This window comes from Camelus dromedarius, chromosome 19 (genome assembly GCF_036321535.1).
Source record: "Camelus dromedarius isolate mCamDro1 chromosome 19, mCamDro1.pat, whole genome shotgun sequence".
Taxonomy (NCBI): Eukaryota; Metazoa; Chordata; class Mammalia; order Artiodactyla; family Camelidae; genus Camelus; species Camelus dromedarius.
In genome coordinates, this window is record NC_087454.1 from 41,030,344 (window position 1) to 41,102,432 (window position 72,089).

Sequence of the window (72,089 nt, forward strand, 5' to 3'; positions counted from 1 at the left end):
CCCGTTCCTTTGTGCTAGATGAACGAACGTCTCTCCACATGCTCGGTTCTGAGAGAAAAGTGTGTGTGAAAGCCGTACTTCACCTAGCTTGTTGGGAACACAAAGTTCCTTTTCAGTTGCAAACTCCACTCCATACATATATATGGGGAGGTACTAGCTCCAACTCGGTTTTAGAGTGAAAACTGCAGGAACTTCAAACCAGCACTAGGAAACAGACTGAGAGACCAGAGTAAAAGTTTCTCCTGCAACCCGTTCCCTTTGTGCTAGATGAACGAACGTCTCTCCACATGCTCGGTTCTGAGAGATAAGTGAGTGTGAAAGGCGTCCTTCACCTAGCTTGTTGGGAACACAAAGTTTCTTTTCAGTTGCAAACTCCACTCCATACATATATATGGGGAGGTACTAGCTGCAACTCGGTTTTACAGTGAAAACTGCAGGAACTTCAAACCGGCACTAGGAAACAGACTGAGAACCCAGAGTAAAAGTTTCTCCTGCAACCCGTTCCGTTTGTGCTAGATGAACGAACGTCTCTCCACATGCTCGGTTCTGAGAGATAAGTGTGTGTGAAAGCCGTCCTTCCACTAGCTTGTTGGGAACACAAAGTTTCTTTTCAGTTGCAAACTCCACTCCATACATATATATGGGGAGGTACAAGCTGCAACTCGTTTTTACAGTGAAAAATGCAGGAACTTCAAACCGGCACTAGGAAACAGACTGAGAAACCAGAGTAAAAGTTTCTCCTGCAACCCGTCCCCTTTGTGCTAGATGAACGAACGTCTCTCCACATGCTCAGTTCTGAGATATAAGTGTGTGTGAAAGCCGTCCTTCACCTAGCTTGTTGGGAACACAAAGTTTCTTTTCAGTTGCAAACTCCACTCCATACATATATATGGGGAGGTACTAGCTCCAACTCGGTTTTACTGTGAAAACTGCAGGAACTTTAAACCGGCACTAGGAAACAGACTGAGAAACCAGAGTAAAAGTTTCTCCTGAAACCCGTTCCCTTTGTGCTAGATGAACGAACGTCCCACCAAATGCTAGGTTCTGAGAGATAAGTGTGTGTGAAAGCCGTCCTTCACCTAGCTTGTTGGGAAAACAAAGTTTCTTTTCAATTGCAATCTCCACTCCATACATATATATGGGGAGGTACTAGCTGCAACTCGGTTTTACAGTGAAAACTGCAGGAACTTCAAACCGGCACTAGGAAACAGACTGACAAACCAGAGTAAAAGTTTCTCCTGCAACCCGTTCCTTTGTGCTAGATGAACGAACGTCTCTCCACATGCTCGGTTCTGAGAGATAAGTGTGTGTGAAAGCCGTCCTTCACCTAGCTTGTTGGGAACACAAAGTTCCTTTTCAGTTGCAAACTCCACTCCATACATATATATGGGGAGGTACTAGCTCCAACTCGGTTTTACAGTGAAAACTGCAGGAACTTCAAACCAGCACTAGGAAACAGACTGAGAAACCAGAGTAAAAGTTTCTCCTGCAACCCGTTCCCTTTGTGCTAGATGAACGAACGTCTCTCCACATGCTCGGTTCTGAGAGATAAGTGAGTGTGAAAGCCGTCCTTCACCTAGCTTGTTGGGAACACAAAGTTTCTTTTCAGTTGCAAACTCCACTCCATACATATATATGGGGAGGTACTAGCTCCAAATATGTTTTACAGTGAAAACTGCAGGAACTTCAAACCGGCACTAGGAAACAGACTGAGAAACCAGAGTAAAAGTTTCTCCTGCAACCAGTTCCTTTGTGCTAGATGAACGAACGTCTCTCCACATGCTCTGTTCTGAGAGATAAGTGTGTGTGAAAGCCGTCCTTCACCTAGCTTGTTGGGAACACAAAGTTTCTTTTCAGTTGCAAACTCCACTCCATACATATATATGGGGAGGTACTAGCTCCAACTCGGTTTTACAGTGAAAACTTCAGGAACTTCAACCCGGCACTAGGAAACAGACTGAGAAACCAGAGTAAAAGTTTCTCCTGCAACCCGTTCAGTTTGTGCTAGATGAACGAAAGTCCGTCCACATGCTCAGTTCTGGGAGATAAGTGTGTGTGAAAGCCGTCCTTCACCTAGCTTGTTGGGAACACAAAGTTTCTTTTCAGTTGCAAACTCCACTCCATACATATATATGGGGAGGTACAAGCTCCAACTCGGTTATACAGTGAAAAATGCAGGAACTTCAAACCGGCACTAGGAAACAGAATGAGAAACCAGAGTAAAAGTTTCCCCTGCAACCCGTTCCTTTTGTGCTAGATGAACGAAAGTCTCTCCACATGCTCGGTTCTGAGAGATAAGTGTGTGTGAAAGCCGTCCTTCACCTAGCTTGTTGGGAACACAAAGTTTCTTTTCAGTTGCAAACTCCACTCCATACATATATATGGGGAGGTACTAGCTGCAACTCGGTTTTACAGTGAAAACTGCAGGAACTTCAAACAGGCACTAGGAAACAGACTGAGAAACCAGAGTAAAAGTTTCTCCTGCACCCCGTTCCGTTTGTGCTAGATGAACGAACGTCTCTCCACATGCTCGGTTCTGAGAGATAAGTGTGTTTGAAAGCCGTCCTTCAACTAGCTTGTTGGGAACACAAAGTTTCTTTTCAGTTGCAAACTCCACTCCATACATATATATGGGGAGGTACTAGCTCCAACTCGGTTTTAGAGTGAAAACTGCAGGAACTTCAAACCAGCACTAGGAAACAGACTGAGAGACCAGAGTAAAAGTTTCTCCTGCAACCCGTTCCCTTTGTGCTAGATGAACGAACGTCTCTCCACATGCTCGGTTCTGAGAGATAAGTGAGTGTGAAAGCCGTCCTTCACCTAGCTTGTTGGGAAAACAAAGTTTCTTTTCAGTTGCAAACTCCACTCCATACATATATATGGGGAGGTACTAGCTGCAACTCGGTTTTACAGTGAAAACTGCAGGAACTTCAAACCGGCACTAGGAAACAGACTGAGAACCCAGAGTAAAAGTTTCTCCTGCAACCCGTTCCGTTTGTGCTAGATGAACGAACGTCTCTCCACATGCTCGGTTCTGAGAGATAAGTGTGTGTGAAAGCCGTCCTTCCACTAGCTTGTTGGGAACACAAAGTTTCTTTTCAGTTGCAAACTCCACTCCATACATATATATGGGGAGGTACAAGCTCCAACTCGTTTTTACAGTGAAAAATGCAGGAACTTCAAACCGGCACTAGGAAACAGACTGAGAAACCAGAGTAAAAGTTTCTCCTGCAACCCGTCCCCTTTGTGCTAGATGAACGAACGTCTCTCCACATGCTCAGTTCTGAGATATAAGTGTGTGTGAAAGCCGTCCTTCACCTAGCTTGTTGGGAACACAAAGTTTCTTTTCAGTTGCAAACTCCACTCCATACATATATATGGGGAGGTACTAGCTCCAACTCGGTTTTACTGTGAAAACTGCAGGAACTTTAAACCGGCACTAGGAAACAGACTGAGAAACCAGAGTAAAAGTTTCTCCTGCAACCCGTTCCCTTTGTGCTAGATGAACGAACGTCCCACCACATGCTAGGTTCTGAGAGATAAGTGTGTGTGAAAGCCGTCCTTCACCTAGCTTGTTGGGAAAACAAAGTTTCTTTTCAATTGCAAACTCCACTCCATACATATATATGGGGAGGTACTAGCTGCAACTCGGTTTTACAGTGAAAACTGCAGGAACTTCAAACCGGCACTAGGAAACAGACTGACAAACCAGAGTAAAAGTTTCTCCTGCAACCCGTTCCTTTGTGCTAGATGAACGAACGTCTCTCCACATGCTCGGTTCTGAGAGATAAGTGTGTGTGAAAGCCGTCCTTCACCTAGCTTGTTGGGAACACAAAGTTCCTTTTCAGTTGCAAACTCCACTCCATACATATATATGGGGAGGTACTAGCTCCAACTCGGTTTTACAGTGAAAACTGCAGGAACTTCAAACCAGCACTAGGAAACAGACTGAGAAACCAGAGTAAAAGTTTCTCCTGCAACCCGTTCCCTTTGTGCTAGATGAACGAACGTCTCTCCACATGCTCGGTTCTGAGAGATAAGTGAGTGTGAAAGCCGTCCTTCACCTAGCTTGTTGGGAACACAAAGTTTCTTTTCAGTTGCAAACTCCACTCCATACATATATATGGGGAGGTACTAGCTCCAAATATGTTTTACAGTGAAAACTGCAGGAACTTCAAACCGGCACTAGGAAACAGACTGAGAAACCAGAGTAAAAGTTTCTCCTGCAACCAGTTCCTTTGTGCTAGATGAACGAACGTCTCTCCACATGCTCTGTTCTGAGAGATAAGTGTGTGTGAAAGCCGTCCTTCACCTAGCTTGTTGGGAACACAAAGTTTCTTTTCAGTTGCAAACTCCACTCCATACATATATATGGGGAGGTACTAGCTCCAACTCGGTTTTACAGTGAAAACTTCAGGAACTTCAACCCGGCACTAGGAAACAGACTGAGAAACCAGAGTAAAAGTTTCTCCTGCAACCCGTTCAGTTTGTGCTAGATGAACGAAAGTCCGTCCACATGCTCAGTTCTGGGAGATAAGTGTGTGTGAAAGCCGTCCTTCACCTAGCTTGTTGGGAACACAAAGTTTCTTTTCAGTTGCAAACTCCACTCCATACATATATATGGGGAGGTACAAGCTCCAACTCGGTTATACAGTGAAAAATGCAGGAACTTCAAACCGGCACTAGGAAACAGAATGAGAAACCAGAGTAAAAGTTTCCCCTGCAACCCGTTCCTTTTGTGCTAGATGAACGAAAGTCTCTCCACATGCTCGGTTCTGAGAGATAAGTGTGTGTGAAAGCCGTCCTTCACCTTGCTTGTTGGGAACACAAAGTTTCTTTTCAGTTGCAAAATCCACTCCATACATATATATGGGGAGGTACTAGCTGCAACTCGGTTTTACAGTGAAAACTGCAGGAACTTCAAACCGGCACTAGGAAACAGACTGAGAAACCAGAGTAAAAGTTTCTCCTGCAACCCGTTCCGTTTGTGCTAGATGAACGAACGTCTCTCCACATGCTCGGTTCTGAGAGATAAGTGTGTTTGAAAGCCGTCCTTCAACTAGCTTGTTGGGAACACAAAGTTTCTTTTCAGTTGCAAACTCCACTCCATACATATATATGGGGAGGTACAAGCTCCAACTCGTTTTTACAGTGAAAAATGCAGGAACTTCAAACCGGCACTAGGAAACAGACTGAGAAACCAGAGTAAAAGTTTCTCCTGCAACCCGTCCCCTTTGTGCTAGATGAACGAACGTCTCTCCACATGCTCAGTTCTGAGATATAAGTGTGTGTGAAAGCCGTCCTTCACCTAGCTTGTTGGGAACACAAAGTTTCTTTTCAGTTGCAAACTCCACTCCATACATATATATGGGGAGGTACTAGCTCCAACTCGGTTTTACTGTGAAAACTGCAGGAACTTTAAACCGGCACTAGGAAACAGACTGAGAAACCAGAGTAAAAGTTTCTCCTGCAACCCGTTCCCTTTGTGCTAGATGAACGAACGTCCCACCACATGCTAGGTTCTGAGAGATAAGTGTGTGTGAAAGCCGTCCTTCACCTAGCTTTTTGGGAAAACAAAGTTTCTTTTCAATTGCAAACTCCACTCCATACATATATATGGGGAGGTACTAGCTGCAACTCGGTTTTACAGTGAAAACTGCAGGAACTTCAAACCGGCACTAGGAAACAGACTGACAAACCAGAGTAAAAGTTTCTCCTGCAACCCGTTCCTTTGTGCTAGATGAACGAACGTCTCTCCACATGCTCGGTTCTGAGAGATAAGTGTGTGTGAAAGCCGTCCTTCACCTAGCTTGTTGGGAACACAAAGTTCCTTTTCAGTTGCAAACCCCACTCCATACATATATATGGGGAGGTACTAGCTCCAACTCGGTTTTACAGTGAAAACTGCAGGAACTTCAAACCGGCACTAGGAAACAGACTGAGAAACCAGAGTAAAAGTTTCTCCTGCAACCCGTTCACTTTGTGCTAGATGAACGAAAGTCCGTCCACATGCTCAGTTCTGGGAGATAAGTGTGTGTGAAAGCCGTCCTTCACCTAGCTTGTTGGGAACACAAAGTTTCTTTTCAGTTGCAAACTCCACTCCATACATATATATGGGGAGGTACAAGCTCCAACTCGGTTATACAGTGAAAAATGCAGGAACTTCAAACCGGCACTAGGAAACAGAATGAGAAACCAGAGTAAAAGTTTCTCCTGCAACCCGTTCCCTTTGTGCTAGATGAACGAACGTCCCACCACATGCTAGGTTCTGAGAGATAAGTGTGTGTGAAAGCCGTCCTTCACCTAGCTTGTTGGGAAAACAAAGTTTCTTTTCAATTGCAAACTCCACTCCATACATATATATGGGGAGGTACTAGCTGCAACTCGGTTTTACAGTGAAAACTGCAGGAACTTCAAACCGGCACTAGGAAACAGACTGACAAACCAGAGTAAAAGTTTCTCCTGCAACCCGTTCCTTTGTGCTAGATGAACGAACGTCTCTCCACATGCTCGGTTCTGAGAGATAAGTGTGTGTGAAAGCCGTCCTTCACCTAGCTTGTTGGGAACACAAAGTTCCTTTTCAGTTGCAAACTCCACTCCATACATATATATGGGGAGGTACTAGCTGCAACTCGGTTTTACAGTGAAAACTGCAGGAACTTCAAACCGGCACTAGGAAACAGACTGAGAAACCAGAGTAAAAGTTTCTCCTGCAACCCGTTCCGTTTGTGCTAGATGAACGAACGTCTTTCCACATGCTCGGTTCTGAGAGATAAGTGTGTGTGAAAGCCGTCCTTCAACTAGCTTGTTGGGAACACAAAGTTTCTTTTCAGTTGCAAACTCCACTCCATACATATATATGGGGAGGTACAAGCTCCAACTCGTTTTTACAGTGAAAAATGCAGGAACTTCAAACCGGCACTAGGAAACAGACTGAGAAACCAGAGTAAAAGATTCTCCTGCAACCCGTCCCCTTTGTGCTAGATGAACGAACGTCTCTCCACATGCTCAGTTCTGAGATATAAGTGTGTGTGAAAGCCGTCCTTCACCTAGCTTGTTGGGAACACAAAGTTTCTTTTCAGTTGCAAACTCCACTCCATACATATATATGGGGAGGTACTAGCTCCAACTCGGTTTTACTGTGAAAACTGCAGGAACTTTAAACCGGCACTAGGAAACAGACTGAGAAACCAGAGTAAAAGTTTCTCCTGCAACCCGTTCCCTTTGTGCTAGATGAACGAACGTCCCACCACATGCTAGGTTCTGAGAGATAAGTGTGTGTGAAAGCCGTCCTTCACCTAGCTTGTTGGGAAAACAAAGTTTCTTTTCAATTGCAAACTCCACTCCATACATATATATGGGGAGGTACTAGCTGCAACTCGGTTTTACAGTGAAAACTGCAGGAACTTCAAACCGGCACTAGGAAACAGACTGACAAACCAGAGTAAAAGTTTCTCCTGCAACCCGTTCCTTTGTGCTAGATGAACGAACGTCTCTCCACATGCTCGGTTCTGAGAGATAAGTGTGTGTGAAAGCCGTCCTTCACCTAGCTTGTTGGGAACACAAAGTTCCTTTTCAGTTGCAAACTCCACTCCATACATATATATGGGGAGGTACTAGCTCCAACTCGGTTTTACAGTGAAAACTGCAGGAACTTCAAACCAGCACTGGGAAACAGACTGAGAAACCAGAGTAAAAGTTTCTCCTGCAACCCGTTCCCTTTGTGCTAGATGAACGAACGTCTCTCCACATGCTCGGTTCTGAGAGATAAGTGAGTGTGAAAGCCGTCCTTCACCTAGCTTGTTGGGAACACAAAGTTTCTTTTCAGTTGCAAACTCCACTCCATACATATATATGGGGAGGTACTAGCTCCAAATATGTTTTACAGTGAAAACTGCAGGAACTTCAAACCGGCACTAGGAAACAGACTGAGAAACCAGAGTAAAAGTTTCTCCTGCAACCAGTTCCTTTGTGCTAGATGAACGAACGTCTCTCCACATGCTCTGTTCTGAGAGATAAGTGTGTGTGAAAGCCGTCCTTCACCTAGCTTGTAGGGAACACAAAGATTCTTTTCAGTTGCAAACTCCACTCCATACATATATATGGGGAGGTACTAGCTGCAAATCGGTTTTACAGTGAAAACTGCAGGAACTTTAAAACGGCACTAGGAATCAGACTGAGAAACCAGAGTAAAAGTTTCTCCTGCAACCCGTTCCCTTTGTGCTAGATGAACGAACGTCTCTCCACATGCTCGGTTCTGAGAGATAAGTGTGTGTGAAAGCCGTCCTTCACCTAGCTTGTTGGGAATACAAAGTTTCTTTTCAGTTTCAAACTCCACTCCATTCATATATATGGGGAGGTACAAGCTGCAACTCGGTTTTACAGTGAAAACTGCAGGAACTTCAAACCGGCACTAGGAAACAGACTGAGAAACCAGAGTAAAAGTTTCTCCTGCAACCCGTTCCCTTAGTGCTAGATGAACGAACGTCCCTCCACATGCTCGGTTCTGAGAGATAAGTGTGTGTGAAAGCCGTCCTTCACCTAGCTTGTTGGGAACACAAAGTTTCTTTTCAGTTGCAAACTCCACTCCATACATATATATGGGGAGGTACTAGTTCCAACTCGGTTTTACAGTGAAAACTGCAGGAACTTCTAACCGGCACTAGGAAACAGACTGAGAAACCAGAGTAAAAGTTTCTCCTGCAACCCGTTCACTTTGTGCTAGATGAACGAAAGTCCGTCCACATGCTCAGTTCTGGGAGATAAGTGTGTGTGAAAGCCGTCCTTCACCTAGCTTGTTGGGAACACAAAGTTTCTTTTCAGTTGCAAACTCCACTCCATACATATATATGGGGAGGTACAAGCTCCAACTCGGTTATACAGTGAAAAATGCAGGAACTTCAAACCGGCACTAGGAAACAGAATGAGAAACCAGAGTAAAAGTTTCCCCTGCAACCCGTTCCTTTTGTGCTAGATGAACGAAAGTCTCTCCACATGCTCGGTTCTGAGAGATAAGTGTGTGTGAAAGCCGTCCTTCACCTAGCTTGTTGGGAACACAAAGTTTCTTTTCAGTTGCAAACTCCACTCCATACATATATATGGGGAGGTACTAGCTGCAACTCGGTTTTACAGTGAAAACTGCAGGAACTTCAAACCGGCACTAGGAAACAGACTGAGAAACCAGAGTAAAAGTTTCTCCTGCAACCCGTTCCGTTTGTGCTAGATGAACGAACGTCTCTCCACATGCTCGGTTCTGAGAGATAAGTGTGTGTGAAAGCCGTCCTTCAACTAGCTTGTTGGGAACACAAAGTTTCTTTTCAGTTGCAAACTCCACTCCATACATATATATGGGGAGGTACAAGCTCCAACTCGTTTTTACAGTGAAAAATGCAGGAACTTCAAACCGGCACTAGGAAACAGACTGAGAAACCAGAGTAAAAGATTCTCCTGCAACCCGTCCCCTTTGTGCTAGATGAACGAACGTCTCTCCACATGCTCAGTTCTGAGATATAAGTGTGTGTGAAAGCCGTCCTTCACCTAGCTTGTTGGGAACACAAAGTTTCTTTTCAGTTGCAAACTCCACTCCATACATATATATGGGGAGGTACTAGCTCCAACTCGGTTTTACTGTGAAAACTGCAGGAACTTTAAACCGGCACTAGGAAACAGACTGAGAAACCAGAGTAAAAGTTTCTCCTGCAACCCGTTCCCTTTGTGCTAGATGAACGAACGTCCCACCACATGCTAGGTTCTGAGAGATAAGTGTGTGTGAAAGCCGTCCTTCACCTAGCTTGTTGGGAAAACAAAGTTTCTTTTCAATTGCAAACTCCACTCCATACATATATATGGGGAGGTACTAGCTGCAACTCGGTTTTACAGTGAAAACTGCAGGAACTTCAAACCGGCACTAGGAAACAGACTGACAAACCAGAGTAAAAGTTTCTCCTGCAACCCGTTCCTTTGTGCTAGATGAACGAACGTCTCTCCACATGCTCGGTTCTGAGAGATAAGTGTGTGTGAAAGCCGTCCTTCACCTAGCTTGTTGGGAACACAAAGTTCCTTTTCAGTTGCAAACTCCACTCCATACATATATATGGGGAGGTACTAGCTCCAACTCGGTTTTACAGTGAAAACTGCAGGAACTTCAAACCAGCACTAGGAAACAGACTGAGAAACCAGAGTAAAAGTTTCTCCTGCAACCCGTTCCCTTTGTGCTAGATGAACGAACGTCTATCCACATGCTCGGTTCTGAGAGATAAGTGAGTGTGAAAGCCGTCCTTCACCTAGCTTGTTGGGAACACAAAGTTTCTTTTCAGTTGCAAACTCCACTCCATACATATATATGGGGAGGTACTAGCTCCAAATATGTTTTACAGTGAAAACTGCAGGAACTTCAAACCGGCACTAGGAAACAGACTGAGAAACCAGAGTAAAAGTTTCTCCTGCAACCAGTTCCTTTGTGCTAGATGAACGAACGTCTCTCCACATGCTCTGTTCTGAGAGATAAGTGTGTGTGAAAGCCGTCCTTCACCTAGCTTGTAGGGAACACAAAGATTCTTTTCAGTTGCAAACTCCACTCCATACATATATATGGGGAGGTACTAGCTGCAAATCGGTTTTACAGTGAAAACTGCAGGAACTTTAAAACGGCACTAGGAATCAGACTGAGAAACCAGAGTAAAAGTTTCTCCTGCAACCCGTTCCCTTTGTGCTAGATGAACGAACGTCTCTCCACATGCTCGGTTCTGAGAGATAAGTGTGTGTGAAAGCCGTCCTTCACCTAGCTTGTTGGGAATACAAAGTTTCTTTTCAGTTTCAAACTCCACTCCATACATATATATGGGGAGGTACAAGCTGCAACTCGGTTTTACAGTGAAAACTGCAGGAACTTCAAACCGGCACTAGGAAACAGACTGAGTAACCAGAGTAAAAGTTTCTCCTGCAACCCGTTCCCTTAGTGCTAGATGAACGAACATCCCTCCACATGCTCGGTTCTGAGAGATAAGTGTGTGTGAAAGCCGTCCTTCACCTAGCTTGTTGGGAACACAAAGTTTCTTTTCAGTTGCAAACTCCACTCCATACATATATATGGGGAGGTACTAGTTCCAACTCGGTTTTACAGTGAAAACTGCAGGAACTTCTAACCGGCACTACGAAACAGACTGAGATACCAGATTAAAAGTTTCCCTGCAACCCGTTCCATTTGTGCTAGATGAACGAACGTCTCTCCACTTGCTCGGTTCTGAGAGATAAGTGTGTGTGAAAGCCGTCCTTCACATAGCTTGTTGGGAACACAAAGTTTCTTTTCAGTTGCAAACTCCACTCCATACATATATAAGGGGAGGTACTAGCTCCAACTCGGTTTTACAGTGAAAACTGCAGGAACTTCAAACCGGCACTAGGAAACAGACTGAGAAACCAGAGTAAAAGTTTCTCCTGCAACGCGTTCCCTTTGTGCTAGATGAACGAACGTCTCTCCACATGCTCGGTTCTGAGAGATAAGTGTGTGTGAAAGCCGTCCTTCACCTAGCTTGTTGGGAACACAAAGTTTCTTTTCATTTGCAAACTCCACTCCATACATATATATGGGGAGGTACTAGCTCCAACACGGTTTTACAGTGAAAAGTGTAGGAACTTCAAACCGGCACTAGGAAACAGACTGAGATACCAGATTAAAAGTTTCTCCTGCAACCCGTTCCATTTGTGCTAGATGAACGCACGTCTCTCCACATGCTCGTTTCTGAGAGATAAGTGTGTGTGAAAGCCGTCCTTCACCTAGCTTGTTGGGAACACAAAGATTCTTTTCAGTTGCAAACTCCACTCCATACATATATATGTGGATGTACTAGCTGCAACTCGGTTTTACAGTGAAAACTGCAGGAACTTCAAACCGGCACTAGGAAACAGACTGAGAATACAGAGTAAAAGTTTATCCTGCAACCCGTTCCCTTTGTGCTAGATGAACGAACGTCTCTCCACATGCTCAGTTCTGAGAGATAAGTGTGTGTGAAAGCCGTCCTTCACCATGGTTGTTGGGAACACAAAGATTCTTTTCAGTTTCAAACTCCACTCCATACATATATATGGGGAGGTACTAGCTCCAAATATGTTTTACAGTGAAAACTGCAGGAACTTCAAACCGGCACTAGGAAACAGACTGAGAAACCAGAGTAAAAGTTTCTCCTGCAAACCGTTCCCTTTGTGCTAGATGAACGAAAGTCTCTCCACATGCTCGGTTCTGAGAGATAAGTGAGTGTGAAAGCCGTCCTTCACCTAGCTTGTTGGGAACACAAAGTTTCTTTTCAGTTGCAAACTCCACTCCATACATATATATGGGGAGGTACTAGCTCCAAATATGTTTTACAGTGAAAACTGCAGGAACTTCAAACCGGCACTAGGAAACAGACTGAGAAACCAGAGTAAAAGTTTCTCCTGCAACCAGATCCTTTGTGCTAGATGAACGAACGTCTCTCCACATGCTCTGTTCTGAGAGATAAGTGTGTGTGAAAGCCGTCCTTCACCTAGCTTGTAGGGAACACAAAGATTCTTTTCAGTTGCAAACTCCACTCCATACATATATATGGGGAGGTACTAGCTGCAAATCGGTTTTACAGTGAAAACTGCAGGAACTTTAAAACGGCACTAGGAATCAGACTGAGAAACCAGAGTAAAAGTTTCTCCTGCAACCCGTTCCCTTTGTGCTAGATGAACGAACGTCTCTCCACATGCTCGGTTCTGAGAGATAAGTGTGTGTGAAAGCCGTCCTTCACCTAGCTTGTTGGGAATACAAAGTTTCTTTTCAGTTTCAAACTCCACTCCATACATATATATGGGGAGGTACAAGCTGCAACTCGGTTTTACAGTGAAAACTGCAGGAACTTCAAACCGGCACTAGGAAACAGACTGAGAAACCAGAGTAAAAGTTTCTCCTGCAACCCGTTCCCTTAGTGCTAGATGAACGAACGTCCCTCCACATGCTCGGTTCTGAGAGATAAGTGTGTGTGAAAGCCGTCCTTCACCTAGCTTGTTGGGAACACAAAGTTTCTTTTCAGTTGCAAACTCCACTCCATACATATATATGGGGAGGTACTAGTTCCAACTCGGTTTTACAGTGAAAACTGCAGGAACTTCTAACCGGCACTACGAAACAGACTGAGATACCAGATTAAAAGTTTCCCTGCAACCCGTTCCATTTGTGCTAGATGAACGAACGTCTCTCCACTTGCTCGGTTCTGAGAGATAAGTGTGTGTGAAAGCCGTCCTTCACATAGCTTGTTGGGAACACAAAGTTTCTTTTCAGTTGCAAACTCCACTCCATACATATATAAGGGGAGGTACTAGCTCCAACTCGGTTTTACAGTGAAAACTGCAGGAACTTCAAACCGGCACTAGGAAACAGACTGAGAAACCAGAGTAAAAGTTTCTCCTGCAACGCGTTCCCTTTGTGCTAGATGAACGAACGTCTCTCCACATGCTCGGTTCTGAGAGATAAGTGTGTGTGAAAGCCGTCCTTCACCTAGCTTGTTGGGAACACAAAGTTTCTTTTCATTTGCAAACTCCACTCCATACATATATATGGGGAGGTACTAGCTCCAACCCGGTTTTACAGTGAAAAGTGTAGGAACTTCAAACCGGCACTAGGAAACAGACTGAGATACCAGATTAAAAGTTTCTCCTGCAACCCGTTCCATTTGTGCTAGATGAACGCACGTCTCTCCACATGCTCGTTTCTGAGAGATAAGTGTGTGTGAAAGCCGTCCTTCACCTAGCTTGTTGGGAACACAAAGATTCTTTTCAGTTGCAAACTCCACTCCATACATATATATGTGGATGTACTAGCTGCAACTCGGTTTTACAGTGAAAACTGCAGGAACTTCAAACCGGCACTAGGAAACAGACTGAGAATACAGAGTAAAAGTTTATCCTGCAACCCGTTCCCTTTGTGCTAGATGAACGAACGTCTCTCCACATGCTCAGTTCTGAGAGATAAGTGTGTGTGAAAGCCGTCCTTCACCATGGTTGTTGGGAACACAAAGATTCTTTTCAGTTTCAAACTCCACTCCATACATATATATGGGGAGGTACTAGCTCCAAATATGTTTTACAGTGAAAACTGCAGGAACTTCAAACCGGCACTAGGAAACAGACTGAGAAACCAGAGTAAAAGTTTCTCCTGCAAACCGTTCCCTTTGTGCTAGATGAACGAACGTCTCTCCACATGCTCAGTTCTGAGAGATAAGTGTGTGTGAAAGCCGTCCTTCACCTAGCTTGTAGGGAACTCAAAGATTCTTTTCAGTTGCAAACTCCACTCCATACATATATATGGGGAGGTACAAGCTGCAACTCGGTTTTACAGTGAAAACTGCAGGAACTTCAAACCGGCACTAGGAAACAGACTGAGAAACCAGAGTAAAAGTTTCTCCTGCAACCCGTTCCCTTTGTGCTAGATGAACGAACGTCTCACCACAAGCTCAGTTCTGAGAGATAAGTGTGTGTGAAAGCCGTCCTTCAACTAGCTTGATGGGAACACAAAGTTTCTTTTCAGTTGCAAACTCCAACCCATACATATATATGGGGAGGTACTAGCTGCAAATATGTTTTACAGTGAAAACTGCAGGAACTTCAAACCGGCACTAGGAAACGGACTGAGAAACCAGAGTAAAATTTTCTCCTGCAACCCGTTCCCTTTGTGCTAGATGAACGAACGTCCCTCCACATGCTCGGTTCTGAGAGATAAGTGTGTGTGAAAGCCGTCCTTCACCTAGCTTGTTGGGAACACAAAGTTTCTTTTCAGTTGCAATCTCCACTCCATACATATATATGGGGAGGTACTAGTTCCAACTCGGTTTTACAGTGAAAACTGCAGGAACTTCAAACCGGCACTAGGAAACAGACTGAGATACCAGATTAAAAGTTTCCCTGCAACCCGTTCCATTTGTGCTAGATGAACGAACGTCTCTCCACATGCTCGGTTCTGAGAGATAAGTGTGTGTGAAAGCCGTCCTTCACCTAGCTTGTTGGGAACACAAAGTTTCTTTTCAGTTGCAAACTCCACTCCATACATATATATGGGGAGGTACTAGCTCCAAATCGGTTTTACAGTGAAAACTGCAGGAACTTCAAACCGGCACTAGGAAACAGACTGAGAAACCAGAGTAAAAGTTTCTCCTGCAACGCGTTCCCTTTGTGCTAGATGAACGAACTTCTCTCCACATGCTCGGTTCTGAGAGATAAGTGTGTGTGAAAGCCGTCCTTCACCTAGCTTGTTGGGAACACAAAGTTTCTTTTCATTTGCAAACTCCACTCCATACATATATATGGGGAGGTACTAGCTCCAACCCGGTTTTACAGTGAAAACTGCAGGAACTTCAAACCGGCACTAGGAAACAGACTGAGATACCAGATTAAAAGTTTCTCCTGCAACCCGTTCCATTTGTGCTAGATGAACGCACGTCTCTCCAAATGCTCGGTTCTGAGATATAAGTGTGTGTGAAAGCCGTCCTTCACCTAGCTTGTTGGGAACACAAAGTTTCTTTTCAGTTGCAAACTCCACTCCTTACATATATATGTGGATGTACTAGCTGCAACTCGGTTTTACAGTGAAAACTGCAGGAACTTCAAACCGGCACTAGGAAACAGACTGAGAATACAGAGTAAAAGTTTATCCTGCAACCCGTTCACTTTGTGCTAGATGAACGAACGTCTCTCCTCATGCTCAGTTCTGAGAGATAAGTGTGTGTGAAAGCCGTCCTTCACCATGGTTGTTGGTAACACAAAGTTTCTTTTCAGTTTCAAACTCCACTCCATACATATATATGGGGAGGTACTAGCTCCAAATATGTTTTACAGTGAAAACTGCAGGAACTTCAAACCGGCACTAGGAAACAGACTGAGAAACCAGAGTAAAAGTTTCTCCTGCAACCCGTTCCCTTTGTGCTAGATGAACGAACGTCTCTCCACATGCTCAGTTCTGAGAGATAAGTGTGTGTGAAAGCCGTCCTTCACTATCTTGATGGGAACACAAAGTTTCTTTTCAGTTGCAAACTCCACTCCATACATATATATGGGGAGGTACTAGCTGCAAATATGTTTTACAGTGAAAACTGCAGGAACTTCAAACTGGCACTAGGAAACGGACTGAGAAATCAGAGTAAAAGTTTCTCCTGCAACCCGTTCCCTTTGTGCTAGATGAACGAACGTCCCTCCACATTCTCGGTTCTGAGAGTTAAGTGTGTGTGAAAGCCGTCCTTCACCTACCTTGTTGGGAACACAAAGTTTCTTTTCAGTTGCAAACTCCACTCCATACATATATATGGGTAGGTACAAGCTCCAACTCGGTTTTACAGTGAAAACTGCAGGAACTTCAAACCGGCACTAGGAAACAGACTGAGAAACCGAAGTAAAATATTCTGCTGCAACCCGTTCCCTTTGTGCTAGATGAACGAACGTCTCTCCACATGCTCAGTTCTGAGAGATAAGTGTGTGTGAAAGCCGTCCTTCAACTAGCTTGTTGGGAACACAAAGATTCTTTTCAGTTGCAAACTCCACTCCATAGATATATATGTGGAGGTACTAGCTGGAACTCGGTTTTACAGTGAAAACTGCAGGAACTTCAAACCGGCACTAGGAAACAAACTGAGAATCCAGAGTAAAATTTTCTCCTGCAACCCGTTCCCTTTGTGCTAGATGAACGAACGTCTCTCCACATGCTCTGTTCTGAGAGATATGTGTGTGTGAAAGCCGTACTTCACATAGCTTGTTGGGAACACAAAGATTCTTTTCAGTTGCAAACTCCACTCCATACATTTATATGGGGAAGAACTAGCTGCAACTCGGTTTTACAGTGAAAACTGCATTAACTTCAAACAAGCACTAGGAAACAGACTGAGAAACCAGAGTAAAAGTTTCTCCTGCAACCCGTTCCCTTTTTGCTAGATGAACGAACGTCTCTCCACATGCTCGATTCTGAGAGATAAGTGTGTGTGAAAGCCGTCCTTCACCTAGCTTGTTGGGAACACAAAGTTTCTTTTCAGTTGCAAACTCCACTCCATACATATATATGTGGATGTACTAGCTGCAACTCGGTTTTACAGTGAAAACTGCAGGAACTTCAAACCGGCACTAGGAAACAGACTGAGAATACAGAGTAAAAGTTTATCCTGCAACCCGTTCCCTTTGTGCTAGATGAACGAACGTCTCTCCACATGCTCAGTTCTGAGAGATAAGTGTGTGTGAAAGCCGTCTTTCACCATGGTTGTTGGGAACACAAAGTTTCTTTTCAGTTTCAAACTCCACTCCATACATATATATGGGGAGGTACTAGCTCCAAATATGTTTTACAGTGAAAACTGCAGGAACTTCAAACCGGCACTAGGAAACAGACTGAGAAACCAGAGTAAAAGTTTCTCCTGCAAACCGTTCCCTTTGTGCTAGATGAACGAACGTCTCTCCACATGCTCAGTTCTGAGAGATAAGTGTGTGTGAAAGCCGTCCTTCACCTAGCTTGTAGGGAACACAAAGATTCTTTTCAGTTGCAAACTCCACTCCATACATATATATGGGGAGGTACTAGCTGCAAATCGGTTTTACAGTGAAAACTGCAGGAACTTCAAAACGGCACTAGGAATCAGACTGAGAAACCAGAGTAAAAGTTTCTCCTGCAACCCGTTCCCTTTGTGCTAGATGAACGAACGTCTCTTCACATGCTCGGTTCTGAGAGATAAGTGTGTGTGAAAGCCGTCCTTCACCTAGCTTGTTGGGAATACAAAGTTTCCTTTCAGTTTCAAACTCCACTCCATACATATATATGGGGAGGTACAAGCTGCAACTCGGTTTTACAGTGAAAACTGCAGGAACTTCAAACCGGCACTAGGAAACAGACTGAGAAACCAGAGTAAAAGTTTCTCCTGCAACCCGTTCCATTTGTGCTAGATGAACGCACGTCTCTCCACATGCTCGGTTCTGAGATATAAGTGTGTGTGAAAGCCGTCCTTCACCTAGCTTGTTGGGAACACAAAGTTTCTTTTCAGTTGCAAACTCCACTCCATACATATATATGTGGATGTACTAGCTGCAAATCTGTTTTACAGTGAAAACTGCAGGAACTTCAAACCGGCACTAGGAAACAGACTGAGAATACAGAGTAAAAGTTTATCCTGCAACCCGTTCACTTTGTGCTAGATGAACGAACGTCTCTCCACATGCTCAGTTCTGAGAGATAAGTGTGTGTGAAAGCCGTCCTTCACCATGGTTGTTGGGAACACAAAGTTTCTTTTCAGTTTCAAACTCCACTCCATACATATATATGGGGAGGTACTAGCTCCAAATATGTTTTACAGTGAAAACTGCAGGAACTTCAAACCGGCACTAGGAAACAGACTGAGAAACCAGAGTAAAAGTTTCTCCTGCAAACCGTTCCCTTTGTGCTAGATGAACGAACGTCTCTCCACATGCTCAGTTCTGAGAGATAAGTGTGTGTGAAAGCCGTCCTTCACCTATCTTGATGGGAACACAAAGTTTCTTTTCAGTTGCAAACTCCACTCCATACATATATATGGGTAGGTACTAGCTGCAAATATGTTTTACAGTGAAAACTGCAGGAACTTCAAACCGGCACTAGGAAACAGACTGAGAAACCGAAGTAAAATATTCTGCTGCAACCCGTTCCCTTTGTGCTAGATGAACGAACGTCTCTCCACATGCTCAGTTCTGAGAGATAAGTGTGTGTGAAAGCCGTCCTTCAACTAGCTTGTTGGGAACACAAAGATTCTTTTCAGTTGCAAACTCCACTCCATACATATATATGTGGAGGTACTAGCTGGAACTCGGTTTTACAGTGAAAACTGCAGGAACTTCAAACCGGCACTAGGAAACAAACTGAGAATCCAGAGTAAAATTTTCTCCTGCAACCCGCTCCCTTTGTGCTAGATGAACGAACGTCTCTCCACATGCTCTGTTCTGAGAGATATGTGTGTGTGAAAGCCGTACTTCACATAGCTTGTTGGGAACACAAAGATTCTTTTCAGTTGCAAACTCCACTCCATATATTTATATGGGGAAGTACTAGCTGCAACTCGGTTTTACAGTGAAAACTGCATTAACTTCAAACAAGCACTAGGAAACAGACTGAGAAACCAGAGTAAAAGTTTCTCCTGCAACCCGTTCCCTTTTTGCTAGATGAACGAACGTCTCTCCACATGCTCGGTTCTGAGAGATAAGTGTGTGTGAAAGCCGTCCTTCACCTAGCTTGTTGGGAACACAAAGTTTCTTTTCAGTTGCAAACACCACTCCATACATATATATGTGGATGTACTAGCTGCAACTCGGTTTTACAGTGAAAACTGCAGGAACTTCAAACCGGCACTAGGAAACAGACTGAGAATACAGAGTAAAAGTTTATCCTGCAACCCGTTCCCTTTGTGCTAGATGAACGAACGTCTCTCCACATGCTCAGTTCTGAGAGATAAGTGTGTGTGAAAGCCGTCTTTCACCATGGTTGTTGGGAACACAAAGTTTCTTTTCAGTTTCAAACTCCACTCCATACATATATATGGGGAGGTACTAGCTCCAAATATGTTTTACAGTGAAAACTGCAGGAACTTCAAACCGGCACTAGGAAACAGACTGAGAAACCAGAGTAAAAGTTTCTCCTGCAAACCGTTCCCTTTGTGCTAGATGAACGAACGTCTCTCCACATGCTCAGTTCTGAGAGATAAGTGTGTGTGAAAGCCGTCCTTAACTATCTTGATGGGAACACAAAGTTTCTTTTCATTTGCAAACTCCACTCCATACATATATATGGGGAGGTACTAGCTGCAAATATGTTTTACAGTGAAAACTGCAGGAACTTCAAACTGGCACTAGGAAACGGACTGAGAAATCAGAGTAAAAGTTTCTCCTGCAACCCGTTCCCTTTGTGCTAGATGAACGAACGTCCCTCCACATTCTCGGTTCTGAGAGATAAGTGTGTGTGAAAGCCGTCCTTCACCTAACTTGTTGGGAACACAAAGTTTCTTTTCAGTTGCAAACTCCACTCCATACATATATATGGGTAGGTACAAGCTCCAACTCGGTTTTACAGTGAAAACTGCAGGAACTTCAAACCGGCACTAGGAAACAGACTGAGAAACCGAAGTAAAATATTCTGCTGCAACCCGTTCCCTTTGTGCTAGATGAACGAACGTCTCTCCACATGCTCAGTTCTGAGAGATAAGTGTGTGTGAAAGCCGTCCTTCAACTAGTTTGTTGGGAACACAAAGATTCTTTTCAGTTGCAAACTCCACTCCATACATATATATGTGGAGGTACTAGCTGGAACTCGGTTTTACAGTGAAAACTGCAGGAACTTCAAACCGGCACTAGGAAACAAACTGAGAATCCAGAGTAAAATTTTCTCCTGCAACCCGTTCACTTTGTGCTAGATGAACGAACGTCTCTCCACATGCTCTGTTCTGAGAGATAAGTGTGTGTGAAAGCAGTACTTCACATAGCTTGTTGGGAACACAAAGATTCTTTTCAGTTGCAAACTCCACTCCATACATTTATATGGGGAAGTACTAGCTGCAACTCGGTTTTACAGTGAAAACTGCATTAACTTCAAACAAGCACTAGGAAACAGACTGAGAAACCAGAGTAAAAGTTTCTCCTGCAACCCTTTCCCTTTTTGCTAGATGAACGAACGTCTCTCCACATGCTCGGTTCTGAGAGATAAGTGTGTGTGAAAGCCGTCCTTCACCTAGCTTGTTGGGAACACAAAGTTTCTATTCAGTTGCAAACTCCACTCCATACATATATATGTGGATGTACTAGCTGCAACTCGGTTTTACAGTGAAAACTGCAGGAACTTCAAACCGGCACTAGGAAACAGACTGAGAAACCGAAGTAAAATATTCTGCTGCAACCCGTTCCCTTTGTGCTAGATGAACGAACGTCTCTCCACATGCTCAGTTCTGAGAGATAAGTGTGTGTGAAAGCCGTCCTTCAACTAGCTTGTTGGGAACACAAAGATTCTTTTCAGTTGCAAACTCCACTCCATACATATATATGTGGAGGTACTAGCTGGAACTCGGTTTTACAGTGAAAACTGCAGGAACTTCAAACCGGCACTAGGAAACAAACTGAGAATCCAGAGTAAAATTTTCTCCTGCAACCCGCTCCCTTTGTGCTAGATGAACGAACGTCTCTCCACATGCTCTGTTCTGAGAGATATGTGTGTGTGAAAGCCGTACTTCACATAGCTTGTTGGGAACACAAAGATTCTTTTCAGTTGCAAACTCCACTCCATATATTTATATGGGGAAGTACTAGCTGCAACTCGGTTTTACAGTGAAAACTGCATTAACTTCAAACAAGCACTAGGAAACAGACTGAGAAACCAGAGTAAAAGTTTCTCCTGCAACCCGTTCCCTTTTTGCTAGATGAACGAACGTCTCTCCACATGCTCGGTTCTGAGAGATAAGTGGGTGTGAAAGCCGTCCTTCACCTAGCTTGTTGGGAACACAAAGTTTCTTTTCAGTTGCAAACTCCACTCCATACATATATATGTGGATGTACTAGCTGCAACTCGGTTTTACAGTGAAAACTGCAGGAACTTCAAACCGGCACTAGGAAACAGACTGAGAATACAGAGTAAAAGTTTATCCTGCAACCCGTTCCCTTTGTGCTAGATGAACGAACGTCTCTCCACATGCTCAGTTCTGAGAGATAAGTGTGTGTGAAAGCCGTCTTTCACCATGGTTGTTGGGAACACAAAGTTTCTTTTCAGTTTCAAACTCCACTCCATACATATATATGGGGAGGTACTAGCTCCAAATATGTTTTACAGTGAAAACTGCAGGAACTTCAAACCGGCACTAGGAAACAGACTGAGAAACCAGAGTAAAAGTTTCTCCTGCAAACCGTTCCCTTTGTGCTAGATGAACGAACGTCTCTCCACATGCTCAGTTCTGAGAGATAAGTGTGTGTGAAAGCCGTCCATCACTATCTTGATGGGAACACAAAGTTTCTTTTCAGTTGCAAACTCCACTCCATACATATATATGGGGAGGTACTAGCTGCAAATATGTTTTACAGTGAAAACTGCAGGAACTTCAAACTGGCACTAGGAAACGGACTGAGAAATCAGAGTAAAAGTTTCTCCTGCAACCCGTTCCCTTTGTGCTAGATGAACGAACGTCCCTCCACATTCTCGGTTCTGAGAGATAAGTGTGTGTGAAAGCCGTCCTTCACCTACCTTGTTGGGAACACAAAGTTTCTTTTTAGTTGCAAACTCCACTCCATACATATATATGGGTAGGTACAAGCTCCAACTCGGTTTTACAGTGAAAACTGCAGGAACTTCAAACCGGCACTAGGAAACAGACTGAGAAACCGAAGTAAAATATTCTGCTGCAACCCGTTCCCTTTGTGCTAGATGAACGAACGTCTCTCCACATGCTCAGTTCTGTGAGATAAGTGTGTGTGAAAGCCGTCCTTCAACTAGCTTGTTGGGAACACAAAGATTCTTTTCAGTTGCAAACTCCACTCCATACATATATATGTGGAGGTACTAGCTGGAACTCGGTTTTACAGTGAAAACTGCAGGAACTTCAAACCGGCACTAGGAAACAAACTGAGAATCCAGAGTAAAATTTTCTCCTGCAACCCGTTCACTTTGTGCTAGATGAACGAACGTCTCTCCACATGCTCTGTTCTGAGAGATAAGTGTGTGTGAAAGCCGTACTTCACATAGCTTGTTGGGAACACAAAGATTCTTTTCAGTTGCAAACTCCACTCCATACATTTATATGGGGAAGTACTAGCTGCAACTCGGTTTTACAGTGAAAACTGCATTAACTTCAAACAAGCACTAGGAAACAGACTGAGAAACCAGAGTAAAAGTTTCTCCTGCAACCCTTTCCCTTTTTGCTAGATGAACGAACGTCTCTCCACATGCTCGGTTCTGAGAGATAAGTGTGTGTGAAAGCCGTCCTTCACCTAGCTTGTTGGGAACACAAAGTTTCTATTCAGTTGCAAACTCCACTCCATACATATATATGTGGATGTACTAGCTGCAACTCGGTTTTACAGTGAAAACTGCAGGAACTTCAAACCGGCACTAGGAAACAGACTGAGAATACAGAGTAAAAGTTTATCCTGCAACCCGTTCCCTTTGTGCTAGATGAACGAACGTCTCTCCACATGCTCAGTTCTGAGAGATAAGTGTGTGTGAAAGCCGTCTTTCACCATGGTTGTTGGGAACACAAAGTTTCTTTTCAGTTTCAAACTCCACTCCATACATATATATGGGGAGGTACTAGCTCCAAATATGTTTTACAGTGAAAACTGCAGGAACTTCAAACCGGCACTAGGAAACAGACTGAGAAACCAGAGTAAAAGTTTCTCCTGCAAACCGTTCCCTTTGTGCTAGATGAACGAACGTCTCTCCACATGCTCAGTTCTGAGAGATAAGTGTGTGTGAAAGCCGTCCTTCACCTAGCTTGTAGGGAACACAAAGATTCTTTTCAGTTGCAAACTCCACTCCATACATATATATGGGGAGGTACTAGCTGCAAATCGGTTTTACAGTGAAAACTGCAGGAACTTCAAACCGGCACTAGGAAACAGACTGAGAATACAGAGTAAAAGTTTATCCTGCAACCCGTTCCCTTTGTGCTAGATGAACGAACGTCTCTCCACATGCTCAGTTCTGAGAGATAAGTGTGTGTGAAAGCCGTCTTTCACCATGGTTGTTGGGAACACAAAGTTTCTTTTCAGTTTCAAACTCCACTCCATACATATATATGGGGAGGTACTAGCTCCAAATATGTTTTACAGTGAAAACTGCAGGAACTTCAAACCGGCACTAGGAAACAGACTGAGAAACCAGAGTAAAAGTTTCTCCTGCAAACCGTTCCCTTTGTGCTAGATGAACGAACGTCTCTCCACATGCGCAGTTCTGAGAGATAAGTGTGTGTGAAAGCCGTCCTTCACCTAGCTTGTAGGGAACACAAAGATTCTTTTCAGTTGCAAACTCCACTCCATACATATATATGGGGAGGTACTAGCTGCAAATCGGTTTTACAGTGAAAACTGCAGGAACTTCAAACCGGCACTAGGAAACAGACTGAGAAACCAGAGTAAAAGTTTCTCCTGCAACCCGTTCCATTTGTGCTAGATGAACGCACGTCTCTCCACATGCTCGGTTCTGAGATATTAAGTGTGTGTGAAAGCCGTCCTTCACCTAGCTTGTTGGGAACACAAAGTTTCTTTTCAGTTGCAAACTCCACTCCATGCATATATATGTGGATGTACTAGCTGCAACTCGGTTTTACAGTGAAAACTGCAGGAACTTCAAACCGGCACTAGGAAACAGACTGAGAATACAGAGTAAAAGTTTATCCTGCAACCCGTTCACTTTGTGCTAGATGAACGAACGTCTCTCCACATGCTCAGTTCTGAGAGATAAGTGTGTGTGAAAGCCGTCCTTCACCATGGTTGTTGGGAACACAAAGTTTCTTTTCAGTTTCAAACTCCACTCCATACATATATATGGGGAGGTACTAGCTCCAAATATGTTTTACAGTGAAAACTGCAGGAACTTCAAACCGGCACTAGGAAACAGACTGAGAAACCAGAGTAAAAGTTTCTCCTGCAAACCGTTCCCTTTGTGCTAGATGAACGAACGTCTCTCCACATGCTCAGTTCTGAGAGATAAGTGTGTGTGAAAGCCGTCCTTCACCTATCTTGATGGGAACACAAAGTTTCTTTTCAGTTGCAAACTCCACTCCATACATATATATGGGGAGGTACTAGCTGCAAATATGTTTTACAGTGAAAACTGCAGGAACTTCAAACTGGCACTAGGAAACGGACTGAGAAATTAGAGTAAAAGTTTCTCCTGCAACCCGTTCCCTTTGTGCTAGATGAACGAACGTCCCTCCACATTCTCGGTTCTGAGAGATAAGTGTGTGTGAAAGCCGTCCTTCACCTACCTTGTTGGGAACACAAAGTTTCTTTTCAGTTGCAAACTCCACTCCATACATATATATGGGTAGGTACAAGCTCCAACTCGGTTTTACAGTGAAAACTGCAGGAACTTCAAACCGGCACTAGGAAACAGACTGAGAAACCGAAGTAAAATATTCTGCTGCAACCCGTTCCCTTTGTGCTAGATGAACGAACGTCTCTCCACATGCTCAGTTCTGAGATATAAGTGTGTGTGAAAGCCGTCCTTCAACTAGCTTGTTGGGAACACAAAGATTCTTTTCAGTTGCAAACTCCACTCCATACATATATATGTGGAGGTACTAGCTGGAACTCGGTTTTACAGTGAAAACTGCAGGAACTTCAAACCGGCACTAGGAAACAAACTGAGAATCCAGAGTAAAATTTTCTCCTGCAACCCGTTCCCTTTGTGCTAGATGAACGAACGTCTCTCCACATGCTCTGTTCTGAGAGATATGTGTGTGTGAAAGCCGTACTTCACATAGCTTGTTGGGAACACAAAGATTCTTTTCAGTTGCAAACTCCACTCCATACATTTATATGGGGAAGTACTAGCTGCAACTCGGTTTTACAGTGAAAACTGCATTAACTTCAAATAAGCTCTAGGAAACAGACTGACAAACCAGAGTAAAAGTTTCTCCTGCAACCCGTTCCCTTTTTGCTAGATGAACGAACCTCTCTCCACATGCTCGGTTCTGAGAGATAAGTGTGTGTGAAAGCCGTCCTTCACCTAGCTTGTTGGGAACACAAAGTTTCTTTTCAGTTGCAAACTCCACTCCATACATATATATGTGGATGTACTAGCTGCAACTCGGTTTTACAGTGAAAACTGCAGGAACTTCAAACCGGCACTAGGAAACAGACTGAGAATACAGAGTAAAAGTTTATCCTGCAACCCGTTCCCTTTGTGCTAGATGAACGAACGTCTCTCCACATGCTCAGTTCTGAGAGATAAGTGTGTGTGAAAGCCGTCTTTCACCATGGTTGTTGGGAACACAAAGTTTCTTTTCAGTTTCAAACTCCACTCCATACATATATATGGGGAGGTACTAGCTCCAAATATGTTTTACAGTGAAAACTGCAGGAACTTCAAACCGGCACTAGGAAACAGACTGAGAAACCAGAGTAAAAGTTTCTCCTGCAAACCGTTCCCTTTGTGCTAGATGAACGAACGTCTCTCCACATGCTCAGTTCTGAGAGAAAAGTGTGTGTGAAAGCCGTCCTTCACCTAGCTTGTAGGGAACACAAAGATTCTTTTCAGTTGCAAACTCCACTCCATACATATATGTGGGGAGGTACTAGCTGCAAATCGGTTTTACAGTGAAAACTGCAGGAACTTCAAAACGGCACTAGGAATCAGACTGAGAAACCAGAGTAAAAGTGTCTCCTGCAACCCGTTCCCTTTGTGCTAGATGAACGAACGTCTCTCCACATGCTCAGTTCTGAGAGATAAGTGTGTGTGAAAGCCGTCTTTCACCATGGTTGTTGGGAACACAAAGTTTCTTTTCAGTTTCAAACTCCACTCCATACATATATATGGGGAGGTACTAGCTCCAAATATGTTTTACAGTGAAAACTGCAGGAACTTCAAACCGGCACTAGGAAACAGACTGAGAAACCAGAGTAAAAGTTTCTCCTGCAAACCGTTCCCTTTGTGCTAGATGAACGAACGTCTCTCCACATGCTCAGTTCTGAGAGAAAAGTGTGTGTGAAAGCCGTCCTTCACCTAGCTTGTAGGGAACACAAAGATTCTTTTCAGTTGCAAACTCCACTCCATACATATATGTGGGGAGGTACTAGCTGCAAATCGGTTTTACAGTGAAAACTGCAGGAACTTCAAAACGGCACTAGGAATCAGACTGAGAAACCAGAGTAAAAGTGTCTCCTGCAACCCGTTCCCTTTGTGCTAGATGAACGAACGTCTCTTCACATGCTCGGTTCTGAGAGATAAGTGTGTGTGATAGCCGTCCTTCACCTAGCTTGTTGGGAATACAAAGTTTCTTTTCAGTTTCAAACTCCACTCCATACATATATATGGGGAGGTACAAGCTGCAACTCGGTTTTACAGTGAAAACTGCAGGAACTTCAAACCGGCACTAGGAAACAGACTGAGAAACCAGAGTAAAAGTTTCTCCTGCAACCCGTTCCCTTTGTGCTAGATGAACGAACGTCTCACCACATGCTCAGTTCTGAGAGATAAGTGTGTGTGAAAGCCGTCCTTCACCTAGCTTGATGGGAACACAAAGTTTCTTTTCAGTTGCAAACTCCACTCCATACATATATATGGGGAGGTACTAGCTGCAAATATGTTTTACAGTGAAAACTGCAGGAACTTCAAACCGGCACTAGGAAACGGACTGAGAAACCAGAGTAAAAGTTTCTCCTGCAACCCGTTCCCTTTGTGCTAGATGAACGAACGTCTCTCCACATGCTCGGTTCTGAGAGATAAGTGTGTGTGAAAGCCGTCCTTCACCTAGCTTGTTGGGAACACAAAGTTTCTTTTCAGTTGCAAACTCCACTCCATACATATATATGGGGAGGTACTAGTTCCAACTCGGTTTTACAGTGAAAATTGCAGGAACTTCAAACCGGCACTAGGAAACAGACTGAGATACCAGATTAAAAGTTTCCCTGCAACCCGTTCCATTTGTGCTAGATGAACGAACGTCTCTCCACTTGCTCGGTTCTGAGAGATAAGTGTGTGTGAAAGCCGTTCTTCACATAGCTTGTTGGGAACACAAAGTTTCTTTTCAGTTGCAAACTCCACTCCATACATATATATGGGGAGGTACTAGCTCCAAATCGGTTTTACAGTGAAAACTGCAGGAACTTCAAACCGGCACTAGGAAACAGACTGAGAAACCAGAGTAAAAGTTTCTCCTGCAACGCGTTCCCTTTGTGCTAGATGAACGAACGTCTCTCCACATGCTCGGTTCTGAGAGATAAGTGTGTGTGAAAGCCGTCCTTCACCTAGCTTGTTGGGAACACAAAGTTTCTTTTCATTTGCAAACTCCACTCCATACATATATATGGGGAGGTACTAGCTCCAACCCGGTTTTACAGTGAAAACTGCAGGAACTTCAAACCGGCACTAGGAAACAGACTGAGATACCAGATTAAAAGTTTCTCCTGCAACCCGTTCCATTTGGGCTAGATGAACGCACGTCTCTCCACATGCTCGGTTCTGAGATATAAGTGTGTGTGAAAGCCGTCCTTCACCTAGCTTGTTGGGAACACAAAGTTTCTTTTCAGTTGCAAACTCCACTCCATACATATATATGTGGATGTACTAGCTGCAACTCGGTTTTACAGTGAAAACTGCAGGAACTTCAAACCGGCACTAGGAAACAGACTGGGAATACAGAGTAAAAGTTTATCCTGCAAACCGTTCACTTTGTGCTAGATGAACGAACGTCTCTCCACATGCTCAGTTCTGAGAGATAAGTGTGTGTGAAAGCCGTCCTTCACCATGGTTGTTGGGAACACAAAGTTTCTTTTCAGTTTCAATCTCCACTCCATACATATATATGGGGAGGTACTAGCTCCAAATATGTTTTACAGTGAAAACTGCAGGAACTTCAAACCGGCACTAGGAAACAGACTGAGAAACCAGAGTAAAAGTTTCTCCTGCAACCCGTTCCCTTTTTGCTAGATGAACGAACGTCTCTCCACATGCTCGGTTCTGAGAGATAAGTGTGTGTGAAAGCCGTCCTTCACCTAGCTTGTTGGGAACACAAAGTTTCTTTTCAGTTGCAAACTCCACTCCATACATATATATGTGGATGTACTAGCTGCAACTCGGTTTTACAGTGAAAACTGCAGGAACTTCAAACCGGCACTAGGAAACAGACTGAGAATACAGAGTAAAAGTTTATCCTGCAACCCGTTCCCTTTGTGCTAGATGAACGAACGTCTCTCCACATGCTCAGTTCTGAGAGATAAGTGTGTGTGAAAGCCGTCTTTCACCATGGTTGTTGGGAACACAAAGTTTCTTTTCAGTTTCAAACTCCACTCCATACATATATATGGGGAGGTACTAGCTCCAAATATGTTTTACAGTGAAAACTGCAGGAACTTCAAACCGGCACTAGGAAACAGACTGAGAAACCAGAGTAAAAGTTTCTCCTGCAAACCGTTCCCTTTGTGCTAGATGAACGAACGTCTCTCCACATGCTCAGTTCTGAGAGATAAGTGTGTGTGAAAGCCGTCCTTCACTATCTTGATGGGAACACAAAGTTTCTTTTCAGTTGCAAACTCCACTCCATACATATATATGGGGAGGTACTAGCTGCAAATATGTTTTACAGTGAAAACTGCAGGAACTTCAAACTGGCACTAGGAAACGGACTGAGAAATCAGAGTAAAAGTTTCTCCTGCAACCCGTTCCCTTTGTGCTAGATGAACGAACGTCCCTCCACATTCTCGGTTCTGAGAGATAAGTGTGTGTGAAAGCCGTCCTTCACCTACCTTGTTGGGAACACAAAGTTTCTTTTCAGTTGCAAACTCCACTCCATACATATATATGGGTAGGTACAAGCTCCAACTCGGTTTTACAGTGAAAACTGCAGGAACTTCAAACCGGCACTAGGAAACAGACTGAGAAACCGAAGTAAAATATTCTGCTGCAACCCGTTCCCTTTGTGCTAGATGAACGAACGTCTCTCCACATGCTCAGTTCTGAGAGATAAGTGTGTGTGAAAGCCGTCCTTCAACTAGCTTGTTGGGAACACAAAGATTCTTTTCAGTTGCAAACTCCACTCCATACATATATATGTGGAGGTACTAGCTGGAACTCGGTTTTACAGTGAAAACTGCAGGAACTTCAAACCGGCACTAGGAAACAAACTGAGAATCCAGAGTAAAATTTTCTCCTGCAAACCGTTCCCTTTGTGCTAGATGAACGAACGTCTCTCCACATGCTCTGTTCTGAGAGATAAGTGTGTGTGAAAGCCGTACCTCACATAGCTTGTTGGGAACACAAAGATTCTTTTCAGTTGCAAACTCCACTCCATACATTTATATGGGGAAGTACTAGCTGCAACTCGGTTTTACAGTGAAAACTGCATTAACTTCAAACAAGCACTAGGAAACAGACTGAGAAACCAGAGTAAAAGTTTCTCCTGCAACCCGTTCCCTTTTTGCTAGATGAACGAACGTCTCTCCACATGCTCGGTTCTGAGAGATAAGTGTGTGTGAAAGCCGTCCTTCACCTAGCTTGTTGGGTTCACAAAGTTTCTATTCAGTTGCAAACTCCACTCCATACATATATATGTGGATGTACTAGCTGCAACTCGGTTTTACAGTGAAAACTGCAGGAACTTCAAACCGGCACTAGGAAACAGACTGAGAATACAGAGTAAAAGTTTATCCTGCAACCCGTTCCCTTTGTGCTAGATGAACGAACGTCTCTCCACATGCTCAGTTCTGAGAGATAAGTGTGTGTGAAAGCCGTCTTTCACCATGGTTGTTGGGAACACAAAGTTTCTTTTCAGTTTCAAACTCCACTCCATACATATATATGGGGAGGTACTAGCTCCAAATATGTTTTACAGTGAAAACTGCAGGAACTTCAAACCGGCACTAGGAAACAGACTGAGAAACCAGAGTAAAAGTTTCTCCTGCAAACCGTTCCATTTGTGCTAGATGAACGCACGTCTCTCCACATGCTCGGTTCTGAGATATAAGTGTGTGTGAAAGCCGTCCTTCACCTAGCTTGTTGGGAACACAAAGTTTCTTTTCAGTTGCAAACTCCACTCCATACATATATATGTGGATGTACTAGCTGCAACTCGGTTTTACAGTGAAAACTGCAGGAACTTCAAACCGGCACTAGGAAACAGACTGAGAAACCAGAGTAAAAGTTTCTCCTGCAAACCGTTCCATTTGTGCTAGATGAACGCACGTCTCTCCACATGCTCGGTTCTGAGATATAAGTGTGTGTGAAAGCCGTCCTTCACCTAGCTTGTTGGGAACACAAAGTTTCTTTTCAGTTGCAAACTCCACTCCATACATATATATGTGGATGTACTAGCTGCAACTCGGTTTTACAGTGAAAACTGCAGGAACTTCAAACCGGCACTAGGAAACAGACTGAGAATACAGAGTAAAAGTTTATCCTGCAACCCGTTCACTTTGTGCTAGATGAACGAACGTCTCTCCACATGCTCAGTTCTGAGAGATAAGTGTGTGTGAAAGCCGTCCTTCAACATGGTTGTTGGGAACACAAAGTTTCTTTTCAGTTTCAAACTCCACTCCATACATATATATGTGGAGGTACTAGCTCCAAATATGTTTTACAGTGAAAACTGCAGGAACTTCAAACCGGCACTAGGAAACAGACTGAGAAACCAGAGTAAAAGTTTCTCCTGCAAACCGTTCCCTTTGTGCTAGATGAACGAACGTCTCTCCACATGCTCAGTTCTGAGAGATAAGTGTGTGTGAAAGCCGTCCTTCACCTATCTTGATGGGAACACAAAGTTTCTTTTCAGTTGCAAACTCCACTCCATACATATATATGGGGAGGTACTAGCTGCAAATATGTTTTACAGTGAAAAGTGCAGGAACTTCAAACTGGCACTAGGAAACGGACTGAGAAATCAGAGTAAAAGTTTCTCCTGCAACCCGTTCCCTTTGTGCTAGATGAACGAACGTCCCTCCACATTCTCGGTTCTGAGAGATAAGTGTGTGTGAAAGCCGTCCTTCACCTACCTTGTTGGGAACACAAAGTTTCTTTTCAGTTGCAAACTCCACTCCATACATATATATGGGTAGGTACAAGCTCCAGCTCGGTTTTACAGTGAAAAATGCAGGAACTTCAAACCGGCACTAGGAAACAGACTGAGAAACCGAAGTAAAATATTCTGCTGCAACCCGTTCCCTTTGTGCTAGATGAACGAACGTCTCTCCACATGCTCAGTTCTGAGAGATAAGTGTGTGTGAAAGCCGTCCTTCAACTAGCTTGTTGGGAACACAAAGATTCTTTTCAGTTGCAAACTCCACTCCATACATATATATGTGGAGGTAGTAGCTGGAACTCGGTTTTACAGTGAAAACTGCAGGAACTTCAAACCGGCACTAGGAAACAAACTGAGAATCCAGAGTAAAATTTTCTCCTGCAACCCGTTCCCTTTGTGCTAGATGAACGAACGTCTCTCCACATGCTCTGTTCTGAGAGATATGTGTGTGTGAAAGCCGTACTTCACATAGCTTGTTGGGAACACAAAGATTCTTTTCAGTTGCAAACTCCACTCCATACATTTATATGGGGAAGTACTAGCTGCAACTCGGTTTTACAGTGAAAACTGCATTAACTTCAAACAAGCTCTAGGAAACAGACTGACAAACCAGAGTAAAAGTTTCTCCTGCAACCCGTTCCCTTTTTGCTAGATGAACGAACCTCTCTCCACATGCTCGGTTCTGAGAGATAATTGTGTGTGAAAGCCGTCCTTCACCTAGCTTGTTGGGAACACAAAGTTTCTTTTCAGTTGCAAACTCCACTCCATACATATATATGTGGATGTACTAGCTGCAACTCGGTTTTACAGTGAAAATTGCAGGAACTTCAAACCGGCACTAGGAAACAGACTGAGAATACAGAGTAAAAGTTTATCCTGCAACCCGTTCCCTTTGTGCTAGATGAACGAACGTCTCTCCACATGCTCAGTTCTGAGAGATAAGTGTGTGTGAAAGCCGTCTTTCACCATGGTTGTTGGGAACACAAAGTTTCTTTTCAGTTTCAAACTCCACTCCATACATATATATGGGGAGGTACTAGCTCCAAATATGTTTTACAGTGAAAACTGCAGGAACTTCAAACCGGCACTAGGAAACAGACTGAGAAACCAGAGTAAAAGTTTCTCCTGCAAACCGTTCCTTTGTGCTAGATGAACGAACGTCTCTTCACATGCTCGGTTCTGAGAGATAAGTGTGTGTGAAAGCCGTCCTTCACCTAGCTTGTTGGGAACACAAAGTTTCTTTTCAGTTGCAAACTCCACTCCATACATATATATGGGGAGGTACTAGTTCCAACTCGGTTTTACAGTGAAAATTGCAGGAACTTCAAACCGGCACTAGGAAACAGACTGAGATACCAGATTAAAAGTTTCCCTGCAACCCGTTCAATTTGTGCTAGATGAACGAACGTCTCTCCACTTGCTCGGTTCTGAGAGATAAGTGTGTGTGAAAGCCGTTCTTCACATAGCTTGTTGGGAACACAAAGTTTCTTTTCAGTTGCAAACTCCACTCCATACATATATATGGGGAGGTACTAGCTCCAAATCGGTTTTACAGTGAAAACTGCAGGAACTTCAAACCGGCACTAGGAAACAGTCTGAGAAACCAGAGTAAAAGTTTCTCCTGCAACGCGTTCCCTTTGTGCTAGATGAACGAACGTCTCTCCACATGCTCGGTTCTGAGAGATAAGTGTGTGTGAAAGCCGTCCTTCACCTAGCTTGTTGGGAACACAAAGTTTCTTTTCATTTGCAAACTCCACTCCATACATATATATGGGGAGGTACTAGCTCCAACCCGGTTTTACAGTGAAAACTGCAGGAACTTCAAACCGGCACTAGGAAACAGACTGAGATACCAGATTAAAAGTTTCTCCTGCAACCCGTTCCATTTGTGCTAGATGAACGCACGTCTCTCCACATGCTCGGTTCTGAGATATAAGTGTGTGTGAAAGCCGTCCTTCACCTAGCTTGTTGGGAACACAAAGTTTCTTTTCAGTTGCAAACTCCACTCCATACATATATATGTGGATGTACTAGCTGCAACTCTGTTTTACAGTGAAAACTGCAGGAACTTCAAACCGGCACTAGGAAACAGACTGGGAATACAGAGTAAAAGTTTATCCTGCAACCCGTTCACTTTGTGCTAGATGAACGAACGTCTCTCCACATGCTCAGTTCTGAGAGATAAGTGTGTGTGAAAGCCGTCCTTCACCATGGTTGTTGGGAACACAAAGTTTCTTTTCAGTTTCAAACTCCACTCCATACATATATATGGGGAGGTACTAGCTCCAAATATGTTTTACAGTGAAAACTGCAGGAACTTCAAACCGGCACTAGGAAACAGAGTGAGAAACCAGAGTAAAAGTTTCTCCTGCAAACCGTTCCATTTGTGCTAGATGAACGAACGTCTCTCAACATGCTCAGTTCTGAGAGATAAGTGTGTGTGAAAGCCGTCCTTCACTTATCTTGTTGGGAACACAAAGTTTCTTTTCAGTTGCAAAATCCACTCCATACATATATATGTGGAGGTACTAGCTGGAACTCGGTTTTACAGTGAAAACTGCAGGAACTTCAAACCGGCACTAGGAAACAAACTGAGAATCCAGAGTAAAATTTTCTCATGCAACCCGTTCCCTTTGTGCTAGATGAACGAACGTCTCTCCACATGCTCTGTTCTGAGAGATATGTGTGTGTGAAAGCCGTACTTCACATAGCTTGTTGGGAACACAAAGATTCTTTTCAGATGCAAACTCCACTCCATACATTTATATGGGGAAGTACTAGCTGCAACTCGGTTTTACAGTGAAAACTGCATTAACTTCAAACAAGCACTAGGAAACAGACTGAGAAACCAGAGTAAAAGTTTCTCCTGCAACCCGTTCCCTTTTTGCTAGATGAACGAACGTCTCTCCACATGCTCGGTTCTGAGAGATAAGTGTGTGTGAAAGCCGTCCTTCACCTAGCTTGTTGGGAACACAAAGTTTCTTTCCAGTTGAAAACTCCACTCCATACATATATATGGGGAGGTACTAGCTGCAACTCGGTTTTACAGTGAAAACTGCAGGAACTTCAAACCGGCACTAGGAAACAGACTGAGAAACCAGAGTAAAAGTTTCTCCTGCAACCCGTTCCCTTTGTGCTAGATGAACGAACGTCTCTCCACATGCTCGGTTCTGAGAGATAAGTGGGTGTGAAAGCCGTCCTTCACCTAGCTTGTTGGGAACACAAAGTTTCTTTTCAGTTGCAAACTCCACTCCATACGTATATATGGGGAGGTACTAGCTGCAACTCGGTTTTACAGTGAAAACTGCAGGAACTTCAAACCGGCACTAGGAAACAGACTGAGAAACCAGAGTAAAACTTTCTCCTGCAACCCGTTCCCTTTGTGCTAGATGAACGAACGTCTCTCCACATGCTCAGTTCTGAGAGATAAGTGTGTGTGAAAGCCGTCCTTCAAAGAGCTTGTTGGGAACACAAAGATTCTTTTCAGTTGCAAACTCCACTCCATACATATATATGTGGAGGTACTAGCTGGAACTCGGTTTTACAGTGAAAACTGCAGGAACTTCAAACCGGCACTAGGAAACCAACTGAGAATCCAGAGTAAAATTTTCTCCTGCAACCCGTTCCCTTTGTGCTAGATGAACGAACGTCTCTCCACATGCTCTGTTCTGAGAGATATGTGTGTGTGAAAGCCGTACTTCACATAGCTTGTTGGGAACACAAAGATTCTTTTCAGATGCAAACTCCACTCCATACATTTATATGGGGAAGTACTAGCTGCAACTCGGTTTTACAGTGAAAACTGCATTAACTTCAAAGAAGCACTAGGAAACAGACTGAAAAACCAGAGTAAAAGTTTCTCCTGCAACCCGTTCCCTTTTTGCTAGATGAACGAACGTCTCTCCACATGCTCGGTTCTGAGAGATAAGTGTGTGTGAAAGCCGTCCTTCACCTAGCTTGTTGGGAACACAAAGTTTCTTTCCAGTTGAAAACTCCACTCCATACATATATATGGGGAGGTACTAGCTGCAACTCGGTTTTACAGTGAAAACTGCAGGAACTTCAAACCGGCACTAGGAAACAGACTGAGAATCCAGAGTAAAAGTTTCTCCTGCAACCCGTTCCCTTTGTGCTAGATGAACGAACGTCTCTCCACATGCTCGGTTCTGAGAGATAAGTGGGTGTGAAAGCCGTCCTTCACCTAGCTTGTTGGGAACACAAAGTTTCTTTTCAGTTGCAAACTCCACTCCATACGTATATATGGGGAGGTACTAGCTGCAACTCGGTTTTACAGTGAAAACTGCAGGAACTTCAAACCGGCACTAGGAAACAGACTGAGAAACCAGAGTAAAACTTTCTCCTGCAACCCGTTCCCTTTGTGCTAGATGAACGAACGTCTCTCCACATGCTCAGTTCTGAGAGATAAGTGTGTGTGAAAGCCGTCCTTCACCTAGCTTGTTGGGAACACAAAGTTTCTTTTCAGTTGCAAACTCCACTCCATACATATATATGGGGAGGTACTAGCTCCAAATATGTTTTACAGTGAAAACTGCAGGAACTTCAAACCGGCACTAGATAACAGACAGAAACCAGAGTAAAAGTTTCTCCTGCAACCCGTTCCCTTTGTGCTAGATGAACGAACGTCCCTCCACATGCTCGGTTCTGAGAGATAAGTGTGTGTGAAAGCCGTCCTTCACCTAGCTTGTTGGGAACACAAAGTTTCTTTTCAGTTGCAAACTCCACTCCATACATATGTATGGGGAGGTAGTAGCTCCAACTCGGTTTTACAGTGAAAACTGCAGGAACTTCAAACCGGCACTAGGAAACAGACTGAGATACCAGATTAAAAGTTTCTCCTGCAACCCGTTCCATTTGTGCTAGATGAACGAACGTCTCTCCACATGCTCGGTTCTGAGAGATAAGTGTGTGTGAAAGCCGTCCTTCACATAGCTTGTTGGGAACAAAAAGTTTCTTTTCAGTTGCAAACTCCACTCCATACATATATATGGGGAGGTACTAGCTCCAAATATGTTTTACAGTGAAAACTGCAGGAACTTCAAACCGGCACTAGGAAACAGACTGAGAAATCAGAGTAAAAGTTTCTCCTGCAACCCGTTCCTTTTGTGCTAGATGAACGAACGTCTCTCCACATGCTCCGTTCTGAGAGATAAGTGTGTTTGAAAGCCGTCTTTCAACTAGCTTGTTGGGAACACAAAGTTTCTTTTCAGTTGCAAACTCCACTCCATACATATATATGGGAAGGTACTAGCTCCAACTCGGTTTTACAGTGAAAAATGCAGGAACTTCAAACCGGCACTAGGAAACAGACTGAGAATCCAGAGTAAAAGTTTCTCCTGCAACCCGTTCCCTTTGTGCTAGATGAACGAACGTCTCTCCACATGCTCTGTTCTGAGAGATAAGTGTGTGTGAAAACCGTCCTTCACCTAGCTTGTTGGGAACACAAAGATTCTTTTCAGTTGCAAACTCCACTCCATACATTTATATGGGGAGGTACTAGCTGCAACTCGGTTTTACAGTGAAAACTGCATTAACTTCAAACCGGCACTAGGAAACAGACTGAGAAACCAGAGTAAAAGTTCCTCCTGCATACCGTTCCATTTGTGCTAGATGAACGAACGTCTCTCCACATGCTCGGATCTGAGAGATAAGTGGGTGTGAAAGCCGTCCTTCACCTAGCTTGTTGGGAACACGAAGTTTCTTTTCAGTTGCAAACTCCACTCCATACATATATATGGGGAGGTACAAGCTCCAACTCGGTTTTACAGTGAAAACTGCAGGAACTTCAAACCGGCACTAGGAAACAGCCTGAGAAACCAGAGTAATAGTTTCTCCTGCAACCCGTTCCATTTGTGCTAGATTAACGAACGTCCCTTCACATGCTCGGTTCTGAGAGATACGTGTGTGTGAAAGCCGTCCTTCACCTAACTTGTTGGGAACACAAAGTTTCTTTTCAGTTGCAAACTCCACTCCATACATATATATGGGGAGGTACAAGCTCCAACTCGGTTTTACAGTGAAAACTGCAGGAACTTCAAACCGGCACTAGGAAACAGACTGAGAAACCAGAGTAAAAGTTTCTCCTGCAACCCTTTCCCTTTGTGCTAGATGAACGAACGTCTCTCCACATGCTCAGTTCTGAGAGATAAGTGTGTGTGAAAGCCGTCCTTCACCTAGCTTGTTGGGAACACAAAGTTTCTTTCCAGTTGCAAACTCCAATCCATACATATATGGGGAGGAACTAGCTGCAACTCGGTTTTACAGTGAAAACTGCAGGAACTTCAAACCGGCACTAGGAAACAGACTGAGAAACCAGAGTAAAACTTTCTCCTGCAACCCGTTCCATTTGTGCTAGATGAACGAACGTCTCTCCACATGCTCGGTTCTGAGAGATAAGTGGGTGAGAAAGCCGTCCTTCACCTAGCTTGTTGGGAACACAAAGTTTCTTTTCAGTTGCAAACTCCACTCCATACATTTATATGGGGAGGTACTAGCTCCAAATATGTTTTACAGTGAAAACTGCAGGAACTTCAAACCGGCACTAGGAAACAGACTGAGAAACCAGAGTAAAAGTTTCTCCTGCAACCCGTTCCCTTTGTGCTAAATGAACGAACGTCTCTCCACATGCTCGGTTCTGAGAGATAATTGTGTTTGAAAGCCGTCCTTCACCTAGCTTGTTGGGAACAAAAAGTTTCTTTCCAGTTGCAAACTCCACTCCATACATATATATGGGGAGGTACTAGCTGCAACTCGGTTTTACAGTGAAAACTGCAGGAACTTCAAACCGGCACTAGGAAACAGACTGAGAAACCAGAGTAAAAGTTTCTCCTGCAACCCGTTCTCTTTGTGCTAGATGAACGAACGTCTCTCCACATGCTCGGTTCTGAGAGATAAGTGGGTGTGAAAGCCGTTTTTCACCTAGCTTGTTGGGAACACAAAGTTTCTTTTCAGTTGCAAACTCCACTCCATACATATATATTGGGAGGTACTAGCTGCAACTCGGTTTTACAGTGAAAACTGCAGGAACTTCAAACCGGCACTAGGAAACAGACTGAGAAACCAGAGTAAAAGTTTCTCCTGCAACCCGTTCCCTTTGTGCTAGATGAACGAACGTCTCTCCACATGCTCAGTTCTGAGAGATAAGTGTGTGTGAAAGCCGTCCTTCACCTAGCTTGTTGGGAACACAAAGTTTCTTTTCAGTTTGAAATTCCTATCCATACATATATATGTGGAGGTACTAGCTGCAACTCGGGTTTACAGTGAAAACTGCAGGAATTTCAAACCGGCACTAGGAAAAAGACTGAGAATCCAGAGTAAAAGTTTCACCTGCAACCCGTTCCCTTTGTGCTAGATGAACGAACGTCTCTCCACATGCTCTGTTCTGAGAGATATGTGTGTGTGAAAGCCGTCCTTCACCTAGCTTGTTGGGAACACAAAGATTCTTTTCAGTTGCAAACTCCACTCCATACATTTATATGCGGAGGTACTAGCTGCAACTCGGTTTTACAGTGAAAACTGCATTAACTTCAAACCGGCACTAGGAAACAGACTGAGAAACCAGAGTAAAAGTTTCTCCTGCAACCCGTTCCCTTTGTGCTAGATGAACGAACGTCTCTCCACATGCTCAGTTCAGAGAGATAAGTGTGTGTGAAAGCCGTCCTTCACCTAGCTTGTTGGGAACACAAAGTTTCTTTTCAGTTGCAAACTCCACTCCATACATATATATGGGGAGGAACTAGCTCCAACTCGGTTTTACAGTTAAAACTGCAGGAACTTCAAACCGGCACTAGGAAACAGACTGAGAAACCAGAGTAAAAGTTTCTCCTGCAACCCGTTCCCTTTGTGCTAGATGAACGAACGTCTCTCCACATGCTCAGTTCTGAGAGATAAGTGTGTGTGAAAGCCGTCCTTCACCTAGCTTGTTGGGAACACAAAGTTTCTTTCCAGTTGCAAACTCCACTCCATACATATATATGGGGAGGTACTAGCTGCAACTCGGTTTTACAGTGAAAACTGCAGGAACTTCAAACCGGCACTAGGAAACAGACTGAGAAACCAGAGTAAAAGTTTCTCCTGCAACCCGTTCCCTTTGTGCTAGATGAACGAACGTCTCTCCACATGCTCGGTTCTGAGAGATAAGTGTGTGTGAAAGCCGTCCTTCACCTAGCTTGTTGGGAACACAAAGTTTCTTTTCAGTTGCAAACTCCACTCCATACATATATATGGGGAGGTACTAGCTGCAACTCGGTTTTACAGTGAAAACTGCAGGAACTTCAAACCGGCACTAGGAAACAGACTGAGAAACCAGAGTAAAAGTTTCTCCTGCAACCCGTTCCCTTTGTGCTAGATGAACGAACGTCTCTCCACATGCTCGGATCTGAGAGATAAGTGGGTGTGAAAGCCGTCCTTCACCTAGCTTGTTGGGAACACAAATTTTCTTTTCAGTTGCAAACTCCACTCCATACATATATATGGGGAGGTACTAGCTCCAACTCGGTTTTACAGTGAAAACTGCAGGAACTTCAAACCGGCACTAGGAAACAGCCTGAGAAACGAGAGTAATAGTTTCTCCTGCAACCCGTTCCCTTTGTGCTAGATGAACGAACGTCCCTTCACATGCTCGGTTCTGAGAGATAAGTGTGTGTGAAAGCCGTCCTTCAACTAGCTTGTTGGGAACACAAAGTTTCTTTTCAGTTGCAAACTCCACTCCATACATATATATGTGGAGGTACTAGCTGCAACTCGGTTTTACAGTGAAAACTGCAGGAACTTCATACCGGCACTAGGAAACAGACTGAGAATCCAGAGTAAAATTTTCTCCTGCAAATCGTTCCCTTTGTGCTAGATAAACGAACGTCTCTCCACATGCTCTGTTCTGAGAGATATGTGTGTGTGAATGCCGCCCTTCACCTAGCTTGTTGGGAACACAAAGATTCTTTTCAGTTGCAAACTCCACTCCATACATTTATATGGGGAGGTACTAGCTGCAACTCGGTTTTACAGTGAAAACTGCATTAACTTCAAACAAGCACTAGGAAACAGACTGAGAAACCCGAGTAAAAGTTTCTCCTGCAACTCATTCTATTTGTGCTAGATGAACGAACGTCTCTCCACATGCTCGATTCTGACAGATAATTGTGTGTGAAAGCCGTCCTTCACCTAGCTTGTTGGGAACACAAAGTTTCTTTTCAGTTGCAAACTCCACTCCATACATATATATGGGGAGGTACTAGCTCCAACTCGGTTTTACAGTGAAAACTGCAGGAACTTCAAACCGGCACTAGGAAACAGACTGAGAAACCAGAGTAAAAGTTTCCCCTGCAACCCTTTCCCTTTGTGCTAGATGAACGAACGTCTCTCCACATGCTCAGTTCTGAGAGATAAGTGTGTTTGAAAGCCGTCCTTCACCTAGCTTGTTGGGAACACAAAGTTTCTTTCCAGTTGCAAACTCCACTCCATACATATATGGGGAGGAACTAGCTGCAACTCGGTTTTACAGTGAAAACAGCAGGAACTTCAAACCGGCACTAGGAAACAGACTGAGAAACCAGAGTAAAACTTTCTCCTGCAACCCGTTCCCTTTGTGCTAGATGAACGAACGTCTCTCCACAAGCTCGGTTCTGAGAGATAAGTGGGTGTGAAAGCCGTCCATCACCTAGCTTGTTGTGAACACATAGTTTCTTTTCAGTTGCAAACTCCACTCCGTACATTTATATGGGGAGGTACTAGCTCCAAATATGTTTTACAGTGAAAACTGCAGGAACTTCAAACCGGCACTAGGAAACAGACTGAGAAACCAGAGTAAAAGTTTCTCCTGCAACCCGTTCCCTTTGTGCTAAATGAACGAACGTCTCTCCACATGCTCGGTTCTGAGAGATAAGTGTGTGTGAAAGCCGTCCTTCACCTAGCTTGTTGGGAACACAAAGTTTCTTTCCAGTTGCAAACTCCACTCCATACATATATATGGGGAGGTACTAGCTGCAACTCGGTTTTACAGTGAAAACTGCAGGAACTTCAAACCGGCACTAGGAAACAGACTGAGAAACCAGAGTAAAAGTTTCTCCTGCAACCCGTTCCCTTTGTGCTAGATGAACGAACGTCTCTCCACATGCTCGGTTCTGAGAGATAAGTGGGTGTGAAAGCCGTCCTTCACCAAGCTTGTTGGGAACACAAAGTTTCTTTTCAGTTGCAAACTCCACTCCATACATATATATTGGGAGGTACTAGCTGCAACTCGGTTTTACAGTGAAAACTGCAGGAACTTCAAAACGGCACTAGGAAACAGACTGAGAAACCAGAGTAAAAGTTTCTCCTGCAACCCGTTCCCTTTGTGCTAGATGAACGAACGTCTCTCCACATGCTCAGTTCTGAGAGATAAGTGTGTGTGAAAGCCGTCCTTCACCTAGCTTGTTGGGAACACAAAGTTTCTTTTCAGTTGCAAACTCCTATCCATACATATATATGTGGAGGTACTAGCTGCAACTCGGGTTTACAGTGAAAACTGCAGGAATTTCAAACCGGCACTAGGAAAAAGACTGAGAATCCAGAGTAAAAGTTTCACCTGCAACCCGTTCCCTTTGTGCTAGATGAACGAACGTCTCTCCACATGCTCTGTTCTGAGAGATATGTGTGTGTGAAAGCCGTTCTTCACCTAGCTTGTTGGGAACACAAAGATTCTTTTCAGTTGCAAACTCCACTCCATACATTTATTTGCGGAGGTACTAGCTGCAACTCGGTTTTACAGTGAAAACTGCATTAACTTCAAACCGGCACTAGGAAACAGACTGAGAAACCAGAGTAAAAGTTTCTCCTGCAACCCGTTCCCTTTGTGCTAGATGAACGAACGTCTCTCCACATGCTCAGTTCAGAGAGATAAGTGTGTGTGAAAGCCGTCCTTCACCTAGCTTGTTGGGAACACAAAGTTTTTTTCAGTTGCAAACTCCACTCCATACATATATATGGGGAGGTACTAGCTCCAACTCGGTTTTACAGTTAAAACTGCAGGAACTTCAAACCGGCACTAGGAAACAGACTGAGAAACCAGAGTAAAAGTTTCTCCTGCAACCCGTTCCCTTTGTGCTAGATGAACGAACGTCTCTCCACATGCTCAGTTCTGAGAGATAAGTGTGTGTGAAAGCCGTCCTTCACCTAGCTTGTTGGGAACACAAAGTTTCTTTCCAGTTGCAAACTCCACTCCATACATATATATGGGGAGGTACTAGCTGCAACTCGGTTTTACAGTGAAATCTGCAGGAACTTCAAACCGGCACTAGGAAACAGACTGAGAAACCAGAGTAAAAGTTTCTCCTGCAACCCGTTCCCTTTGTGCTAGATGAACGAACGTCTCTCCACATGCTCGGTTCTGAGAGATAAGTGGGTGTGAAAGCCGTCCTTCACCTAGCTTGTTGGGAACACAAAGTTTCTTTTCAGTTGCAAACTCCACTCCATACATATATATGGGGAGGTACTAGCTGCAACTCGGTTTTACAGTGAAAACTGCAGGAACTTCAAACCGGCACTAGGAAACAGACTGAGAAACCAGAGTAAAAGTTTCTCCTGCAACCCGTTCCCTTTGTGCTAGATGAACGAACGTCTTTCCACATGCTCAGTTCTGAGAGATAAGTGTGTGTGAAAGCCGTCCTTCACCTAGCTTGTTGGGAACACAAAGTTTCTTTTCAGTTGCAAACTCCACTCCATACATATATATGTGGAGGTACTAGCTGCAACTCGGTTATACAGTGAAAACAGCAGGAACTTCAAACCGGCACTAGGAAACAGACTGAGAAACCAGAGTAAAAGTTTCTCCTGCAACCCGTTCCCTTTGTGCTAGATGAACGAACGTCTCTCCACATGCTCGGTTCTGAGAGATAAGTGTGTGTGAAAGCCTTCCTTCACCTAGCTTGTTGGGAAAACAAAGTTTCTTTTCAGTTTCAAACTCCACTCCATACATATATATGGGGAGGTACTAGCTGCAACTCGGTTTTATAGTGAAAACTGCAGGAACTTCAAACCGGCACTAGGAAACAGACTGAGAAACCAGAGTAAAAGTTTCTCCTGCAACCCGTTCCCTTTGTGCTAGATGAACGAACGTCTCTCCACATGCTCAGTTCTGAGAGATAAGTGTGTGTGAAAGCCGTCCTTCACCTAGCTTGTTGGGAACACAAAGTTTCTTTTCAGTTGCAAACTCCACTCCATACATATATATGGGGAGGTACTAGCTGCAACTCGGTTTTACAGTGAAAACTGCAGGAACTTCAAACCGGCACAAAGAAACAGACTGAGAAACCAGAGTAAAAGTTTCTCCTGCAACCCGTTCCCTTTGTGCTAGATGAACGAGCGTCTCTCCACATGCTCAGTTCTGAGAGGTAAGTGTGTGTGAAAGCCGTCCTTCAACTAGCTTGTTGGGAACACAAAGATTCTTTTCAGTTGCAAACTCCACTCCATACATATATATGGGGAGGTACTAGCTGCAACTCGGTTTTACAGTGAAAACTGCAGGAACTTCAAACCGGCACTAGGAAACAGACTGAGAAACCAGAGTAAAAGTTTCTCCTGCAACCCGTTCCCTTTGTGCTAGATGAACGAACGTCTCTCCACATGCTCAGTTCTGAGAGATAAGTGTGTGTGAAAGCCGTCCTTCACCTAGCTTGTTGGGAACACAAAGTTACTTTTCAGTTGCAAACTCCACTCCATACATATATATGGGGAGGTACTAGCTGCAACTCGGTTTTACAGTGAAAACTGCAGGAACTTCAAACCGGCACTAGGAAACAGACTGAGAAAACACAGTAAAAGTTTCTCCTGCAACCCGTTCCCTTTGTGCTAGATGAACGAACGTCTCTCCACATGCTCAGTTCTGAGAGATAAGTGTGAGTGAAAGCCGTCCTTCACCAACTTGTTGGGAACAGAAAGTTTCTTTTCAGTTGCAAACCCCACTCCATACATATATATGGGGAGGTACTAGCTGCAACTCGGTTTTACAGTGAAAACTGCAGGAACTTCAAACCGGCACTAGGAAACAGACTGAGAAACCAGAGTAAAAATTTCTCCTGCAACCCGTTTCCTTTGTGCTAGATGAACGAACGTCTCTCCACATGCTCAGTTCTGAGAGATAATTGTGTGTGAAAGCCGTCCTTCAACTAGCTTGTTGGGAACGCAAAGTTTCTTTTCAGTTGCAAACTCCACTCCATACATTTATATGGGGAGGTACCAGCTGCAACTCGGTTTTATGTGAAAACTGCAGGAACTTCAAACAGGCACTAGGAAACAGACTGAGAATCCAGAGTAAAAGTTTCTCCTGCAACCCGTTCCCTTTGTGCTAGATGAACGAACGTCTCTCCACATGCTCAGTTCTGAGAGATAAGTGTGTGTGAAAGCCGTCCTTCACCTAGCTTGTTGGGAACACAAAGTTTCTTTTCAGTTGCAAACTCCACTCCATACATATATATGGGGAGGTACTAGCTCCAACTCGGTTTTACAGTGAAAACTGCAGGAACTTCAAACCGGCACTTGGAAACAGACTGAGAAAACACAGTAAAAGTTTCTCCTGCAACCCGTTCCCTTTGTGCTAGATGAACGAACGTCTCTACACATGCTCGGTTCTGAGAGATAAGGGTGTGTGAAACCCGTCGTTCACCTAGCTTGTTGGGAACACAAAGTTTCTTTTCAGTTGCAAACTCCACTCCATACATATATATGGGGAGGTAATAGCTGCAACTCGGTTTTACAGTGAAAACTGCAGGAACTTCAAACCGGCACTAGGAAACAGACTGAGAAACCAGAGTAAAAGTTTCTCCTGCAACCCGTTCCCTTTGTGCTAGATGAACGAACGTCTCTCCACATGCTCGGTTCTGAGAGATAAGTGTGTGTGAAAGCCGTCCTTCACCTAGCTTGTTGGGAACACAAAGTTTCTTTTCAGTTGCAAATTCCACTCCATACATATATATGGGGAGGTACTAGCTCCAACTCGGTTTTACAGTGAAAACTGCAGGAACTTCAAACCGGCACTAGGATACAGACTGGGAATCCACAGTAAAAGTTTCTCCTGCAACCCGTTCCCTTTGTGCTAGATGAACGAACGTCTCTCCACATGCTCGGTTCTGAGAGATAAGTGTGTGTGAAAGCCGTCCTTCACCTAGCTTGTTGGGAACACAAAGTTTCTTTCCAGTTGCAAACTCCACTCCATACATATATATGGGGTGGTACTAGCTGCAACTCGGTTTTACAGTGAAAACTGCAGGAACTTCAAACCGGCACTAGGAAAGAGACTGAGAAACCAGAGTAAAAGTTTCTCCTGCAAACCGTTCCTTTGTGCTAGATGAACGAACGTCTCTCCACATGCTCGGTTCTGAGAGATAAGTGTGTGTGAAAGCCGTCCTTCACCTAGCTTGTTGGGAACACAAAGTTTCTTTTCAGTTGCAAACCCCACTCCATACATATATATGGGGAAATACTAGCTCCAACTCTGTTTTACAGTGAAAACTGCAGGAACTTCAAACCGGCACTAGGAAACAGACTGAGAAACCAGAGTAAAAGTTTCTCCTGCAACCCGTTCCCTTTGTGCTAGATGAACGAACGTCTCTCCACATGCTCAGTTCAGAGAGATAAGTGTGTGTGAAAGCCGTCCTTCACCTAGCTTGTTGGGAACACAAAGTTTCTTTTCAGTTGCAAACTCCACTCCATACATATATATGGGGAGGTACTAGCTCCAACTCGGTTTTACAGTTAAAACTGCAGGAACTACAAACCGGCACTAGGAAACAGACTGAGAAACCAGAGTAAAAGTTTCTCCTGCAACCCGTTCCCTTTGTGCTAGATGAACGAACGTCTCTCCACATGCTCAGTTCTGAGAGATAAGTGTGTGTGAAAGCCGTCCTTCACCTAGCTTGTTGGGAACACAAAGTTTCTTTCCAGTTGCAAACTCCACTCCATACATATATATGGGGAGGTACTAGCTGCAACTCGGTTTTACAGTGAAAACTGCAGGAACTTCAAACCGGCACTAGGAAACAGACTGAGAAACCAGAGTAAAAGTTTCTCCTGCAACCCGTTCCCTTTGTGCTAGATGAACGAACGTCTCTCCACATGCTCGGTTCTGAGAGATAAGTGGGTGTGAAAGCCGTCCTTCACCTAGCTTGTTGGGAACACAAATTTTCTTTTCAGTTGCAAACTCCACTCCATACATATATATGGGGAGGTACTAGCTCCAACTCGGTTTTACAGTGAAAACTGCAGGAACTTCAAACCGGCACTAGGAAACAGCCTGAGAAACGAGAGTAATAGTTTCTCCTGCAACCCGTTCCCTTTGTGCTAGATGAACGAACGTCCCTTCACATGCTCGGTTCTGAGAGATAAGTGTGTGTGAAAGCCGTCCTTCAACTAGCTTGTTGGGAACACAAAGTTTCTTTTCAGTTGCAAACTCCATTCCATACATATATATGTGGAGGTACTAGCTGCAACTCGGTTTTACAGTGAAAACTGCAGGAACTTCAAACCGGCACTAGGAAACAGACTGAGAATCCAGAGTAAAATTTTCTCCTGCAAATCGTTCCCTTTGTGCTAGATAAACGAACGTCTCTCCACATGCTCTGTTCTGAGAGATATGTGTGTGTGAAAGCCGCCCTTCACCTAGCTTGTTGGGAACACAAAGATTCTTTTCAGTTGTAAACTCCACTCCATACATTTATATGGGGAGGTACTAGCTGCAACTCGGTTTTACAGTGAAAACTGCATTAACTTCAAAGAAGCACTAGGAAACAGACTGAGAATCCCGAGTAAAAGTTTCTCCTGCAACCCGTTCCATTTGTGCTAGATGAACGAACGTCTCTCCACATGCTCGGTTCTGAGAGATAATTGTGTGTGAAAGCCGTCCTTCACCTAGCTTGTTGGGAACACAAAGTTTCTTTTCAGTTGCAAACTCCACTCCATACATATATATGGGGAGGTACTAGCTCCAACTCGGTTTTACAGTGAAAACTGCAGGAACTTCAAACCGGCACTAGGAAACAGACTGAGAAACCAGAGTAAAAGTTTCTCCTGCAACCCTTTCCCTTTGTGCTAGATGAACGAACGTCTCTCCACATGCTCAGTTCTGAGAGATAAGTGTGTGTGAAAGCCGTCCTTCACCTAGCTTGTTGGGAACACAAAGTTTCTTTCCAATTGCAAACTCCACTCCATACATATATGGGGAGGAACTAGCTGCAACTCGGTTTTACAGTGAAAACTGCAGGAACTTCAAACCGGCACTAGGAAACAGACTGAGAAACCAGAGTAAAACTTTCTCCTGCAACCCGTTCCCTTTGTGCTAGATGAACGAACGTCTCTCCACATGCTCGGTTCTGAGAGATAAGTGGGTGTGAAAGCCGTCCTTCACCTAGCTTGTTGTGAACACATAGTTTCTTTTCAGTTGCAAACTCCACTCCATACATTTATATGGGGAGGTACTAGCTCCAAATATGTTTTACAGTGAAAACTGCAGGAACTTCAAACCGGCACTAGGAAACAGACTGAGAAACCAGAGTAAAAGTTTCTACTGCAACCCGTTCCCTTTGTGCTAAATGAACGAACGTCTCTCCACATGCTCGGTTCTGAGAGAAAAGTGTGTGTGAAAGCCGTCCTTCACCTAGCTTGTTGGGAACACAAAGTTTCTTTCCAGTTGCAAACTCCACTCCATACATATATATGGGGAGGTACTAGCTGCAACTCGGTTTTACAGTGAAAACTGCAGGAACTTCAAACCGGCACTAGGAAACAGACTGAGAAACCAGAGTAAAAGTTTCTCCTGCAACCCGTTCCCTTTGTGCTAGATGAACGAACGTCTCTCCACATGCTCAGTTCTGAGAGATAAGTGTGTGTGAAAGCCGTCCTTCACCTAGCTTTTGGGAACACAAAGTTTCTTTTCAGTTGCAAACTCCTATCCATACATATATATGTGGAGGTACTAGCTGCAACTCGGGTTTACAGTGAAAACTGCAGGAATTTCAAACCGGCACTAGGAAAAAGACTGAGAATCCAGAGTAAAAGTTTCACCTGCAACCCGTTCCCTTTGTGCTAGATGAACGAACGTCTCTCCACATGCTCTGTTCTGAGAGATATGTGTGTGTGAAAGCCGTCCTTCACCTAGCTTGTTGGGAACACAAAGATTCTTTTCAGTTGCAAACTCCACTCCATACATTTATATGCGGAGGTACTAGCTGCAACTCGGTTTTACAGTGAAAACTGCATTAACTTCAAACCGGCACTAGGAAACAGACTGAGAAACCAGAGTAAAAGTTTCTCCTGCAACCCGTTCCCTTTGTGCTAGATGAACGAACGTCTCTCCACATGCTCAGTTCTGAGAGATAAGTGTGTGTGAAAGCCGTCCTTCACCTAGCTTGTTGGGAACACAAAGTTTCTTTTCAGTTGCAAACTCCACTCCATACATATATATGGGGAGGTACTAGCTCCAACTCGGTTTTACAGTGAAAACTGCAGGAACTTCAAACCGGCACTAGGAAACAGACTGAGAAACCAGAGTAAAAGTTTCTCCTGCAACCCGTTCCCTTTGTGGTAGATGAACGAACGTCTCTCCACATGCTCAGTTCTGAGAGATAAGTGTGTGTGAAAGCCGTCCTTCACCTAGCTTGTAGGGAACACAAAGTTTCTTTTCAGTTGCCAACTCCACTCCATACATATATATGGGGAGGTACTAGCTGCAACTCGGTTTTACAGTGAAAACTGCAGGAACTTCAAACCGGCACTAGGAAACAGACTGAGAAACCAGAGTAAAAGTTTCTCCTGCAACCCGTTCCCTTTGTGCTAGATGAACGAACGTCTCTCCACATGCTCGGTTCTGAGAGATAAGTGGGTGTGAAAGCCGTCCTTCACCTAGCTTGTTGGGAACACAAAGTTTCTTTTCAGTTGCAAACTCCACTCCATACATATATATGGGGAGGTACTAGCTGCAACTCGGTTTTACAGTGAAAACTGCAGGAACTTCAAACCGGCACTAGGAAACAGACTGAGAAACCAGAGTAAAAGTTTCTCCTGCAACCCGTTCCCTTTGTGCGAGATGAACGAACGTCTCTCCACATGCTCAGTTCTGAGAGATAAGTGTGTGTGAAAGCCGTCCTTCACCTAGCTTGTTGGGAACACAAAGTTTCTTTTCAGTTGCAAACTCCACTCCATACATATATATGTGGAGGTACTAGCTGCAACTCGGTTTTACAGTGAAAACAGCAGGAACTTCAAACCGGCACTAGGAAACAGACTGAGAAACCAGAGTAAAAGTTTCTCCTGCAACCCGTTCCCTTTGTGCTAGATGAACGAACGTCTCTCCACATGCTCGGTTCTGAGAGATAAGTGTGTGTGAAAGCCTTCCTTCACCTAGCTTGTTGGGAAATCAAAGTTTCTTTTCAGTTTCAAACCCCACTCCATACATATATATGGGGAGGTACTAGCTCCAACTCGGTTTTATAGTGAAAACTGCAGGAACTTCAAACCGGCACTAGGAAACAGACTGAGAAACCAGAGTAAAAGTTTCTCCTGCAACCCGTTCCCTTTGTGCTAGATGAACGAACGTCTCTCCACATGCTCAGTTCTGAGAGATAAGTGTGTGTGAAAGCCGTCCTTCACCTAGCTTGTTGGGAACACAAAGTTTCTTTTCAGTTGCCAACTCCACTCCATACATATATATGGGGAGGTACTAGCTGCAACTCGGTTTTACAGTGAAAACTGCAGGAACTTCAAACCGGCACTAGGAAACAGACTGAGAAACCAGAGTAAAAGTTTCTCCTGCAACCCGTTCCCTTTGTGCTAGATGAACGAACGTCTCTCCACATGCTCGGTTCTGAGAGATAAGTGGGTGTGAAAGCCGTCCTTCACCTAGCTTGTTGGGAACACAAAGTTTCTTTTCAGTTGCAAACTCCACTCCATACATATATATGGGGAGGTACTAGCTGCAACTCGGTTTTACAGTGAAAACTGCAGGAACTTCAAACCGGCACTAGGAAACAGACTGAGAAACCAGAGTAAAAGTTTCTCCTGCAACCCGTTCCCTTTGTGCTAGATGAACGAACGTCTCTCCACATGCACAGTTCTGAGAGATAAGTGTGTGTGAAAGCCGTCCTTCACCTAGCTTGTTGGGAACACAAAGTTTCTTTTCAGTTGCAAACTCCACTCCATACATATATATGTGGAGGTACTAGCTGCAACTCGGTTTTACAGTGAAAACAGCAGGAACTTCAAACCGGCACTAGGAAACAGACTGAGAAACCAGAGTAAAAGTTTCTCCTGCAACCCGTTCCCTTTGTGCTAGATGAACGAACGTCTCTCCACATGCTCGGTTCTGAGGGATAAGTGTGTGTGAAAGCCTTCCTTCACCTAGCTTGTTGGGAAAACAAAGTTTCTTTTCAGTTTCAAACTCCACTCCATACATATATATTGGGAGGTACTAGCTCCAACTCGGTTTTATAGTGAAAACTGCAGGAACTTCAAACCGGCACTAGGAAACAGACTGAGAAACCAGAGTAAAAGTTTCTCCTGCAACCCGTTCCCTTTGTGCTAGATGAACGAACGTCTCTCCACATGCTCAGTTCTGAAAGATAAGTGTGTGTGAAAGCCGTCCTTCACCTAGCTTGTTGGGAACACAAAGTTTCTTTTCAGTTGCAAACTCCACTCCATACATATATATGGGGAGGTACTAGCTGCAACTCGGTTTTACAGTGAAAACTGCAGGAACTTCAAACCGGCACTAAGAAACAGACTGAGAAACCAGAGTAAAAGTTTCTCCTGCAACCCGTTCCCTTTGTGCTAGATGAACGAACGTCTCTCAACATGCTCAGTTCTGAGAGATAAGTGTGTGTGAAAGCCGTCCTTCACCTAGCTTGTTGGGAACACAAAGTTTCTTTTCAGTTGCCAACTCCACTCCATACATATATATGGGGAGGTACTAGCTGCAACTCGGTTTTACTGTGAAAACTGCAGGAACTTCAAACCGGCACTAGGAAACAGACTGAGAAACCAGAGTAAAAGTTTCTCCTGCAACCCGTTCCCTTTGTGCTAGATGAATGAACGTCTCTCCACATGCTCGGTTCTGAGAGATAAGTGGGTGTGAAAGCCGTCCTTCACCTAGCTTGTTGGGAACACAAAGTTTCTTTTCAGTTGCAAACTCCACTCCATACATATATATGGGGAGGTACTAGCTGCAACTGGGTTTTACAGTGAAAACTGCAGGAACTTCAAACCGGCACTAGGAAACAGACTGAGAAACCAGAGTAAAAGTTTCTCCTGCAACCCGTTCCCTTTGTGCTAGATGAACGAACGTCTCTCCACATGCTCAGTTCTGAGAGATAAGTGTGTGTGAAAGCCGTCCTTCACCTAGCTTGTTGGGAACACAAAGTTTCTTTTCAGTTGCAAACTCCACTCCATACATATATATGTGGAGGTACTAGCTGCAACTCGGTTTTACAGTGAAAACAGCAGGAACTTCAAACCGGCACTAGGAAACAGACTGACAAACCAGAGTAAAAGTTTCTCCTGCAACCCGTTCCCTTTGTGCTAGATGAACGAACGTCTCTCCACATGCTCGGTTCTGAGAGATAAGTGTGTGTGAAAGCCTTCCTTCACCTAGCTTGTTGGGAAAACAAAGTTTCTTTTCAGTTTCAAACTCCACTCCATAAATATATATGGGGAGGTACTAGCTCCAACTCGGTTTTATAGTGAAAACTGCAGGAACTTCAAACCGGCACTAGGAAACAGACTGAGAAACCAGAGTAAAAGTTTCTCCTGCAACCCGTTCCCTTTGTGCTAGATGAACGAACGTCTCTCCACATGCTCAGTTCTGAGAGATAAGTGTGTGTGAAAGCCGTCCTTCACCTAGCTTGTTGGGAACACAAAGTTTCTTTTCAGTTGCAAACTCCACTCCATACATATATATGGGGAGGTACTAGCTGCAACTCGGTTTTACAGTGAAAACTGCAGGAACTTCAAACCGGCACTAAGAAACAGACTGAGAAACCAGAGTAAAAGTTTCTCCTGCAACCCGTTCCCTTTGTGCTAGATGAACGAACGTCTCTCAACATGCTCAGTTCTGAGAGATAAGTGTGTGTGAAAGCCGTCCTTCAACTAGCTTGTTGGGAACACAAAGATTCTTTTCAGTTGCAAACTCCACTCCATACATATATATGGGGAGGTACTAGCTGCAAATCGGTTTTACAGTGAAAACTGCAGGAACTTCAAACCGGCACTAGGAAACAGACTGAGAAACCAGAGTAAAAGTTTCTCCTGCAACCCGTTCCCTTTGTGCTAGATGAACGAACGTCTCTCCACATGCTCAGTTCTGAGAGATAAGAGTGAGTGAAAGCCGTCCTTCACCAACTTGTTGGGAACAGAAAGTTTCTTTTCAGTTGCAAACCCCACTCCATACATATATATGGGGAGGTACTAGCTGCAACTCGGTTTTACAGTGAAAACTGCAGGAACTTCAAACCGGCACTAGGAAAAAGACTGAGAAACCAGAGTAAAAGTTTCTCCTGCAACCCGTTTCATTTGTGCTAGATGAACGAACGTCTCTCCACATGCTCATTTCTGAGAGATAATTGTGTGTGAAAGCCGTCCTTCAACTAGCTTGTTGGGAACACAAAGTTTCTTTTCAGTTGCAAACTCCACTCCATACATTTATATGGGGAGGTACCAGCTGCAACTCGGTTTTATGTGAAAACTGCAGGAACTTCAAACAGGCACTAGGAAACAGACTGAGAATCCAGAGTAAAAGTTTCTCCTGCAACCCGTTCCCTTTGTGCTAGATGAACGAACGTCTCTCCACATGTTCGGTTCTGAGAGATAAGTGTGTGTGAAAGCCGTCCTTCACCTAGCTTGTTGGGAACACAAAGTTTCTTTTCAGTTGCAAACTCCACTCCATACATATATATGGGGAGGTACTAGCTCCAACTCGGTTTTACAGTGAAAACTGCAGGAACTTCAAACCGGCACTAGGAAACAGACTGAGAAAACACAGTAAAAGTTTCTCCTGCAACCCGTTCCCTTTGTGCTAGATGAACGAACGTCTCTCCACATGCTCAGTTCTGAGAGATAAGTGTGTGTGAAAGCCGTCCTTCACCTAGCTTGTTGGGAACACAAAGTTTCTTTTCAGTTGCCAACTCCACTCCATACATATATATGGGGAGGTACTAGCTGCAACTCGGTTTTACAGTGAAAACTGCAGGAACTTCAAACCGGCACTAGGAAACAGACTGAGAAACCAGAGTAAAAGTTTCTCCTGCAACCCGTTCCCTTTGTGCTAGATGAACGAACGTCTCTCCACATGCTCGGTTCTGAGAGATAAGTGGGTGTGAAAGCCGTCCTTCACCTAGCTTGTTGGGAACACAAAGTTTCTTTTCAGTTGCAAACTCCACTCCATACATATATATGGGGAGGTACTAGCTGCAACTCGGTTTTACAGTGAAAACTGCAGGAACTTCAAACCGGCACTAGGAAACAGACTGAGAAACCAGAGTAAAAGTTTCTCCTGCAACCCGTTCCCTTTGTGCGAGATGAACGAACGTCTCTCCACATGCTCAGTTCTGAGAGATAAGTGTGTGTGAAAGCCGTCCTTCACCTAGCTTGTTGGGAACACAAAGTTTCTTTTCAGTTGCAAACTCCACTCCATACATATATATGTGGAGGTACTAGCTGCAACTCGGTTTTACAGTGAAAACAGCAGGAACTTCAAACCGGCACTAGGAAACAGACTGAGAAACCAGAGTAAAAGTTTCTCCTGCAACCCGTTCCCTTTGTGCTAGATGAACGAACGTCTCTCCACATGCTCGGTTCTGAGAGATAAGTGTGTGTGAAAGCCTTCCTTCACCTAGCTAGTTGGGAAAACAAAGTTTCTTTTCAGTTTCAAACTCCACTCCATACATATATATGGGGAGGTACTAGCTCCAACTCGGTTTTATAGTGAAAACTGCAGGAACTTCAAACCGGCACTAGGAAACAGACTGAGAAACCAGAGTAAAAGTTTCTCCTGCAACCCGTTCCCTTTGTGCTAGATGAACGAACGTCTCTCCACATGCTCAGTTCAGAGAGATAAGTGTGTGTGAAAGCCGTCCTTCTCCTAGCTTGTTGGGAACACAAAGTTTCTTTTCAGTTGCAAACTCCACTCCATACATATATATGGGGAGGTACTAGCTCCAACTCGGTTTTACAGTTAAAACTGCAGGAACTTCAAACCGGCACTAGGAAACAGACTGAGAAACCAGAGTAAAAGTTTCTCCTGCAACCCGTTCCCTTTGTGCTAGATGAACGAACGTCTCTCCACATGCTCAGTTCTGAGAGATAAGTGTGTGTGAAAGCCGTCCTTCACCTAGCTTGTTGGGAACACAAAGTTTCTTTTCAGTTGCCAACTCCACTCCATACATATATATGGGGAGGTACTAGCTGCAACTCGGTTTTACAGTGAAAACTGCAGGAACTTCAAACCGGCACTAGGAAACAGACTGAGAAACCAGAGTAAAAGTTTCTCCTGCAACCCGTTCCCTTTGTGCTAGATGAACGAACGTCTCTCCACATGCTCGGTTCTGAGAGATAAGTGGGTGTGAAAGCCGTCCTTCACCTAGCTTGTTGGGAACACAAAGTTTCTTTTCAGTTGCAAACTCCACTCCATACATATATATGGGGAGGTACTAGCTGCAACTCGGTTTTACAGTGAAAACTGCAGGAACTTCAAACCGGCACTAGGAAACAGACTGAGAAACCAGAGTAAAAGTTTCTCCTGCAACCCGTTCCCTTTGTGCTAGATGAACGAACGTCTCTCCACATGCTCAGTTCTGAGAGATAAGTGTGTGTGAAAGCCGTCCTTCACCTAGCTTGTTGGGAACACAAAGTTTCTTTTCAGTTGCAAACTCCACTCCATACATATATATGTGGAGGTACTAGCTGCAACTCGGTTTTACAGTGAAAACAGCAGGAACTTCAAACCGGCACTAGGAAACAGACTGAGAAACCAGAGTAAAAGTTTCTCCTGCAACCCGTTCCCTTTGTGCTAGATGAACGAACGTCTCTCCACATGCTCGGTTCTGAGAGATAAGTGTGTGTGAAAGCCTTCCTTCACGTAGCTTGTTGGGAACACAAAGTTTCTTTTCAGTTGCAAACTCCACTCCATACATATATATGGGGAGGTACAAGCTGCAACTCGGTTTTACAGTGAAAACTGCAGGAACTTCAAACCGGCACTAAGAAACAGACTGAGAAACCAGAGTAAAAGTTTCTCCTGCAACCCGTTCCCTTTGTGCTAGATGAACGAACGTCTCTCAACATGCTCAGTTCTGAGAGATAAGTGTGTGTGAAAGGCGTCCTTCAACTAGCTTGTTGGGAACACAAAGATTCTTTTCAGTTGCAAACTCCACTCCATACATATATATGGGGAGGTACTAGCTGCAAATCGGTTTTACAGTGATAACTGCAGGAACTTCAAACCGGCACTAGGAAACAGACTGAGAAACCAGAGTAAAAGTTTCTCCTGCAACCCGTTCCCTTTGTGCTAGATGAACGAACGTCTCTCCACATGCTCAGTTCAGAGAGATAAGTGTGTGTGAAAGCCGTCCTTCTCCTAGCTTGTTGGGAACACAAAGTTTCTTTTCAGTTGCAAACTCCACTCCATACATATATATGGGGAGGTACTAGCTCCAACTCGGTTTTACAGTTAAAACTGCAGGAACTTCAAACCGGCACTAGGAAACAGACTGAGAAACCAGAGTAAAAGTTTCTCCTGCAACCCGTTCCCTTTGTGCTAGATGAACGAACGTCTCTCCACATGCTCAGTTCTGAGAGATAAGTGTGTGTGAAAGCCGTCCTTCACCTAGCTTGTTGGGAACACAAAGTTTCTTTTCAGTTGCCAACTCCACTCCATACATATATATGGGGAGGTACTAGCTGCAACTCGGTTTTACAGTGAAAACTGCAGGAACTTCAAACCGGCACTAGGAAACAGACTGAGAAACCAGAGTAAAAGTTTCTCCTGCAACCCGTTCCCTTTGTGCTAGATGAACGAACGTCTCTCCACATGCTCGGTTCTGAGAGATATGTGGGTGTGAAAGCCGTCCTTCACCTAGCTTGTTGGGAACACAAAGGTTCTTTTAGGTTGCAAACTCCACTCCATACATTTATATGTGGAGGTACTAGCTCCAACTCGGTTTTACAGTGAAAACTGCAGGAACTTCAAACCGGCACTAGGAAACAGACTGGGAATCCAGAGTAAAAGTTTCTCCTGCAACCCGTTCCCTTTGTGCTAGATGAACGAACGTCTCTCCACATGCTCGGTTCTGAGAGATAAGTGTGTGTGAAAGAAGTCCTTCAACTAGCTTGTTTGGAACACAAAGTTTCTTTCCAGTTGCAAACTCCACTCCATACATATATATGGGGTGGTACTAGCTGCAACTCGGTTTTACAGTGAAAACTGCAGGAACTTCAAACCGGCACTAGGAAACAGACTGAGAAACCAGAGTAAAAGTTTCTCCTGCAAACCGTTCCTTTGTGCTAGATGAACGAACGTCTCTCCACATGCTCGGTTCTGAGAGATAAGTGTGTGTGAAAGCCGTCCTTCACCTAGCTTGTTGGGAACACAAAGTTTCTTTTCAGTTGCAAACCCCACTCCATACATATATATGGGGAAATACTAGCTCCAACTCTGTTTTACAGTGAAAACTGCAGGAACTTCAAACCGGCACTAGGAAACAGATTGAGAAACCAGAGTAATAGTTTCTCCTGCAACCCGTTCCCTTTGTGCTAGATGAACGAACGTCTCTCCACATGCTCGGTTCTGAGTGATATGTGTGTGTGAAAGCCGTCCTTCACCAAGCTTGTTGGGAACACAAAGTTTCTTTTCAGTTGCAAACTCCACTCCATACATATATATGGGGAGGTACTAGCTGCATCTCGGTTTTACAGTGAAAACTGCAAGAACTTCAAACCGGCACTAGGAATCAGACTGAGAAACCAGAGTAGAAGTTTCTGCTGCAACCCGTTCCTTTTGTGCTAGATGAACGAACGTCTCTCCACATGCTCGGTTCTGAGAGATAAGTGGGTGTGAAAGCCGTCCTTCACCTAGCTTGTTGGGAACACAAAGGTTCTTTTCAGTTGCAAACTCCACTCCATACATTTATATGTGGAGGTACTAGCTGCAACTCGGTTTTACAGTGAAAACTGCAGGAACTTCAAACCGGCACTAGGAAACAGACTGAGAAACCAGAGTAAAAGTTTCTCCTGCAACCCGTTCCCTTTGTGCTAGATGAACGAACGTCTCTCCACATGCTCGGTTCTGAGAGATAAGTGGGTGTGAAAGCCGTCCTTCACCTAGCTTGTTGGGAACACAAAGTTTCTTTTCAGTTGCAAACTCCACTCCATACATATATATGGGGAGGTACTAGCTGCAACTCGGTTTTACAGTGAAAACTGCAGGAATTTCAAACCGGCACTAGGAAACAGACTGAGAATCCAGAGTAAAAGTTTCTCCTGCAACCCGTTCCCTTTGTGCTAGATGAATGAACGTCTCTCCACATGCTCTGTTCTGAGAGATATGTGTGTGTGAAAGCCGTACTTCACCTAGCTTGTTGGGAACACAAAGATTCTTTTCAGTTGCAAACTCCACTCCATACATTTATATGCGGAGGTACTAGCTGCAACTCGGTTTTACAGTGAAAACTGCATTAACTTCAAACCGGCACTAGGAAACAGACTGAGAAACCAGAGTAAAAGTTTCTCCTGCAACCCGTTCCCTTTGTGCTAGATGAACGAACGTCTCTCCACATGCTCAGTTCTGAGAGATAAGTGTGTGTGAAAGCCGTCCTTCACCTAGCTTGTTGGGAACACAAAGTTTCTTTCCAGTTGCAAACTCCACTCCATACATATATATGGGGAGGTACTAGCTGCAACTCGGTTTTACAGTGAAAACTGCAGGAACTTCAAACCGGCACTAGGAAACAGACTGAGAAACCAGAGTAAAAGTTTCTCCTGCAACCCGTTCCCTTTGTGCTAGATGAACGAACGTCTCTCCACATGCTCGGTTCTGAGAGATAAGTGTGTGTGAAAGCCGTCCTTCACCTAGCTTGTTGGGAACACAAAGTTTCTTTTCAGTTGCAAACTCCACTCCATACATATATATGGGGAGGTACTAGCTCCAAATCGGTTTTACAGTGAAAACTGCAGGAACTTCAAACCGGCACTAGGAAACAGACTGGGAATCCAGAGTAAAAGTTTCTCCTGCAAACCGTTCCTTTGTGCTAGATGAACGAACGTCTCTCCACATGCTCGGTTCTGAGAGATAAGTGTGTGTGAAAGCCGTCCTTCACCTAGCTTGTTGGGAACACAAAGTTTCTTTTCAGTTGCAAACCCCACTCCATACATATATATGGGGAAATACTAGCTCCAAGTCTGTTTTACAGTGAAAACTGCAGGAACTTCAAACCGGCACTAGGAAACAGACTGAGAAACCAGAGTAATAGTTTCTCCTGCAACCCGTTCCCTTTGTGCTAGATGAAAGAACGTCTCTACACATGCTCGGTTCTGAGAGATAAGTGTGTGTGAAAGCCGTCCTTCACCTAGCTTGTTGGGAACACAAAGTTTCTTTTCAGTTGCAAACTCCAATCCATACATATATATGGGGAGGTACTAGCTGCAACTCGGTTTTACAGTGAAAACTGCAGGAACTTCAAACGGGCACTAGGAAACAGACTGAGAAACCAGAGTAAAATTTCTCCTGCAACCCGTTCCCTTTGTGCTAGATGAACGAACGTCTCTCCACATGCTCGGTTCTGAGAGATAAGTGTGTGTGAAAGCCGTCCTTCACCTAGCTTGTTGGGAACACAAAGTTTCTTTTCAGTTGCAAACTCCACTCCATACATATATATGGGGAGGTACTAGCTCCAACTCGGTTTTACAGTGAAAACTGCAGGAACTTCAAACCGGCACTAGGAAACAGACTGAGAAAACACAGTAAAAGTTTCTCCTGCAACCCGTTCCCTTTGTGCTAGATGAACGAACGTCTCACCACGTGCTCGGTTCTGAGAGATAATGGTGTGTGAAAGCCGTCGTTCACCTTGCTTGTTGGGAACACAAAGTTTCTTTCAGTTGCAAACCCCACTCCATACATATATATGGGGAGGTACTAGCTGCAACTCGGTTTTACAGTGAAAACTGCAAGAACTTCAAACCGGCACTAGGAATCAGACTGAGAAACCAGAGTAGAAGTTTCTGCTGCAAACCGTTCCTTTTGTGCTAGATGAACGAACGTCTCTCCACATGCTCGGTTCTGAGAGATAAGTGGGTGTGAAAGCCGTCCTTCACCTAGCTTGTTGGGAACACAAAGGTTCTTTTCAGTTGCAAACTCCACTCCATACATATATATGTGGAGGTACTAGCTGCAACTCGGTTTTACAGTGAAAACTGCAGGAACTTCAAACCGGCACTAGGAAACAGACTGAGAAACCAGAGTAAAAGTTTCTCCTGCAACCCGTTCCCTTTGTGCTAGATGAACGAACGTCTCTCCACATGCTCGGTTCTGAGAGATAAGTGTGTGTGAAAGCCGTCCTTCACCTAGCTTGTTGGGAACACAAAGTTTCTTTTCAGTTGCAAACTCCACTCCATACATATATATGGGGAGGTACTAGCTGCAACTCGGTTTTACAGTGAAAACTGCAGGAACTTCAAACCGGCACTAGGAAACAGACTGAGAAACCTGAGTAAAAGTTTCTCCTGCAAACCGTTCCTTTTGTGCTAGATGAACGAACGTCTCTCCACATGCTCGGTTCTGAGAGATAAGTGGGTGTGAAAGCCGTCCTTCAACTAGCTTGTTGGGAACACAAAGGTTCTTTTCAGTTGCAAACTCCACTCCATACATATATATGTGGAGGTACTAGCTGCAACTCGATTTTACAGTGAAAACTGCAGGAACTTCAAACCGGCACTAGGAAACAGACTGAGAAACCAGAGTAAAAGTTTCTCCTGCAACCCGTTCCCTTTGTGCTAGATGAACGAACGTTTCTCCACATGCTCAGTTCTGAGAGATAAGTGTGTGTGAAAGCCGTCCTTCACCAACTTGTTGGGAACAGAAAGTTTCTTTTCAGTTGCAATCTCCACTCCATACATATATATGGGAGGTACTAGCTGCAACTCGGTTTTACAGTGAAAACTGCAGGAACTTCAAACCGGCACTAGGAAACAGACTGAGAAACCAGAGTAAAAGTTTCTCCTGCAACCCGTTCCCTTTGTGCTAGATGAACGAAAGTCTCTCCACATGCTCGGTTCTGAGAGATAAGTGTGTGTGAAAGCCGTCCTTCACCTAGCTTGTTGGGAACACAAAGTTTCTTTTCAGTTGCAAACCCCACTCCATACATATATATTTGGAGGTACTAGCTGCAACTCGGTTTTACAGTGAAAACTGCAGGAACTTCAAACCGGCACTAGGAAACAGACTGAGAAACCAGAGTAAAAGTTTCTCCTGCAACCCGTTCCCTTTGTGCTAGATGAACGAACGTCTCTCCACATGCTCGGTTCTGAGAGATAAGTGTGTGTGAAAGCCGTCCTTCACCTAGCTTGTTGGGAACACAAAGTTTCTTTTCAGTTGCAAACTCCACTCCATACATATATATGGGGAGGTACTAGCTGCAACTCGGTTTTACAGTGAAAAGAGCAGGAACTTCAAACCGGCACTAGGAAACAGCCTGAGAAACCAGAGTAAAAGTTTCTCCTGCAACCCGTTCCCTTTGTGCTAGATGAACGAACGTCTCTCCACATGCTCGTTTCTGAGAGATAAGTGTGTGTGAAAGCCGTCCTTCACCTAGCTTGTTGGGAACACAAAGTTTCTTTTCAGTTGCAAACTCCACTACATACATATATATGGGGAGGTACTAGCTGCAACTCGGTTTTACAGTGAAAACTGCAGGAACTTCAAACCGGCACTAGGAAACAGACTGAGAAACCAGAGTAAAAGTTTCTCCTGCAAACCGTTCCTTTTGTGCTAGATGAACGAACGTCTCTCCACATGCTCGGTTCTGAGAGATAAGTGGGTGTGAAAGCCGTCCTTCACCTAGCTTGTTGGGAACACAAAGGTTCTTTTCAGTTGCAAACTCCACTCCATACATATATATGTGGAGGTACTAGCTGCAACTCGATTTTACAGTGAAAACTGCAGGAACTTCAAACCGGCACTAGGAAACAGACTGAGAAACCAGAGTAAAAGTTTCTCCTGCAACCCGTTCCCTTTGTGCTAGATGAACGAACGTTTCTCCACATGCTCAGTTCTGAGAGATAAGTGTGTGTGAAAGCCGTCCTTCACCAACTTGTTGGGAACAGAAAGTTTCTTTTCAGTTGCAATCTCCACTCCATACATATATATGGGGATGTACTAGCTGCAACTCGGTTTTACAGTGAAAACTGCAGGAACTTCAAACCGGCACTAGGAAACAGACAGAGAAACCAGAGTAAAAGTTTCTCTTGCAACCCGTTCCCTTTGTGCTAGATGAACGAACGTCTCTCCACATGCTCGGTTCTGAGAGATAAGTGTGTGTGAAAGCCGTCCTTCACCTAGCTTGTTGGGATCACAAAGTTTCTTTTCAGTTGCAAACCCCACTCCATACATATATATGGGGAAATACTAGCTGCAACTCGGTTTTACAGTGAAAACTGCAGGAACTTCAAACCGGCACTAGGAAACAGACTGAGAAACCAGAGTAAAAGTTTCTCCTGCAACCCGTTCCCTTTGTGCTAGATGAACGAACGTCTCTCCACATGCTCTGTTCTGAGAGATAAGTGTGTGTGAAAGCCGTCCTTCATCTTGCTTGTTGGGAACACAAAGTTTCTTTTCAGTTGCAAACTCCACTACATACATATATATGGGGAGGTACTAGCTCCAACTCGGTTTTACAGTGAAAACTGCAGGAACTTCAAACCGGCACTAGGAAACAGACTGAGAAACCAGATTAAAAGTTTCTCCTGCAAACCGTTCCTTTTGTGCTAGATGAACGAACGTCTCTCCACATGCTCGGTTCTGAGAGATAAGTGGGTTTGAAAGCCGTCCTTCACCTAGCTTGTTGGGAACACAAAGTTTCTTTTCAGTTGCAAACTCCACTCCATACATATATATGGGGAGGTACTAGCTGCAACTCGGTTTTACAGTGAAAACTGCAGGAACTTCAAACCGGCACTAGGAAACAGACTGAGAAACCAGAGTAAAAGTTTCTCCTGCAACCCGTTCCCTTTGTGCTAGATGAACGAACGTTTCTCCACATGCTCAGTTCTGAGAGATAAGTGTGTGTGAAAGCCGTCCTTCACCAACTTGTTGGGAACAGAAAGTTTCTTTTCAGTTGCAATCTCCACTCCATACATATATATGGGGAGGTACTAGCTGCAACTCGATTTTACAGTGAAAACTGCAGGAACTTCAAAACGGCACTAGGAAACAGACTGAGAAACCAGAGTAAAAGTTTCTCCTGCAACCCGTTCCCTTTGTGCTAGATGAACGAACGTCTCTCCACATGCTCAGTTCTGAGAGATAAGTGTTTGTGAAACCGTCCTTCACCAAGCTTGTTGGGAACACAAAGTTTCTTTTCAGTTGCAAACTCCACTCCATACATTTATATGAGGAAGTACTAGCTGCAACTCGGTTTTACAGTGAAAACTGCAGGAACTTCAAACCGGCACTAGGAAACAGACTGAGAAACCAGAGTAAAAGTTTCTCCTGCAACCCGTTCCCTTTGTGCTAGATGAACGAACGTCTCTCCACATGCTCAGTTCTGAGAGATAAGTGTGTGTGAAAGCCGTCCTTCACCTAGCTTGTTGGGAACACAAAGTTTCTTTTCAGTTGCAAACTCCACTCCATACATTTATATGGGGAGGTACTAGCTGCAACTCGGTTTTACAGTGAAAACTGCAGGAACTTCAAACCGGCACTAGGAAACAGACTGAGAAACCAGAGTAAACGTTGCTCCTGCAACCCGTTCCCTTTGTGCTAGATGAACGAACGTCTCTCCACATGCTCGGTTCTGAGAGATAAGTGTGTGTGAAAGCCGTCCTTCACCTAGCTTGTTGGGAACACAAAGTTTCTTTTCAGTTGCAAACTCCACTCCATACATATATATGGGGAGGTACTAGCTGCAACTCGGTTTTACAGTGAAAACTGCAGGAACTTCAAACCGGCACTAGGAAACAGACTGAGAAACCAGAGTAAAAGTTTCTCCTGCAAACCGTTCCTTTGTGCTAGATGAACGAACGTCTCTCCACATGCTCGGTTCTGAGAGATAAGTGTGTGTGAAAGCCGTCCTTCACCTAGCTTGTTGGGAACACAAAGGTTCTTTTCAGTTGCAAAACCCACTCCATACATATATATGGGGAAATACTAGCTCCAACTCGGTTTTACAGTGAAAACTGCAGGAACTTCAAACCGGCACTAGGAAACAGACTGAGAAACCAGAGTAAAATTTTCTCTTGCAAACCGTTCCTTTTGTGCTAGATGAACGAACGTCTCTCCACATGCTCGGTTCTGAGAGATAAGTGTGTGTGAAAGCCGTCCTTCACCTAGCTTGTTGGGAACACAAAGTTTCTTTTCAGTTGCAAACTCCACTCCATACATATATATGGGGAGGTACTAGCTCCAACTCGGTTTTACAGTGAAAACTGCAGGAACTTCAAACTGGCACTAGAAAACAGACTGAGAAAACACAGTAAAAGTTTCTCCTGCAACCCGTTCCCTTTGTGCTAGATGAACGAACGTCTCCCCACATGCTCAGTTCTGAGCGATAAGTGTGTGTGAAAGCAGCCCTTCACCTAGCTTGTTGGGAACACAAAGATTCTTTTCAGTTGCAAACTCCACTCCATACATATATATGGGGAGGTACTAGCTGCAACTCGGTTTTACAGTGAAAACTGCAAGAACTTCAAACCGGCACTAGGAATCAGACTGAGAAACCGGAGTAGAAGTTTCTGCTGCAAACCGTTCTTTTTGTGCTAGATGAACGAACGTCTCTCCACATGCTCGGTTCTGAGAGATAAGTGGGTGTGAAAGCCATCCTTCACCTAACTTGTTGGGAACACAAAGGTTCTTTTCAGTTGCAAACTCCACTCCATATATATATATGTGGAGGTACTAGCTGCAACTCGGTTTTACAGTGAAAACTGCAGGAACTTCAAACCGGCACTAGGAAACAGACTGAGAAACCAGAGTAAAAGTTTCTCCTGCAACCCGTTCCCTTTGTGCTAGATTAACGAACGTCTCTCCACATGCTCAGTTCTGAGAGATAAGTGTGTGTGAAAGCCGTCCTTCACCTAGCTTGTTGGGAACACAAAGTTTCTTTTCAGTTGCAAACTCCACTCCATACATATATATGGGGAGGTACTAGCTCCAACTCGGTTTTACAGTGAAAACTGCAGGAACTTCAAACCGGCACTAGGAAACAGACTGGGAATCCCGAGTAAAAGTTTCTCCTGCAACCCGTTCCCTTTGTGCTAGATGAACGAACGTCTCTCCACATGCTCGGTTCTGAGAGATAAGTGGGTGTGAAAGCCGTCCTTCACCTAGCTTGTTGGGAACACAAAGGTTCTTTTCAGTTGCAAACTCCACTCCATATATATATATGTGGAGGTATTAGCTGCAACTCGGTTTTACAGTGAAAACTGCAGGAACTTCAAACCTGCACTAGGAAACAGACTGAGAAACCAGAGTAAAAGTTTCTCCTGCAACCCGTTCCCTTTGTGCTAGATGAACGAACGTCTCTCCACATGCTCGGTTCTAAGAGATAAGTGTGTGTGAAAGCCGACCTTCACCTAGCTTGTTGGGAACACAAAGTTTCTTTTCAGTTGCAAACTCCACTCCATACATATATATGGGGAGGTACTAGCTGCAACTCGGTTTTACAGTGAAAACTGCAGGAACTTCAAACCGGCACTAGGAAACAGACTGAGAAACCAGAGTAAAAGTTTCCCCTGCAACCCGTTCCCTTTGTGCTAGATGAACGAACGTCTCTCCACATGCTCAGTTCTGAGAGATAAGTGTGTGTGAAAGCCGTCCTTCACCTAGCTTGTAGGGAACACAAAGTTTCTTTTCAGTTGCAAACTCCACTCCATACATATATAAGGGGAGGTACTAGCTCCAACTCGGTTTTACAGTGAAAACTGCAGGAACTTCAAACCGGCACTAGGAAACAGACTGAGAAACCAGAGTAAAAGTTTCTCCTGCAACCCGTTCCCTTTGTGCTAGATGAACAAACGTCTCTCCACATGCTCGGTTCTGAGAGTTAAGTGTGTGTGAAAGCCGTCCTTCACCTAGCTTGTTGGGAATACAAAGTTTCTTTTCAGTTTCAAACTCCACTCCATAGATATATATGGGTAGGTACAAGCTGCAACTCGGTTTTACAGTGAAAACTGCAGGAACTTCAAACCGGCACTAGGAAACAGACTGAGAAACCAGAGTAAAAGTTTCTCCTGCAACCCGTTCCCTTTGTGCTAGATGAACGAACGTCTCTCCACATGCTCAGTTCTGAGAGATAAGTGTGTGTGAAAGCCGTCCTTCACCTAGCTTGTTCGGAACACAAAGTTTCTTTTCAGTTGCAAACTCCACTCCATATATATATATTGGGAGGTACTAGCTCCAACTCGGTTTTACACTGAAAACTGCAGGAACTTCAAACCGGCACTAGGAAACAGACTGAGAAACCAGAGTAATAGTTTCTCCTGCAACCGGTTCCCTTTGTGCTAGATGAACGAACGTCTCTCCACGTGCTCCGTTCTGAGAGATAAGTGTCTGTGAAAGCCTTCCTTCACCTAGCTTGTTGGGAACACAAAGTTTCTTTTCAGTTGCAAACTCCATTCCATACATATATATTGGGATGTACTAGCTCCATCTCGGTTTTACAGTGAAAACTGCAGGAACTTCAAACCGGCACTAGGAAACAGACTGAGAAACCAGAGTAAAAGTTTCTCCTGCAACCCGTTCCATTTGTGCTAGATGAACGAACGTCTCTCCACATGCTCGGTTCTGAGAGATAAGTGTGTGTGAAAGACGTCCTTCACCTAGCTTGTTGGGAATACAAAATTTCTTTTCAGTTTCAAACTCCACTCCTTACATATATATGGGGAGGTACTAGCTCCAACTCGGTTTTACAGTGAAAAATGCAGGAAATTCAAACCGGCACTAGGAAACAGACTGAGAAACCAGAGTAAAAGTTACTACTGCAACCCGTTCCCTTTGTGCTAGATGAACGAACGTCTCTACACATGCTCAGTTCAGAGAGATAAGTGTGTGTGAAAGCCGTCCTTCACCTAGCTTGTTCGGAACACAAAGTTTCTTTTCAGTTGCAAACTCCACTCCATACATATATATGGGGATTTACTAGCTCCAACTCTGTTTTACAGTGAAAACTGCAGGAACTTCAAACCGGCACTAGGAAACAGACTGAGAAACCAGCGTAAAAGTTTCTCCTGCAACCCGTTCCCTTTGTGCTAGATGAATGAACGTCTCTCCACATGGTCGGTTCTGAGAGATAAGTGTGTGTGAAAGCCGTTCTTCACCTAGCTTGTAGGGAACACAAAGTTTCTTTTCAGTTGCAAACTCCACTCCATACATATATATGGGGAGGTACTAGCTCCAACTCGGTTTTACAGTGAAAACTGCAGGAACTTCAAACCGGCACTAGGAAACAGACTGAGAAACCAGCGTAAAAGTTTCTCCTGCAACCCGTTCACATTGTGCTAGATGAACGAAAGTCCCTCCACATGCTCAGTTCTGGGAGATAAGTGTGTGTGAAAGCCGTCCTTCACCTAGCTTGTTGGGAACACAAAGTTTCTTTTCAGTTGCGAACTCCACTCCATACATATATATGGGGAGGTACAAGCTCCAACTCGATTTTACAGTGAAAACTGCAGGAACTTCAAACCGGCACTAGGAAACAGACTGAGAAACCAGAGTAAAACTTTCTCCTGCAATCCGTTCCCTTTGTGCTAGATGAACGAACGTCTCTCCACATGCTCAGGTCTGAGAGATAAGTGTGTGTGAAAGCCGTCCTTCACCTAGCTTGTTGGGAACACAAAGTTTCTTTTCAGGTGCAAACTCCACTCCATACATATATATGGGGAGGTACTAGCTCCAACTCCGTTTTACAGTGAAAACTGCAGGAACTTCAAACCGGCACTAGGAAACAGACTGAGAAACCAGAGTAAAAGTTTCTCCTGCAAACCGTTCCCTTTGTGCTAGATGAACGAACGTCTCTCCACATGCTCAGTTCAGAGAGATAAGTGTGTGTGAAAGACGTCCTTCACCTAGCTTGTTGGGAATACAAAGTTTCTTTTCAGTTGCAAACTCCACTCCATACATATATATGGTTAGGTACTAGCTGCAACTCGGTTTTACAGTGAAAACTGCAGGAACTTCAAACCGGCACTAGGAAACAGACTGAGAATCCAGAGAAAAGTTTCTCCTGCAATCCGTTCCCTTTGTGCTAGATGAACGAACGTCTCTCCACATGCTCCTTTCTGAGAGATAAGTGTGTGTGAAAGCCGTCCTTCACCTACCTTGTTGGGAACACAAAGTTTCTTTTCAGTTGCAAACTCCACTCCATACATATATATGGGGAGGTACTAGCTGCAACTCGGTTTTACAGTGAAAACTGCAGGAACTTCAAACCGGCACTAGGAAACAGACTGAGAAACCAGAGTAAAAGTTTCTCCTGCAATCCGTTCCCATTGTGCTAGATGAACGAACGTCTCTCCACATGCTCAGTTCTGAGAGATAACTGTGTGTGAAAGCCGTCCTTCACCTAGCTTGTTGGGAACACAAAGTTACTTTTCAGTTGCAAACTCCACTCCATACATATATATGGGGAGATACTAGCTCCAACTCGGTTTTACAGTGAAATCTGCAGGAACTTCAAACCGGCACTAGGAAACAGACTGAGAAACCAGAGAAAAAGTTACTCCTGCAACCCGTTCCCTTTGTGCTAGAGAAACGAACGTCTCTCCACATGCTCGTTTCTGAGAGATAAGTGTGTATGAAAGCCGTCCTTCAACTAGCTTGTTGGGAACACAAAGTTTCTTTTCAGTTGCAAACTCCACTCCATACATATATATGGGGAGGTACTAGCTGCAACTCGGTTTTACAGTGAAAACTGCAGGAACTTCAAACCGGCACTAGGAAACAGACTGAGAAACCAGAGTAAAAGTTTCTCCTGCAACCCATTCCCTTTGTGCTAGATGAACGAACGTCTCTCCACATGCTCGGTTCTGAGAGATAAGTGTGTGTGAAAGCCGTCCTTCACCTAGCTTGTTGGGAAAACAAAGTTTCTTTTCAGTTGCAAACTCCACTCCATACATATATATGGGGAGGTACTAGCTGCAAATCGGTTTTACAGTGAAAACTGCAGGAACTTCAAACCGGCACTAGGAAACACACTGAGAAACCAGAGTAAAAGTTTCTCCTGCAACCCGTTCCCTTTATGCTAGATGAACGAACGTCTCTCCACATGCTCGGTTCTGAGAGATAAGAGTGTGTGAAAGCCGTCCTTCACCTAGCTTGTTGGGAAAACAAAGTTTCTTTTCAGTTGCAAACTCCACTCCATACATATATATGGGGAGGTACTAGCTGCAACTCGGTTTTACAGTGAAAACTGCAGGAACTTCAAACCGGCACTAGGAAACAGACGGAGAAACAAGAGTAAAAGTTTCTCCTGCAACCCGTTCCCTTTGTGCTAGATGAACGAACGTCTCTCTACATGCTCGGTTCTGAGAGATAAGTGTGTGTGAAAGCCGTCCTTCACCTAGCTTGTTGGGAAAACAAAGTTTCTTTTCAGTTGCAAACTCCACTCCATACATATATATGTGGAGGTACTAGCTCCAACTCGGTTTTACAGTGAAAACTGCAGGAACTTCAAACCGGCACTAGGAAACAGACTGAGAAACCAGAGTAAAAGTTTCTCCTGCAACCCGTTCCCTTTGTGCTAGATGAACGAACGTCTCTCCACATGCTCGGTTCTGAGAGATAAGTGTGTGTGAAAGATGTCCTTCACCTAGCTTGTTGGGAATACAAAGTTTCTTTTCAGTTTCAAACTCCACTCCATACATATATATGGGGAGGTACTAGCTGCAACTCGGTTTTACAGTGAAAAATGCAGGAACTTCAAACCGGCACTAGGAAACAGACTGAGAAACCAGAGTAAAAGTTACTACTGCAACCCGTTCCCTTTGTGCTAGATGAACGAACGTCTCTACACATGCTCAGTTCAGAGAGATAAGTGTGTGTGAAAGCCGTCCTTCACCTAGCTTGTTGGGAACACAAAGTTTCTTTTCAGTTGCAAACTCCACTCCATACATATATATGGGGAGGTACTAGCTGCAACTCGGTTTTACAGTGAAAACTGCAGGAACTTCAAACCGGCACTAGGAAACAGACTGAGAAACCAGAGTAATAGTTTCTCCTGCAACCCATTCCCTTTGTGCTAGATGAACGAACGTCTCTCCACATGCTCGGTTCTGAGAGATAAGTGTGTGTGAAAGCCGTCCTTCACCTAGCTTGTTGGGAAAACAAAGTTTCTTTTCAGTTGCAAACTCCACTCCATACATATATATGGGGAGGTACTAGCTGCAAATCGGTTTTACAGTGAAAACTGCAGGAACTTCAAACCGGCACTAGGAAACAGACTGAGAAACCAGGGTAAAAGTTTCTCCTGCAACCCGTTCCCTTTGTGCTAGATGAACGAACGTCTCTCCACATGCTCGGTTCTGAGAGATAAGTGTGTGTGAAAGCCGTCCTTCACCTAGCTTGTTCGGAACACAAAGTTTCTTTTCAGTTGCAAACTCCACTCCATACATATATATGGGGATTTACTAGCTCCAACTCTGTTTTACAGTGAAAACTGCAGGAACTTCAAACCGGCACTAGGAAACAGACTGAGAAACCAGCGTAAAAGTTTCTCCTGCAACCCGTTCCCTTTGTGCTAGATGAATGAACGTCTCTCCACATGGTCGGTTCTGAGAGATAAGTGTGTGTGAAAGCCGTTCTTCACCTAGCTTGTAGGGAACACAAAGTTTCTTTTCAGTTGCAAACTCCACTCCATACATATATATGGGGAGGTACTAGCTCCAACTCGGTTTTACAGTGAAAACTGCAGGAACTTCAAACCGGCACTAGGAAACAGACTGAGAAACCAGCGTAAAAGTTTCTCCTGCAACCCGTTCACTTTGTGCTAGATGAACGAAAGTCCCTCCACATGCTCAGTTCTGGGAGATAAGTGTGTGTGAAAGCCGTCCTTCACCTAGCTTGTTGGGAACACAAAGTTTCTTTTCAGTTGCGAACTCCACTCCATACATATATATGGGGAGGTACAAGCTCCAACTCGGTTTTACAGTGAAAACTGCAGGAACTTCAAACCGGCACTAGGAAACAGACTGAGAAACCAGAGTAAAACTTTCTCCTGCAATCCGTTCCCTTTGTGCTAGATGAACGAACGTCTCTCCACATGCTCAGTTCTGAGAGATAAGTGTGTGTGAAAGCCGTCCTTCACCTAGCTTGTTGGGAACACAAAGTTTCTTTTCAGGTGCAAACTCCACTCCATACATATATATGGGGAGGTACTAGCTCCAACTCCGTTTTACAGTGAAAACTGCAGGAACTTCAAACCGGCACTAGGAAACAGACTGAGAAACCAGAGTAAAAGTTTCTCCTGCAAACCGTTCCCTTTGTGCTAGATGAACGAACGTCTCTCCACATGCTCAGTTCAGAGAGATAAGTGTGTGTGAAAGACTTCCTTCACCTAGCTTGTTGGGAACACAAAGTTTCTTTTCAGTTGCAAACTCCACTCCATACATATATAAGGGGAGGTACTAGCTCCAACTCGGTTTTACAGTGAAAACTGCAGGAACTTCAAACCGGCACTAGGAAACAGACTGAGAAACCAGAGTAAAAGTTTCTCCTGCAACCCGTTCCCTTTGTGCTAGATGAACAAACGTCTCTCCACATGCTCGGTTCTGAGAGTTAAGTGTGTGTGAAAGCCGTCCTTCACCTAGCTTGTTGGGAATACAAAGTTTCTTTTCAGTTGCAAACTCCACTCCATACATATATATGGGGAGGTACTAGCTCCAACTCTGTTTTACAGTGAAAACTGCAGGAACTTCAAACCGGCACTAGGAAACAGACTGAGAAACCAGAGTAAAACTTTCTCCTGCAATCCGTTCCCTTTGTGCTAGATGAACGAACGTCTCTCCACATGCTCAGTTCTGAGAGATAAGTGTGTGTGAAAGCCGTCCTTCACCTAGCTTGTTGGGAACACAAAGTTTCTTTTCAGGTGCAAACTCCACTCCATACATATATATGGGGAGGTACTAGCTCCAACTCCGTTTTAC